General features: G+C 51.6%; 4 protein-coding genes across 4 annotated transcripts; 3 read left to right on the top strand and 1 right to left on the bottom strand.

Moving 5' to 3' along the window:
- The first annotated feature begins 13126 nt into the window (after positions 1-13126).
- Positions 13127-26908, top strand: Evi5 (ecotropic viral integration site 5). Its single transcript, XM_029112572.1, has 11 exons — positions 13127-13179; positions 19167-19319; positions 20735-20957; positions 21405-21767; positions 21879-22175; positions 22335-22547; positions 23006-23173; positions 23295-23993; positions 24101-24199; positions 25917-26082; positions 26191-26908. Exons 1-11 carry the CDS (start codon positions 13127-13129, stop codon positions 26310-26312), a joined length of 2556 nt encoding a protein of 851 aa, XP_028968405.1. The 3' UTR covers positions 26313-26908.
- A 5857-nt stretch (positions 26909-32765) lies between these two features.
- LOC100904678 (prostatic acid phosphatase-like) lies at positions 32766-34272 on the top strand. The gene is made up of 4 exons (XM_003747278.1): positions 32766-33066; positions 33156-33379; positions 33523-33810; positions 33910-34272. The coding sequence occupies exons 1-4, from the start codon at positions 32766-32768 to the stop codon at positions 34270-34272; spliced, it is 1176 nt and encodes a 391-aa protein (XP_003747326.1).
- A 2184-nt stretch (positions 34273-36456) lies between these two features.
- LOC100904530 (coiled-coil domain-containing protein 102A) lies at positions 36457-43908 on the top strand. Its single transcript, XM_029112556.1, has 13 exons — positions 36457-36817; positions 37038-37184; positions 38128-38317; positions 38710-38830; positions 38941-39164; positions 39294-39389; positions 39499-39747; positions 39863-40025; positions 40121-40310; positions 40423-40682; positions 40779-40885; positions 41718-41827; positions 43709-43908. Exons 1-13 carry the CDS (start codon positions 36727-36729, stop codon positions 43906-43908), a joined length of 2148 nt encoding a protein of 715 aa, XP_028968389.1. The 5' UTR covers positions 36457-36726.
- Positions 43909-48190: 4282 nt separating this feature from the next.
- On the bottom strand, positions 48191-68168 carry LOC100904384 (carbonic anhydrase-related protein 10). Its single transcript, XM_029112553.1, is given in 9 exon segments — positions 48191-48345; positions 48678-48720; positions 48778-48991; positions 49827-49938; positions 50990-51158; positions 54545-54739; positions 55415-55551; positions 60960-61010; positions 67951-68168. Coding segments are annotated over 9 exon segments (1026 nt in total). The 5' UTR covers positions 67988-68168; the 3' UTR covers positions 48191-48277.
- Positions 68169-70310: the final 2142 nt, after the last annotated feature.

Here is a 70310-nt window from a genome sequence, read left to right as displayed (position 1 = left end):
GCCAGGACCTCCCTGTCAGAAGCGAAGCCGCTCATCCGGCGAAGAGAACTCTGAGCGGTGCCTGACCGAGCTTCCAGTCAATCAGAGAAGGTCATTTGTGGCGCATCAGGCGGCAGGAGGCACGTCAATATCCCCTGTCTTCCGAATTACGTGTGTTTTGCGTCTCCGCACTTCCCTCTGCCGGCTCCATACCGAGTATACGGAGGACAAAGGGTGTGCCCTCCGACAGAATCTGCTCTTATTTTTGGTCGAAGGCTTCAAGTCGCACCGACGAGCTCTCGTGCTCCTCCATTACAACATCGGTTCCATTCGTTAGAGTCCTTCCGTCATTTCACTCGGAGGGTTTTCCCATCGGTGTATGTTCTCGACTTAACTCAGTCCATGGGCGAGCCTTCCGTATTTTTCAGACCCTAAACAGCTCTGCGGTCCCGGATTTCGTTACCAATCGAAGCCTCGCATTACCGTACAGCGTCCGTGTCCGGGGAGGTCGGCCGGTCGAGACCAGCTTTGTGGTCAGCCGCTCGCTTGGCATAAGGATCCGCGTAAGTATTCACGTCGCTATCGTGTAATCCGGTCGATACCTCCGGGCTCAGCTGGTTTGTTCGCTCGTCTGTTCGCTCGAGCCATCGGTCGGAGAAACGGTGGGCCACGGGAAAAACTGGACGTCAGAAAGCCCCAAGTCCACGAGGAAGGAAACCTGCAGGATTCGGATGTCCATCTCAATTTGGCCCGCGCTCGTACCTGTCGCTCGCTCGCTCGGTCCATCATCTCATTTGTCGACTCGCGTACGCGTCGACAGACGGAGGCACTACACGAGGTACGGAATGCGGAACGACTGCGGGAGCGAGGAAGCAGATGAGACGCGCGCAAGCTGTGGAAAAAGAATGGTTTTCCGAGCTCGGCTCAGCACGCGAGTGTGTTCGGGCCATTCGCAGACGCTCGAATGGACACGCCAACGAAGTCGGCTGTTTGCCGACTAATACTGCTCACAGTACGGCATAAGTACGTAAACGTATCATCCTCAAGTCGGGACTGGCGTAGTTTACCGTACTCTGTCGGTCCCCTGTATTAGAGCACGCCATCATCCCACCGGCGCTGGGCACTACCTGATACATGGGAGTATCACAAAAGTTGTGTGGCATGTACTCACATGAGTGTGTTCTGACGTTCATAATGTCTGCCCGCTTCTCGGTACTATGTCAGTCGAGCCGTGCGGCTCATTAGAACAGGAACTTACGATGTACGTTGAACTCTTTCACAGAATCTATCTAGCGGAGTATGTCCGTCTGTAATACGATACGTGCCTAATCAGAGCTTCACTCAGCCGCTATGGGGAGGGTCGATATCGCCGGTCAGAATTCATGGGATTCGAGGCAGGACGTGTTATTCCTCGAATTCATGCAGAGCCCCCTCGGAGACCCCGAGTCTGTGGGCTCAGTGACGGTCCCTGGTCTGATTCAGGGTTATGAGCCAGGATGAGAGCCGATGGTTTTTCTTGATCGAGACCGGAGACTGGACTAAATCTCAGAAAACTCTGTGCACGGAAATCTGCGTCCCTACATCTCAATCAAGATCAGCTCATCCCGCGTCGAACAATCCGGAAGGCGTGACTTCGTTGGTGAGGTCCATTCGGAATATTCCATTCGAAGCTGGAAAGGTGGAGGACGAGAGAGCTGTCTGGAATGTCCGTGAGAAGTCTTCTGCGGAGCCCTCCCGATCCGCGGGGACTTCTCGAATGTCCATCCCCTCTTCAAGTCAGTTGGGATGAAAACTCGGGGAAACCTCCCCGGTTGGCCGTTTTTCTCTTCCCGCTCTTTGATCGAGCAAGACCGCCATCTGCTCGGACTCGAGCTCCGTTCTTTTATTCATATAGCTAATTCTATCTCGACTCCTGGAACATTCCTTACATTTACGGCCACGATCCCATTACCCTCACGACTCCCGAAGTTTCCACAGGGGTCACCCCAACGTCCAATACAAATATATTTTTTAAGATATCCTACATATAATTAACGTGCCCTGGAATGGTTCTGAGCGTACACCACCCCCGAGGCTCGAGTTGGCGCTTAAGAACATGTTGAATGTAATTCGTTTCAATTGTTCTCTTCGGCCCCAGAGACCGATTGCGATGAGGTAAGCTCCGGAGTGGACGCTGTCCCACCAAAATTCGAAAACATGGTTCGCCATTCCATTTGTTCAGGTCGAAGGTCTGACGTATTTTCCAATCGCAACCAGCCCAACGTGAACGAAATTTTCCAACCGCGCTGGCGCGGCTCAGAGCTCACCTCGGGGAAATTCCATTATCCGAGGGGAGGTTCGCACGAGTTCTTCAGGACATGATCCAGGAAATTCTCCGAGAAATTGCGAGACCTCCCGTCGCGGTCTTATTGCGCACTTGGATGCCGATTAATTTTTGACGATTACCCTCGGTCGCCTGAACGGGAGTGTTTTGAGAAACGTCTGAGCTGGGGTGAGTGCACTTTCGGAAGAATAGATCCGATTGGGCACATTCAGGTAGAAGGAACCCTTGTGGTGAGAGTACATTGGATGCATTGTGGTAGCTCACTTTGTGATCATGACACCGGATACCAAGCGACCTTCCCTTATCCGAGGACTTGATGAGATGCTTCGTTCCTGGAGCAGAAGCAGAGCTGATCCGAGTACTCGTAGAAGAGTCAAGGGCTCGGCAGTGCAAACATTGGGGAACAAGTAGAATGACGTATGGAGGTCACTTTCTGGTAGGAGCCGGGGAGGGCAGAAACGAGAAACACGCGCCGAAGAACAGCTCGAGCTCATCTACGTCCGCACCGACAACATAGCCGACTGCGAGCGCTCGATGGCTCTGAGGAAATTCGTCACCGACGAGCCGAAACAGTTGGTCGACGCTCTCGAACTAACTGATTCGAACTACAAAATCGCATTAACGACGTTGGAAGAAAATTATTCTCGAGTCGATGTGGACAGAGAGCGCTTGCTCTCCGAACTTCGGAACCTTCCGAAAGTGCCCAGCCTGAATGCCGTAGCTGAACTGAGGAAACTCGTTATTCAAGTTGTCAGAGACGATTTTGCGTGGAATCTATGACGGTGTTGGATCCGAGACCACCTCTCCTCTAGAAAGGCACGATTCGAAGAGTATCATCGATCATCAGGGGCGAGGATGCTCACTGTAAGCGATTGAGTCATCCGAACATTATGTTATGGATTATCCGATCATTCGTGTCGAAAGCCTTCCACTCACAGTGATAGTCGTCGGAATTGGGAAGCGGTCGCTCCCGTAAGATCCCTTTCCGATGCGCTACTTGTCCAGTCAAAATCCCGTTGGATCGCAGCAAAGTGAATTATTCCGACGTAGAAGGCCAGAAACTTCGTTGGATGAATGACATAGTACGATAATGACGTGACCATTTAGAGTGGAAAAGAGGACGTAGCCACATCAGAATTGCGAAGGGAACACATTCTAGTAATGATCGGCGTTCGGATTTGGGATCTGTGATCGTAACCGCGTGCCTATAATGCCGTCATGATCGACTGACCGCAAAGCTGACCATGGAGCCACCACGGATGTTCTCGAATTCTCGAGAAGAACCACGGAGCAACACCATCATTGGAATATGGTACCCGCCGTGAAACCACTCGTTCGTGATTTTTTTACGCTGGAAGTCTACCCTGGTTTGCTGGGATCTTCCTGGGAGAACAAACACGAGGGCGAATCCGCTAGGGAGGACTCTCTCATATCGGGAATGCTGGCTAGAGTACTGGGAACTCACCGGCCGTGAATCCCTGTAAGTAGCGTCCGTTCCGCCGAGAATTCGTTCCAAGAGAGAAGCTCAGGGCCGATTCGCCGGAAGTAACGACGTGTGCGTATCCAATGTGATTAGGCCTACCCTAGCCGACCTTTAATTTTGCGACTTCTGAGATTGGGCTTTTATATGGGGCTTCCCGATTCCGCTGGTTGAATACAGAGTGTCACAATCCTTGAAGGGCCACTATGTTTATCCCGAGCGTCTTTCAGTGCAACACTGGATCCGGGAAGATTCGAGAGCCTTCAAGCTAACCTTGTAAACAGGATTCCGGCCCTTCTCATCTGATAGACGGCATCCATACGACTCAAAGAATCCTACAATGGAAGGAATTCCCGCACTCCGCTGCTCTATGTATAGTGGAGCCACCGGACGGATACATCGGGATGGCCGGGAATTTCCCGCTGAGCCACCACATTACCCCGCTCGAAAAAAGCCATTGCTATTCGGTCGGAAAACCGTCGTGTTCTTCAATTCTGCGCCTTCAATACCTTCAGAAGCTTCCCGAGCTCCTGAACTTTCCACATCGCGATTCTCCCTTCTTCAAGCGCTCGAGGCACTGAAAACAACAAGACCTCTCTTCAAGAAAGAGCCCACGGGACGAGCCGTAAATTCAGCATATGGGCGCCAAGCGTCACCCGAGTCTTCTCGAAGCCGAGATTTAGTCTCGGAAAACCAGGATTCCGAATCGGGGCAGGGGCATGACCGGTCGAACGGTCTGTCCCATGACAAGCGCGTGCTCATTATCCTCTGAATTGAAAAGACCCTGGACCGAAGTCTTGCTTGGAATAAATAGCCAAGGATTCGCATATCGCGAAATCCATAAGCTCCGTTCGGCAGAAGTAACTTTACTGGGTCAGATTTATGATCCTGTCGGTCTCCCAGACTGGAATTCTAGCGCCCCCTTGGAGATTGGGCTTATGATCACACATCGCTCCGCTAATGGAAGCGCTGGCTCGGATTGGAGTGCAACTTCTGTGAGGAAGCCGGAATCGACCTGCTCTTTACTCGAGGGATATCTGGAACGAAGAACTCGAAGGCAGGGAGCGAATGAGCCGCATCGGCCTTCGCAGAGGGAGTATTTCGATTCTGCTTCAGTCAATTCGTCTATGGAAACAGAACTTGGTTGGCCTCGGCAGAAGAGCTCTGGCGCCGAGGTTTGAGCGCCGACAGAGAAACTTCTCCGTCGTTTCCGGATGGTGGGGACCCGATGTGACCTTCCATACCACTTGCATGTGTACCATGACTCATGACCGAGCTCTTGTTGTTTTTCCGCGAATGCTTCTGTTTGCACCTCGACCCTCTCAGCCCATCTGTCGCGCAAGGGTCCCTGAGAGCAGACCTGCTCGATGTACACATCAAGCCCAATTTCGACAAGCGGAAAATTGATTTCCGAATGGGAGAACCCCAACTCCTCCGAGCATCACAATATTCCGGCATCCAATTCGAAGGTGGATACCATAAACAATGTATTTCCCGTATTCATCGAGGTATTGGGAAATTCTTGAGTTGCGTTATCTTCGCCGTCCTTGTCGACCACGCAATTATTCGCGACGCCTGATAGCTCCTCTCGGCTCGTGTGGCTCGGAGTGAGATCCTTTGATCGAGTTTTCGCCGTCGACAGCATCGCCAAAATAACCTCCACGGTTGTGACGCGATGCACCGTCAACAGTACGGATCGGGAACAAAGACAGAACGAAGCTCCTTTCCCGCCGTTATTTGTGTCTGTCGGAGAAACATGATCTCAAAGCAATCGACGTCACAAGATGCCATGCTGAATCCCGGTTATCACTGGGTTCCTGTCGATGTCGTCCTGGCCCGGGGAATTGTGAGAGATATCCGTCTCATACATCCGAACACTCGCCGCCGCCCTCTGAATCAGCGATCCTTGATCTCCGGATCTGACCACTTCAAGCAGCTGGGAATGAATTTCCACAAAGTGGAAAAGTCACTGCTACCGTGTTGGGGCTCGGGCCTTGTTGTCGGGGACTCTGACGTCACTGTCGCTAAGAAGCTTTCTCGAGATCAATCCGATTGTTTCGCTCTTGTTGAGACTTTCTCATGCTCTGGACCTGCACGGCTACGGACAAGAGAAGTGCGCACCATCGGGAAAGTTCCTCCCTTATGTGTTCATTTATAAGCAAATCGCCCCCTTCGAGAGCAGGAGTTGTGGGGCTACAGAATTCTCAACGCGTCGGTAAGGCATACGGGCGGATTGCTGATGATACTCTACGAGGTCTCCTCTCTTTCAGAATATGCCTCGGATGTGCGCTATCGGCCAACTCACCCGGAGTCGCTGAGCTCCGCGTCGCGTCGTGAGCCCCGTGACGTCGCTACATCGACAGCCCATTGCTTCGCCCGTCACGGGGGCTCGAATCACCAACGATCCCATGGCGAGACGCCCAGCTATCGTGCTCGTCCACACGACCATCGGAAAACTATGCAGCAATCGAGTTTCAGAGAAAACCTCATGCTTGATTGAACAGTGTTCCTCTGGTGAGAGCCCTGGTCCACTCCTGATCACAAGGTGCTCCTAGCTCCTGAGAATCTCAGCTTCTCGTGGGGACATTAATTGTTGCGATGGTCTCCCGCGAGGCGGAGCTGAATCATATATTCTCTTCCAAGGCGATACACAATTCAATCCGCTTCATGTGAAGACATCAGCCGAGCTCTTTCGATCCGAATAAGCGGAGGATCCGGAGCCCAAGTGATCGGGACTGCTTGGAAGCGAACCGATCGAGCGGAGGATCCCGCCAGCCGGTGTTACCGTTTAGCGGAGCTCATTGTGTATGTCTGAGATTGAATCGATTTTCCCCATGGATGTTCCACACCTCCTGGACGTTCGAAAAAATTTCATTCACTCGCGGCGCATATTGATAACTCGCGCAACACCGCTACATGAATTCCTCGGTTTCTCCGCGACGGTCGGGCTCCTTTGCTCATGGACGGTCCTCGGGAGCCTGGGTTTCGTCTCGGCTTTTTCCTGCGATCCTGGAGAATACGGGTCCTCAGGCTGTTTGATCGATCATGTCTCCTCGCACGGAGAGGGATGCTCTGAATCAGAGCTTGGGGAAACAAGGCTCCCTCCCTCAGATTGTCTCTTTCAACGGTGGTTCGTTCAGACAGGTCCAATGAACATACTTCCTTCAATAGAGCTGGGGTGATTCGAGCGATATCCGGGGAATATTTCCTGTTCGATTCCGTTGTGCACCTCGGAGCCTAAGAAACGCACCCCTCTTGCATTCACCGAGCTTCAGCTGTGATCGGGTGCTCAGAGGGTTCGGACCGCGCAAAGGGAGATGGTAAGAAGGAAGACCCGCACAAGGTGGAGCAGGATCCATGGAATACGAGGGCGCAGCGGGCGACTTGCGGGAACGACATGAGGTTTAGGATAACCTACAGAGAGAGTCGGAAAGAAGTTCACTCGTTGATCTTTGCGCAGCGCCCCCTGCTGACCCGGCGAAGTTAAGCAGGCTCATCGCCCGTACCGACTCTCCGATATGACGGCTTCGTTGTACATATCTCTGTAGCGACTCGTCACGAATCTATCCGACAATGAATTCCACGGAGCGGCATTCGATCAAAATCCATGGCGAATGGCAACCGACCCGAGATCAATTGCTCAGGCTCGTACCGAGTGTCGTAGATCTCCGCACTGATTTAGCATCAGGATCGCTGTAGATGATCTTCCGGAGCAATTTCATATCCGTCTGCATGGAAATCTTCAGCTGATCGGTCGGACTCAGGGCTCGGGGTCGAGATGGATGATGTTGACCCTTCAGTCACCGCAGGTGCCGCGAGACGGGGAAACTCAATGATTACAGGCGATACTGAGACAGATGGCGGACAGCGCTGAGTCGACCGGGAGTGAGTTCTTGTCGTCGCCAGTGACAAGGCTTGCCGGCCGAGGATGAGGCGGTGTGCTGGTTACGAGTCTTGGCCAAAAAGATCGATCGTGGACGTGTTTGAGCGGCTCGCGTCTTCCGAATCCCGCGCGAAGACGAACGCCGCTTCAGCGAGCGCACTCCACCGATCGGTCGCATTCAATTGATTTCCATGAGGTCCGCGCGAGAAGTATTCTAGCACGACCCCTTCCGATGACCCAGTGCAGGGAGTAATTTGTCCATGGGGTGAAGTGAAACCTCGGCACGCTCTCCCATTATTCGGGCATTGCCTTCTTTGCGCGCGCTTCGGGATCCACGGAGTCTCGCGGAATGCTGTACCGGTTCCTCACAGGAAGTCCATGGGGTTAGAAAAATCCCAGGGCTCCCCTGATATCATCCCGCGATGCACAACCCGACCTCACTCGCATATTCGAAATTGCCGCCACGTCGTTTTGGATAAGGAAAGGGAGAGAGCGGGGCTGACAGAGAGGGTATCGCGCTATCGCTCCTAACTCTGCTAGATCTGCATTCTTTGACAATATGTATCTGGAGTCGAATGGTTCCAAGTCTCCAAGTCTGGCAGATGGGTACATGAATGCCGTTCCGTAAGATGATCGCGGTTGTCGATCGGTAGGCATGGAAACGTCTCACCAGTGACGACTCAAAGCTGAATTTGCCGATCGATGGGGGAGCGTCATGAGCGCTGTTCTCTATCTCTCGACCCGGAGCCCACGCTAATACTCCATTTGGACGCTTGAATTCGGAAGTTCACCAATCCGTTTCATCTATCGCGTCCTCCGCCGCTGTCTAACGGTGGTCGCTTCGGGAAACTACCGCGGGTTTTCGTCGTCTGCTCGACCACGGCTACGACGGTGGCCGACTCGCAGCTGCGCATGTGCGTCAAAATGAACGGCTAGTGGCAGCAGCACAGTTGGCCGACAGTGTGAGGAGTCCCTTGTTGTATTCGGAGCCGTGGTGGAGCTCCGAACCTCCGTCCATCGGGACCGTCTCACGTTTGAGTTCGTTCCTCCCAGAGTGGAGACGGTTGCCTTAGTGTTTAGTGTTTTAGTTCCGCGCGTTCGAGGATAGTACGTCGAACAAACGGTGAGTCGCTCTCCCTGAGCCGTTACCGTTCTGGGGCTTTGTGCTGAATGGGTGGGGAACTATCTGGGTCAGAGCTGCGGTTCGGAAGTCTCGGTTTCGATCACCGGCGGTCAGGCTCCCATCCGCGGGAATACAGAGCCATCGTTCTGGAGTTGTGGATAGCTCGGCGATCGTCCTGGAGGACGGCGCGCGACCCTCTCACTCTAGAGATTTGCCATTCGCTCTTGATCAGTCAAATGACGGTGAGTGGCTTAACGGAGCTTTGCCTATTGGGCGTCAAGATCGGTTGTGCTTTCAATCTCGAATCTCTCATTGTGGATATTGTGGTTGAGTCAAGGTGAGAAAGCCGGAAAGGTACATGACAGCGTTTCCGTTGGCCGAGAAAGGTCTTGATCAGCTGATTCGAAGCTTGCTACGAAGCGGCCCACCTTCCTGGCCATGCTCCGATTTGAGGGGAATTCGAATAATTTATTGCTGGCAACGCGGAAGCGTGCTCCCCTAGCTGACTCGCGGTCAATAGTTCGATAACGCCTTTGGCCTACGAGACTGTTGAAGATTAGCCCGTCTAGCAGATCTACAGCTGATGAAGCGTCTGGCTGTGTCCGCCGTTCGTGTCGTCGCTGTCTTTCGGTTCACTTGCTTCCTGACGCCTGACGCTTCCGTTATTCGTAAACGATCCGGGAATGCTTACATAATAGCGCCCCATCGTTGTCGCTTACGTATGCTCCGGTCGAAGCTAAAGAAGATTTACAATCGAATACTTTGTCAGTCAACTCATCGACTGGTTGAAACTTTGTAAACAGAGCTCAACTCGTTGGGTTAATCCCCCGCTCAGCACTAAAATATCTTGGAGCTGATGCTCGGTAAACTCTGAGGCGATACTCTGTGGTCATGAATGGCAAGGTCTCAATCTCTGATAGAGAAAATACTCGACGTCGATTCTGAATAAGTCGCTACCCCGTAGCCGTCGATCTTCTGCGCTGTTGAATGTAAGACATTGAACGGCTCCCGCCGAGCGACCTTCACTTCTAGTTTGTTTCACGGTGCGACAGTTTTCTGAACTTGAAAACACTTGTTTTTCTCGGCTTGTCCATAGCATCGCATCAGAGCGGCTATCGATCGGTAGGGCGCGGTGGAAAATTGTACAGCGGCTTCGGACGACAACGGTGGCTCACACGATGGTCCGACGGGAGCAGAGAATTTTTCGTCGAGGCTTCTTGGGGAAAGCGTCTACTGCATGGATTTGCAAGACATCGGAGGTGACGTTCGCTCGTTCTGACTCTCTACACAGATTTTCGGAAATCTGATTGCGTCTAGTCTGTGAGCTGAGCGTTTTGCGCGCGTCAGCGGGAAAAAAAAACTATAAACAGAGCAGGCGATCCAGCACGCCATATTTTCTGCCGATGACATCGACGACGGACACCGCTCATTTTGTGGAGCGAGTCTATCTCTGCGACCAATGTGCGATGGGATTCGGTAGCTACAATCTAGATGCTCTCTGTCTCGATATCTACTACCAACGAAAATGGATTTCGCGAGAGGAATCTTTTTTCGACCGCCTCGACGCACATAAATGTGGTGGAGGGGACGTTCACTGTCGTCGATTCCGGCTCATCAAAAAACCTTTTCGCGCGGTCCCGTTCAAGGCGGAGCGTTGAAGAATCCACAGCCAGGCTGGGTCGGAGGTGTATACTAACACGCCTTTGTCCCTTTTCTGCGCCGCAACAATTATTCGACGCGCCTGTGTCGGTTTTTGTCGGATCGCTATTACGTGTGCGCTCGCCGATGGTCGGACGAGCGATTTTTCCATTTTTCCAGGAGGAAAACAGTTTTGAGCCCCCTGAAGAACTCCAGCGAAATTCGGAGCTGGGGAATGACCCGATCGTCCGGATAATTCGAGAGGTAATTCTCGCCTCGGAGACCCATCGGGGCCATCATGAGGGCTGCAATCGATCGAGAAAAAATCTCCATGATGGTCTTATACTGTTCGAATGTTTTTCGATCTGGTCAGTCGACTCTATCACATTTGGTGGTGAATATCGTTCGGGACAAGTGGGAGTTTTAACCGTAGACGCCGGGACTTTGACAAGAGCTTTCGTGGGTCGATCGACTCGCTTCTATTACTGCGGGTCGAGTGACTGCCGGCGACCGATTGGCCGGTCGAAACACCCAACGGACGACGCGAGCGGTACGAATACGCGGATCGGCAAAGAGAACGTCTGCGTAGATTTTCCCAAAGCTACTCGTTCGATCCGTGAATGTATTGGTGCACATAGAAGTCACAATTCTCTTTCACTTCGAACGCGACACGAGCGCGATGTCGCGTCGTCTCGACGACTGTATGTGGTTGTGATGATGGGAGCCAGATGCTCCCCGAGATCTGTTCGAACACTGCTGGAGGAGCTTCTTCTCAACCAAACAAACTCGGAGCGAATTGATGGTTCCATCGACTCTCTGAATCCATAAACGTGCGAGCCCCCGAAAAAATCTGGGAGTCTGGGAGGAATCTCTACAGAGCTCCATTCTCGCCACTGACATGATTTCCCGGAGATCGCCCAGTTTTCTGGTTCCTTTTCGTCGCTTATAATCGGCTCCCATGTGAAGAACCGCTTCTTTCGACAGACGCATGCGATTCCTCTATCAAAAGAGCGAGGGTCGGTGGAGGAACTGAGGGCAAAACGCTTTGTAGCGGTGCCTGGCTTGCGTGTTCCGCAGCGTCTAACCGAAAAGGCGGAAAAGCGGCCGGCAGCGATTGGCACACGAGTGTTCCCCGGCTGATGACACTTCAGACGGGGGATTCTGACGAAACGCTCAGGGAACGGGCGAAAAATGTCTTCTTGCAAATCTGATTGTTCCGCTGCTCGTCTCCGGACACCATTTCCCTACACCCCTGACGAGGATGCTGCTAGAGTTGATCTTACGGAAACCCCCTTGGAAAGTTTTTTTCTTGATTTCTGGGCCCCGCACTCACAGGGACCCCCGAGAGTTTTGCTCCCTGAAACGAGGGAACGCAAGGCAGGGAGATCTCCGCAGGCGACGAGCGGGAGGTATTTATACCGACGACTGTCGTGTTCCTCCGTATCGATTGCCTCGAACGCTCCCTGAGACATTCGAGAAGGACACGGAATTCGCAAGGAAGGTGTCGCGGCTCCCTTGTGCTCGACCAGCCTGAAAATGATCACGCATGGTAGTTTTCTTTCGACCGAAAGAGGGACAGCTTGGCGTGGTGGCGCCTGGAACTGATCTGAACTCGGTTCTTTGTTTCCGATCGTCGCAAATAAAGTTAAGCGTTCTGCGGTGTGACCTGACGCATGATTCGCATGACATTCCGTTGCGGTACAATTGCTGAGAGGAGTTTCGAGTCACCCAGCAGTACGATCCATTTTGGGGCCAACTCCAAGATACGCCAAACTCTCGCTGCGTTTCATCGCCGCTCCTCCTCCAGGTTCGGGTCTCCGGCGGGACCACGCCTGAGACTTTTTAATCAGACCGGCTCGGCCCGGCCCGATCCGGGAAGCCGCCCTGTTCGTTCACGAGGAGAAGCCGTGGACGATATGGCCGGGTTCAAGCCGTGGGCGAATTCGGAGTGAGTCCACGGAGGGTGGGACAGCAGCGATTGTAGCTTTCGGGAGCCGCCAGAGAGCCTAAGTTACTCGAGTCTCGATGGATCATGGTCTATACCACACCGCGAGCTGTGCTATGTGACGCATCCATTGTATTGGGGCGAAGTATATACGACATCCATCTCTTCCGCTGACGGAGTAGTATCAGCATTCAGGCTTTCCGTTGACGATATTGAATTTTTCCGAGCGCAGTTTCGCGCGAGTTTGTCATGGGACCACAACCTCTCATGAAGCTTTGTCATTCTGACAGATCCGTTGAATCTCCCTCTGAAGAATCTGCCCCCTTGCAACCCGTCAAGTCGCCGCCTCTCCGTCTAAGAAGCGCTCAAAGTTTATCAGGCAATCTTCTCAAAGCCAAGCTGCGGAAGAATTATAAAATCAATGAGACTAACCAGGATCAAGTCGCAAGGAATGATTCGTTCGGCCAGAGCGGGAATTGAGCTCGGAGGCGGCTCGCTATGAATTCCAGAATTCAGCTTGACAATTGTCTTCGGTTGTCCCGTATTCCAGATGCGCTTATCGATTCCGTTCCCCCTTGTTTCGCTTCGCTCATCCATTAGGCGCTGGTTGGGCTCTAGATCCTTCTTGAGCCAGATTTTGATCTTTCCATTTCTGATTTCCATCACTAGCTTATCGTGAATTGAGTTTTCTATTTTTCTCTTCATGTTTCGTTTGCAGGCTATGTTGACGTGAGCGATTGAGTGAAGGATTCGCCATGCCAGTTCTACCTGCTTTTGTCCCGCAAATCCTTCGCAACCAATTCACTTGGTACGTAACTTGTGTGGAAGAGCGACTGCGGACTTCAACAAGCGCAACTAATTCATTCGCCGAACCTCGCATGGTAGTCGCGAATGTTCGGTCGCTCGCTTCTCACTCTCCCCGAGTCAAAACCCCGCGAGTTCCTAATGCCGTTTCGAACTATGTTGAGAAGTTCTGTCGCGACGCTTTCCGTCGGTTGGGAGCCATTCCGTCCGGAAGTTTCGAGCAGAAAAACGAGATTGCCTATAGCCAGCTGATCAGGGAGGGATGATTCCTCCCGCGAGAAAAATCTTCCTTGATCGTCACAGACACCCGGCTGAGCAACTCCTACCACGACTTCCACCCAGTGCGAAAAGTTGATCGTTGAGTCGTCAAGACAATCGTTCCGTTGATTCGAGGATCATGTCACCCTAAAAAGTCCCGGATTGTTGCTGCAAGGGTGTGGCCCCGTTTGAATTTCGAGTCTTAATCCCGGCCTGAGCCATCTCGATCCGGAAATCCCCCTGATTTCTCAAAAAAAACTCTAACAAAGCCTTTACGATCAATCTCTAACTGAGCAGTAAGAAGTGACACCGGAGGCTCGGCGGAACCTCCGATCTCCCGTTCGGGAAAACTTCACGGGGACGTTTCCGAATTTCGGACCCGTTCATGTATGACCAAGAATCAACGCGTGAATGAATTCTGTCGAGAGCAATTATTTTCCGCCTCCGGGGCTCCGTTGGATTCGGAGAAACTAGGTTCGCCGGTCGGATCTCTTCACTCTGATTCGGGAGCTTCTCCTGTCCACAAAGGACTTCCCGCACCGAGGTCCCAGTGGGGAAACCATCCGACGTTATCTCGCCAGACCAGCCACGCACGATGGCATTCGAGACCGCTGATTCGAGACTTTCTTGGCGCTCCGCGAAAAACAATCGCCCGCCAGAAACTTGAGGTATGGTATCGGCATCGTGGTACAAGTCGACCGATGGACGCACGCGTAGCTCCTAGACGAAACCGCTGGAACTTTGCGGAGGATCTTGCTGGCGACATGTACCAACTATTCTGTGAATCGATGAGATTTCAATGAGCGTGTTTTCTGATCACGCGCGTAGGGAACCTGATGCAATATAAAACGTTTGCATCGAATTAGTGAATGGCTGACAGCCGCTCTCATTAGAGCCAGCCTTGGCTGGTGCAACTCGCCGAGCTGCATCCAAAACCGCGTTCAAGGTTCCGTCGGACCCGGCAAGTTTCAGAATTGGAAACAAGTTTGGGAAGTTTCGCTTCGCATTTCTTCTGAAGTTATGGCTGCGTCGGCCACAAGTGTCTCAATGGAAGCTGTCCCTTCAGAGCTGAACTACTCCTAGCGAGCGATGCGGTTCGACGACGGGGAAATCCGACGTTGGAACCAAAGGGAGGATTGAAGATTTCGAGACGGATTTCGTATGGAACAGCATTCATCCGTTCGGAGGAAATTGCAATGAATTTCCAGAAGATTTCCCCATAGGATACCAGAGAGCGTAGAGGGAGATCACAAAATCATGGAATTGGCTTCGAGGATATTCTTGCAGAACACCGTCTGTGTCTGTGAGAGAAAGTCTCGTCTTCCCGCGCACGTAGATCTCGGAGTGAACTACCGATTACAAGCTTCCGAGATTCGACCTACAAGATGAATCGAGAACTTCACGCCGCAGCTGATGGATTGACTCGATTTCGTCCGAATCAGGGTGCCAGTCATTGAGATATTGGTTCCCTAGAAGCAGTTCCATATCATATCGCTATCGGGACCTCTCGTTCTGATTTCGAAGAGAGCACGATCTCCGCAGAATCGATGCAGATTCATTCTATGTATAATACATACTGTCTGGGTGGCAGCGAACAGACGCTTGAATATCGAAATACACTGAGAAATGCAGTTGATAAAGTTCTCTCGCTCAGGACTGTTGGGATTCTCGTGACGCTGTAGGGAACGACCTGCTTGATATGACTTCTGAGAAGCAGAGAATCTTATCTCCGTAGGATGCGAAGTTCGGGAATGATCAGTCTCTTCATTCCACGAGAAGGAGGTAGACTACTCCTTGTCGAGAGCGAGAATCCGGATTGTCTCTGCTTGACGTATCCCAGCGATGATCCAACCTCTTTGAAGAGGACATGGAAGAGGATGTGAATAGTCGATTCTCATCGGCTGCAAGAGCATACGAATCGCTTCCGGGTGGAAAACTGAAAGTCCATTTCATGCAGGGAGCAGCTGAGACGTGGGTTCCTGAGCATGGGGAAGAAAACGGCGGTCATCACCTCAGAGCAGACTGACCTCTGCCGAGCAATCTCGAGGAGCTTCTCTCTCTAATCTCTGATTCATATGACAGATCGGCGGAGATCACACGATTTGTAGAGCCCTTCAGGAAGGCCCGACCTTTGAATAGAATGTGATGGAAAATATCCGCTTCTCCTATTCAGACGGTTAGCTTGTATGGGCTCCGGTCAGGGACTCTCCACTAACAAGATCTTCCCTGGGAGTAATAGTTTGTTATTTTTTTGTCGAACGAATCGTCAAGACTTTGTTGAGTGGCTTGATTCAAAGCTATTGCCATTGATGGGCAGGCGGCGATTTCGGCTGGATTCTGAAGAACGAGCTGTGCTATTTGTATTGTGAGCGAAACTAGCCACCTAGATCCCCGCAGCAGCCTTGGGACACAACTCGTATCGGAAAGTACTGGAGTCGCCTTGCGAGTCGGAGATGAATTCTTTTGCTCGCTCCCATGGCAGCCGTATGCATTCCCGAAAGAATTTCAATCCCCCCCTTCTGATCATTTGAGGGAGTGATCACGTGCTCCCCCTCGTTCATCTTAAGATTATGAAGTAAGCAAGTCGTGATGCTCTGATCGGTCGAAAGATTCCAAGATTCTCTTACGGCTCCTCCCGAGACATCCCTTTCGGCTGATCATGGGAACAATGATTGAGCAACAGCTTATAAAAGAGCGTGCCCAGCTGCTGTCAGGACCAGCGACCCGCCTCATGAGTCGGCGTCAATTTGTGCTCATGGATCGCTCATTGCCCCCTTTGAGTCCGTATGGGACTGTTCCGAACCCGGAAGATCTCGGAGACCTGTCTGGCGGAGTTGAGAAACTGGAGGGAGGAGGGAATCGCGATGAGGAGTATCCCCGCAGCCACCTCTGCTCGCTCCATGTCACAAGTTTGTGCGCATGCGAAGTCGGACGATTCGTTTACGAGTCCTTCCACAACAATTTGCGCGTCCGAGCGTCTGACCGTTCGTCGGTCGGTCGCTCGCGGCTTTCGTTCGGTCCGTCTGGCTATTCTGCTGCCGTCGTCCTTCGTGACGTCGGAGCTGCGCGCGCCGCTCGAGCGGCTGTGTCGCTGAAGTCTGCGATTCCGCAGATCATTCCGAGTCAGACGCGGAGTCGGATCGGACTATGGAGCGGTGAGGTGCAGTGCTTGGTTTCGAACGACTGAAGTTCTACAGCTTTAACATTTTCCCCGGATAGTGGATCGAACTGAACGCATCGTTTGCGATTGGATATTTGTAGCTTCAAGCATAGTCTCTTCGTTCGTTGCTCGGAGTCGGTTCCAGCGCGCTCAAGGATGACGCTAGACCATATTGACGTTTCAATCAGGTACGATGATTTCAAAATGTGCGAATCCTACGGAAACCCGCGGTGGGGTTGAGATGCTGGACCTCGATAAGGGCATGCGACCCGTCTCGCCTCCTGTAGGCTCAGCTTGTGCTCAGACGGAATTTACCGTTACTCGCTCCGCACGAACGCGGCTATGCGCTCGCTGTGTATCTTCGCTGAGATCTAGGTACGGGTGGCTCGCCCGTGGATCGATGTCTCCATATATGGCTGTATTCCAGGCTCAGTTCTGCGAGCGAAAATGAACGAGAGCAAAACTGGATGTTGGAAAAAGCTTTGTTTTGGTGAAAAGACCCGCTTCCATTGGAACCTCGTTGAGTCATCGCTCAGGGTCCTTGGAACGCTCGCTACTTCGCTGGAAACCTAGCTGGCGGCAGCCGCTGATGCTCGCTCACCTGACTGACTGCCCGCTTGCTCGCTAGTTTTTCTCACCATTGCCAGCTTCCAAGGCTTCCCGAGCTCTGTCGTCGTCTCCGGGAGGCGGGAGCTCAAGAAGAATTCGGGGGACTTCCGAAAGAGAGTCTCGAATTCGTACAGCGATTTCGTTCGCGTATGAATCGACCCGACCGCGACATGCCTTCCGCTCCGAAGAGAACTTCCTCAAGGTGGCGCGGCTGTCTGCGGGAACTTCCTTCAAGCGACCGAGCTCATTTTCCACTCTGACCGATAGCGTATCCCTTTCGCAATGAGGTCGCTGGGACACGGAGATGCTCCGATCGTGAGAAGTCAGCTGTCATTCTACAGAACTCGAACTAGATTCGAACAGCTGAGCTCCTAGACGTGTTGCAACACGAGAAGTCGAATTATCGCCAAGCGATTCAGAGAGGACCTATTGCGGAAAACGCACGTCCCGAAATTTACACTTTGGAGTCGGAACGTATTGAGGCGTTCCAATAATGCCTCGATGCGAGAATCTGAGGGCAAATACAATAATATAAAACCGTGTAATGCTTCTTCCAACCATTTGTTCACTAAACGCTTCCGGTGTGTTTTTCCCCGTTGGCGTGGCCGACGTCTCGGCCGACCCGCTCGCCGAATTAACAAAAGGACGGACAGCGGACCCTTCTTCCGAAAAGTTCAAAGCTCGCTCGTTTAAGCGGTGCTTTAATGGATTCTCTGGCTGTCTGGAAGATGCTTACGACGGACGGATACGACCAGCTGCTCGGTGAAATTCTCTCTCTAGTAATATATTCGGTGCCCCTACCTTGTGATCAGCATTCTTGATCGAATGACGAGGAATCCGGGGTTCTGCTGTGACTACTGTGCATCCAGCGGTCTTGCACATGCCGTCTGACTATTCGAAGTTTTCCTCGAGGTCGTCACGGTTCACTGCGCTGACTGCACTCGATAATTATACCGTGTTTCATAGTTTATCGGCCATGCTCTGCCGAGGAGCTAAAGATGAAGATTTCCTTCTAAGATGGGGTTTCCCGAGAAATCTGCTGCTCAGGCCAAGAAAAACTTCTGCGAGGCATCATCGAGTAGGATAGCGTGAGCACTGCCGCACTGAGATATGCGCTCACATAGGTACAGGAAAACATATAGTGTTCGCTCTCAGTAGGCGAATATGAGCTTAGGGGTGTGGCAGTGTTTTCGAAGCGGCAACAAATGTTATCAAATGTTATGGCACTGGAAACGAGACAAATCGCTTCGTTGGTGTAGGGGAGGCGGACGTTTTCCGGCTCGAAACCCCTTGCCGGAAGAGTCCGTCGGAGCTGGTACAGAGCCATCGATTACTCATGGAGTCTCGACCGAGACTACGTCGCTCGATGTACCTTCGAGCAACGATATTGAACGCGCAGGGAGAGCCCTCGGCGGATCCATAATATCCAGAAGAGAAATGAATATGTTTTCGTTCAGTTGCCGGGCTTCGCCTACTTTGCGGATTGCGGTGCTTGGCCACGCGTAGCATGCCGTTCGGAACTTCAACTTCCTACGGAAGCGAAGTGGGCCAGACAACGGCATCGGGAGAAATCTGGGACGCGGCTCGGAGGGCCGGATGGAAGCTCGCTTGGGAGCCGGCGGTAGCGGCGAGATTATGGAGCTTTGAGGGAATTAGCTCCGGGATTACGATGCGGTTCCCCAACGGGCGCGGGGACTGGAACTTGATGTTCGGGCAGTGATAGGGAGATGTCGTAGCTAGTGGTAGCCGGTCTGTTCGGGGAGCCTCTATAATTACGGCGGAAAAACGCATCATGATTTATAATCAGATGCGGGCCCGAATTCGCGTGTCGTCATCGGTGCCCACCAGAAATCATGAAGTGCGCTCTTCAATCTAAGATACCACTGACCCCAATGAGGCTATGGTGGGGGGAGGGGGGAGGGGTCGGCTCAACGAGCGCTTTCCTAACTATCTTCTCGTTCCAGGTCAGAATCTGGATCTCCTGACGGGAGCATGAACAGCTCAGTGTCCGTCGAAAGCAGCCCCTGTCACAGGAAATTAAACGGGGACCTGAGCCGAACCAAGGATGTATCCAAAGACGAGATAGCACTCCTGCAAAAACTCGAAGAACAGAATCGGTAAATGGCCATTCTCGAGCTTCCGATTTTTAAAATTTTCGATTACTCAGACCGTCTTCTTGAGAATTCCGTCTCGCGTTTTTTTCCAACCGGAAGACGCTGCATGGATGAGGAGCTTGTAAACGAGCCTTGCGCTTAGGAGAGGTCACTCCTGTTTCCGAAGGCTTCGATTTTCTGTGTATCGACCTTGGCGACTGCTGTGCTTTTGTTCGACCGTCCCTGCAGCAATGTCGTCATAGTCGCGCGAGGGTAATTTCCTCGGACCATCGGAGAACTTCGCGCTAGGCAAAAACTTGCCGTCTGCACTGGCCTGCAGTCTGCTCTTTCGTCTTTCATGAGGAGTGGAAGATACTAACTTAGTTAGCCGAAAGTGCTGGGGTCCGGAGTTCCGTAAGCCGGGCACGAGCGAAGGGGGAGAGATCTTTCAACGAACCGATGGTCACGAGCATCCGGACTATGTCGCCGGCTCTAGCTTTGCGCAGAGGGCCTTGAAGACGAGCGTCTCCAACTAGGAATCGCGGCCATCTGCCTCGGTGACAGAGAAAACCGCTTGTTTTCGCCCAGCCGCTCTAGAGGAAACCTTCGTCGGCGGTTGCGTTGAATGCTCCTTTCGACGCTTCAATCCATTTCTTGCTGCGGAACCAGTTGGCAACGTCGTCTGGCTGCAGGCAACTTGAATGACTCACCGTCTGAGTCATGAAAGTTCTAGCTGTCGCAAGATAACTGCAGCTTCTGCGCCGCTCGTGTGCACAGGTTGCTTACGTAAATTTCAAGCAAGTCTGCGATATCATCCGAGTGGGGGAATTACAATGACGCCGACCAGATGGACGACCGGCTGCGGCCGGAACGAGCGCGGGATCTGTCGAGAAGCCCCGACGTCTGTCTTCCGAGTTCGCATTCCAGAATTAAATTCGACCCTGGCGAGATTTCGTCACGCTGCTTCGCCTGATAGAGCTCCGTTAGAGAGCAGCTGCCTCCAAATCAGCGCATTTCCGATATGGAAAAGATTCGTCAGGAGCGAAATATTCGGAAGCGGAATCTTTTCGTGTGCCCGTTGATATCATTATTATCACAGTCGATAGATAATCATAGCCGATTGTATTAAAGCGATCCCGATAAGTCCGCCCGCCCCACACCGGATACCCCCAACCGGTAGGCCTCCTGTCCCGAAACTCCTCCGTCTGCACCAACATCCATTCGCACCCCTTTCTCTCACTATACCGTCGCTGTTCGCTTCTACAACGTCAATAATCACGAAACAACACGTCAAATACATCGTAGACGGCTCATAGTCGATCATGCACCCTTCGGGATTCCCCTCATCACGATCGGAAACCTTGCGCGGATCCGAATCTAACCGAATCTCTAGGATAGATTTCCTGACGATCCACTGACTTTCGATGATTTCCCTCAAGGCTTCTGGAGAAGGACGCAAAATCCTTGTCATCGTTAACATCGACCGGACATTCGCGGCGATCCTCTGACACATCTCAAATCTCGGTTAACATGAACGGATCTTCGTGCAACGTATCGGGCGCGAATTCCATGGACGACACAGAAGACGATCTTCTCCAGCAATGGGGGAAACTGGTCCAGGACTACGAGAATCTCAGGAAGCGAAAACCCGACGTCCTCAAGGTAGGATAGTCGCGATCAGCGGAGCACGATGATTCCTCTGATGGGGAGCACCGTTGTCGAACTTTGGAATGTTGGGAATCAGTGTTCCACGCATGACTGGCGAGACTGAAGCGTCGTCATGCATGTTCCCAATGACGTAATTAACGCTTAGAGAGGTTGATAGCCTGACCACGACGGGTGATGGCTGCGGAGCTTCACGCATCTGTCTGATGCCGCTCGATTATTAGTCATTGATGAGACCGCAGTGAATACACTGGCGACAAGTAATCATCGCACGAAGCTGACCCGACAGTCGATGATGCGAGAAAAAGCGACCGGAACGTTCCACGTGGTCGGAAACGCTTCAGCGATATCCCACGCCCATCCGAATGTATTCTGGCATCGTATCGCAATTTCCTGTTTCCTAGTGGAAAAGTTCGCCTGTGAACTCCGGAAACTTATTTTCAGGATGCGGTTCGCAAAGGGATTCCGCCGGACTTCCGAGCCGTGGCGTGGCAACTGTTCACAAACGCGACGACATGCAACGCTCGAGATCAGTATCACGATTATCTCAAGGGCACTTCTCCGTGCGAGAAGGTGATACGACGAGACATCGCACGCACCTATCCCGACCAGGAGTTTTTCCGCGAGAAGAATGGGCCTGGCCAGGAAGCCCTGTTCAATGTTATGAAGGCGTACTCTCTGCACGACCGCGAAGTCGGCTACTGTCAGGGCAGCGCTTTTATCGTGGGTTTGTTGCTGCTGTACATGCCTGAACTCGAAACTTTCACAGTGCTTGTCCGAATGATGAGCGACTACAGGCTCCGAGATGTGAGTCGTTTATTTCCCTCTTCGATTTGCGATGCTGACATGAAAATTCCTGAGTCGACCCCGACTGCCTCACTTTCGAGCAGCTTCCGATGACTGTCGCTTTCGCTGCAGGTCTACAAACCTTCGATGGCGGAGTTGGGATTGTATATGTTCCAATTGGAATGCCTCGTGCAGGAACTGCTCCCGGAGCTCAACACGCACTTCCAGTCACAGTCGTTCCACACGTCGATGTACGCGTCCTCCTGGTTCCTGACATTGTTTACGTCCGTTTTACCCATGCCGGTGGCAACTCGCTGCATGGATCTATTCCTCAGCGAAGGCATCGAAATGGTATTCCGTCTAGGGATTGCGATCTTGCAAATCTGCAAGGAAGACATCCTGCTCCTCGACATGGAAGAAATGATCAAGGTTCGCAGCCAGAAATTATTCGAAGCTGATTATGGCGAGCAAATTAGCTCGCCATGATCAGACTCGCCACAATTGATCCATGAAATGAGATTATATTCTGCCCTTCAGAAATCTCCCGTTACGTACGATTCGAGTCTAACATCGAGTCGTCGTCTGTAGTACTTCCAGAAGGAAATGCCGTCCAAAGTTTCCACCGACGTTGACTACCTCGTCAGCCTCGCCGTCCAAGTTAAATACAACGCAAAGAGAATGAAGAAACTCGAGAAAGAGTATCAAGCGATCAAAGCTCGCGAGACCGAGGAACAAATAGAGTTACGCCGATTGAGAACTGAGAATCGAATTCTGCGACAGCGCGTCGAAAACCTCGAACAGGTAGGTCTCGACTCGACGAAGATAACATGTTAACTCGGGGATGACACGAAGCATAGTCGAGGGATGTGGCGTGTTCATTATTACGTTTAAATAATTCACCTTTGACCACGCCACCCTCTCCATTGAGTCACGCAGTCGTAGGCACAGCCACAGGGCGTTGCCATGCGAACCGCCGGGCTGCGTGTCTGTTTTTCGTAGCGTACCGAAAGTATCATCTGATGACGTTTGCATGTGGCAAGAGCATTCCGAGTAGCGTCGGAAGTGTCTCGTGGTGAACCGACATTCTCGAGGCAGAAATTTATACTCTGTTGTGTTGTTGTCGTTGTTGTCGAGATGGATTACGACCAGATGGGAGCCGTCCATAAATGGATGCTGGTATTTGTCCCTCGTGAGCTTTCTTCTCTATCTGACGAAGCATCCACCGTCGACTCGTTGTAACATTGATCCTCGTTCCGCAGGAGAGTTCGTCTCTCGCCGATCGGCTCATCCAAGGCCAGGTGGATCACGCTCAAGCTACAGAAGAGAATTATTTCATCAAGAGGCAGCTAGCCGCCGTCAAAGAACAAGGACTGCATCTTTCGATGGAGCTCGAGAATCAGAAAGAAAAGGTTCAGGAACTCATCCAGGTCAGTTGCTCCTCTTTGGGCGTCAATTTGTGATCTTCCTCGAAATCCCTCTGTCGGATGACCCGAACCCCGATCCTGAAGCTTCGTGTGTATTGAGAATAATGTCGAGCTTCCTCCCCAGTCCCAGTCGAACCCGAGCTCGTTGACCAACGGTTCAACCTCAGACGACCTCTCGCGCGCCCTCCAAGACGAATTGGTGGCCGTGAAATTGCGCGAAGCCGAAAATTTGGAGACGATGAAGCAGTTACAGAACCAGATCGAAGAACTGGAGACAGAGAACAAGCGACTCCACGAGCAGCCGACACCCGAGAACTCGGTGGCTGCTCTCCAAGAAGAACTCATCGCGGTGAAACTCCGTGAGGCAGAGGCGCACTTAGGACTCAAGGAACTCAAACAAAATATCGCGGATCTCCAGTTGGTCTGGCAGAAGCACATCGAGCAGACTGGGGCCCAGATCACCGATCTGCCCGAAGCCACAAAACTAGAGCAACAAATTCTTTCATTGCGACTACGCGAAGCCGAGGTCCAGGCCGAGGTTCAAGAACTCCGCGCGAAGGTCATGGAACTCGAAGCTCAAAACCAAGTTAGCGTCAATCAGGTCCGGCGACAGGCAGAGGAACTGAAGACTCTGCAGCAAGAGAAGGACAAGAGTTTGACGAGAGAGCGCGAATTGGAGTCTCAGCTCCGCGAGGCGACGAGAAAGTACACCGACCTTGAAGGAACTCTCAAAGAAGAGCGAATGAACTCAAAAATCAAAGAGTGTGAACAGGACCAGCTGATCGCCGAGCTCAAGCAACGAATTTCTAGTCTTGAAATCAAGGTATAACTTCAAAATTATGAGGCTTTCCGCTCCTCACGTTCGTCGGGGATTTACCCCTCCCACTCCTTGAGCTCATCTTATAGTGAGGTTTTCCGATCTGTTCCCAGAACCAAGAGTTGGTCACCGTTGGAGAACTGAGTAAAGGCAGTTCAGATTCGGACGAAGTCAAAGACCTTCAAGACAAGTTGTCGGACACCAAAGCAGAGGTATGCGGAACGTGAGCACGCGAACTCACTCACCCGGGGCGGGAGAAGTCTTTAACTGCGGGGATCAGACCGAGGCTCGTGTTTGGAGTTTGCGGCTCTCTCTCGAGCGGCGAAGCGACAGATCGACGCCTCGGTTCGAATTCGCAGTCTGGTCTCATCGGTATTTAACCCCTGGTTGAATGTGGTTGTCTCGATGGGACGCAGGGTTGGAACGCTGGTTGGTTGATTGGTAGATGGGTGGGTAGGCTGGTGTATGTATGGGTGGGAAAATGGATGGATGGATGTGTTCCAGAATGACCAGTTTACTTTGGGTGGGCGGCATCCTGCTAACCGAAGCACCAGAGCACAAGCGCTCAATACACAAATCCACCGCGCGCAGATGCAGCAGCAGCAGCGATATGCGCACATGGCCGCCGAAGTCGAACAGCTCACTCTTCCCGCTCTCCTATTTATTCATCTGTGTTCTATCTCTGCCCCCCGTCTTTCTCAGTCAGTCACTGCTTCCATGCATTGTGAGCGAGCCGGGATTCCCTCTTCAATCGCGAGGAGGAATCGATCTGATGTCACGCGAGGTCACATGCGAGAAGCAACGCGTCGTGACAGCATCTTAGGGCCGGAGAGCCGCTTTTATTCCCGTTCTTGTTTTCTTTTGACCGGAACGACGTCTTCCGTCAACTACAGCCCTCGAAGCATGATGATGCTTGCCAATCAATGGTGCGCATCGGAGGAGGGTGATGCCAGATCTCGGAGAAAGATACTATGAGTATCTGAGTGTAAAGCGGAAGTCTACGGTGGTCGGACGAGCGCTCAGCGCAGATTGCGAAAGTTCTTAGCGAGCCGTGGGTTCTGGGAATTCGTGGAAGTCATAGCTCGACTGGTAAGCTAATCAAAGCGATGGTTGGCTTCGCAGCGGTCAGGATTCCAGCTGGACTTGAATAACAAGCAGGTCGCTTCCAACCTCCTTGTGTTCTCGCCACTCACCCCCGCAGGATGGGAACCTGGAACGTTCTGAGGGAAGCGCTCTGATCGTCTCAGGGAGCTGCCTCAAATACTCCGATCAGTCATGTTATAAAAGCCTACTGTAGCAACTCGACATGTGAAACCCATCATGTAAGATTTAGGCTTCCTCGCTAGTGTTGTTGATGTTGATGTGGCCAGCGCAATTAATCTGTCAGACATGATGTCGATGATGTTGTTGCCATTGATCCTGTCGTGCTTGCCTCCTCAAAACTTCTCCTTCTCCTCCAACGTCAAAGGCCGCAAGCTAAACGAGATGCTCGTGATATCCTAGACTCGAGCGTGAGGATCTAAACACTCCGGTGTCCCTACCTGATTGTACCAAGAGCCCTTAGGCGCGACTCTACTGCATGGTCCGCTTGATCGTCTGCGGAATTGCCGACGCGATCCGCCGATACTGACGGTCTCTCTACAATCGAGCGGTCTTCCTCGTTCCGGGGCACGGAACGCGGACGATCCGACGACACGGCTGACTCGGATTCTGAAAGCTGTCTGAAGCACAAACATTCGCACCTGCCTGCAGCTTGCTGACTCAAAAACCAAAGCTTGGAATGAACTGGCTTCGAAAGAGCTGTTTGCATGCGCATGATTGGTTTCTGCCACTGAAAGTTAGAGGGTCATTATCGTAGAGGAACGATTGCTACGGAACGACTCGTACTCGAGCGGAGCTTTGAGCTTTTCCTGACGAATTCATTTATAGGTGCTTCGACTCAAGGTTATCAACAAACAGCTTAATTCCGCTCTGAGTATGCCCAAGAGCACGCAACAGAAACCTTCGCAGTCGGGCTGCTCAACTCCTTGCGACTTCAACCTCGGATCGAACACCGTCTCAGAGGAGAGCATCACGGAACAGCTACTTCAATTGGGTACGTCAGACGGACGTTAGGTCGACTCTCAAAACTCTAATCGATTGACTTTCCTGCCAAGGTCGTTTTCCCGCGGCGGGTCGGCTTGACGTATTCCCTTCTCGCCAGGTGTGGATCTTTCCCCCAACGTGGAACCTCTGACTCTCACCCCATCCAATCCTCCGACGCCTACCAGCGGACAGGCTCCACCTTTCCCGGGTCTGACGGCGTCTCCCGCCACGGCTTCGTAGAACGCGACGGACTGGGCGGCGATGCCAGTTCTGTGATAATTGTACATAGATAAGAAGAAGCATGGAGAGAAGATAGCGATCGCTGATAGGCAGGATTTGGCGGGAGAAGGATTAGCATGGAAGCCCTTGAGGGGAGTTCGTCAGAGGAGACTGTGATTTGTGAATGAACTCGTGCTCGACGAATTGAAGGAAGCGTCGCCAACGTGAGAACTCTCGTCGGACGACGGGTCGAGGATGTTGTTCCCGAGGTCTGAGCGATATTGAGATAACGGAACGGAACTCCATTACAAGTGCAATATTTTACCAAACGGGCGGCTTCTCGCGACGCTCGACAAACGACGACGAAAAGACTTTCCTTGTTCATCATACTCCGATCCACATGAGTCACGGTGCTTCGCGCAGCATGGGGAGAATCGGAACACTGCGAATGCAGATGGACCCACAGTTACGTCCGATCTTCGTCCAGAGATGAAGTATACACAATTAACCCTAGTTGATTATAGCACCGGAGCGAATTGGGGGAACCCTCCCGACCGACAGTTGTTTGAAAATTCCGAAATTTCAAGGAGCGCTAAAACAAGAGACACACCGATTCCTGACATTCAGGGAATCAATACCAGCTTTCATCAATCACACACTTGACAAAGAATCTATGAATACCCGCAAGGGTGGATGAATGGCACACTCAATCAATCTACCAATCAATCAATGGTGTCTTTTATCTCGGTACGACGAGGTTCGTATCGCTCTACTCACACACAAAGACTTAATGGCGAGCAGAATCTATCATTGTGGCGGATTTTTGCGGACACGAGAGGAGGCGAATTATTCCATAGTCAAACGATGAAAGATGAAACTCCCCGATTCGTCATCATTCTCACAGTCTATGGTGGTTCTTTCGGCAAGACCCGATCACCCCGATTCTCACAGGGAACGTACTTTCTGCAATGTCGAGAACGACGATTCTCGGTTCATAATTTGTCAAATATAGAATCCGGAACAGCCTGCGGAATCATTCAGGGACTCGAGGAGTTCATCATTCTACCGGATGGGGTTACCAATGTATGTGCGAGGCGATTGTTCAGGCGCCCTCTTCATCAGCTCAGACATGTGTGATTGACTTGCATTTCGATCTTGGCAGACTTACTTAATGGGTCTCTTATATTGTATGTTCATCAGACGAGCCCGGCTGCCGCTGTGGTGATTCGACTTTCTTTGAAGAGGGATTCCCTTCGATCACGGCGGGGAGAAAATTCCGCAGAGACAGACACAAGTACTCGAAGAACTGAACACGATGAAATTCTCAACTTGCTATCCCCGAAGTGGTGGTGTATATGGTCGACTTCGGTTTCTCGACATACGAATTTAGCGAAACATATCTTCCAAATGTTTAGAGAACCCGGGAAACTCGCATCATGTCTGTTTAGATTCATGTTAGCCAGAGTGAACCAATTAATGAACGAATGGAAGAAATACAATCGATGAAATCAATCTCTCGAAGCTCCACAAATCTAATTAGGAACACGAACAGTACAAGGTCCACAATTGACTGTAACGTGTGTTGCTCCCAAGGTCCCAACAGGTCAAAGATCTGAAAGAGACCAGACTCCTGTGGAACGTCCGTGTTGTGAAAAGCTGAACAAGTGGACGGCGAATAATATTATACTCCTACGATAGGAGTTGTCATTGTATTTTACAGCTCATAGTACGGTTGAGTGAGTCGGAGAAAAAAAGAGGGAAAAACTTGGAGAATAAAAGTGTTCCATTTGTTACACCGAGGCTCCCACCTCTTGATTTTCAGAGTCTTGTACACTGAGAGATTCCAATCGATGCTTCGCAAATGATCGCCCCGAGGGGAAATATCGACAGATATATGCATCGTCGGCTTAGTTTCTTGCTCAGTTGATGTTCTCAGTGGGGTAGGATAGCTAGGAGAGGTCTCGATGTATCACGGAAGCTCTGAGATTCCGACCCTCACGGGATCCTGAAAGTGAGAGCCGCCGCCTTTCCACTAATCGGACTGCAACATTGTGACAGCTTCCTGCTCAGAGATAATCGATGTAGATGATGACGTAGAGCTGTCTCGCCGAAAACGAGTCGTTTCATGAGCAGTAATGCATCAATGATTCGGTCATGAGCGGATTGATTGGTTTCCCAGTCGCTGTGGACACGCTCTTCGGGACCTTTTACATTAAGGCGAAAATCATTCGATGGCTCATTAGAGCAACATCAGAGGGACACGTGATGGGACAATCACGTTCGGGAGACTTCGGGAGCCGAAGAGAATTTTTCCGCATCCATGCTCGACGCTGAACGCATCACATCGTGAGCAAGGATGCTTGTCTGCCCCTCGAATAGGATCGCGACCCACAGATAGGAGGCGATTGTCTGCAGTCTTCGAATATTACCGAAAAACCGAGGAGTCCTCCCTCAAGAAATCAGTCGGATTTCAGATCGAGCCGTACGGAAATAGCGAAATTTGAGTCGAAATCAGCTTCCGACGAAGGAATGAATAGAGTTTCGCCTTGAAACGACGTTTTCTTCGATATCACAACGTCTCTCCGCTGCCTCGTGGAGTTCGATCAGAGGGAGCTCCCCCGGAGTCGACCCTGATGACTCACGGATCTTCTCCCAACTCTTCCTGGAACAAACTATACCCTACGGAGCTTGCTTGCCGAATGAGAATATCGCATTCAGAATCGATTAAGGGAACTGAATCCAGTGCGTCAATGAGTCAGCCGTCGAGAAACTCAGGCTCACATCAGAGTTCTGGGCCCTGCGTTGCTAATATTCTGGTCCGTCGACAGATCATTTCCTTCGCTATCACGAGACCTCCTATAAGCCATAGGGTGAGGGGAGAATAAATTCGGTGATTCGGAGCTTCGCGGTGAGCTGACATCGCAGTAGTCGATCATGATGTTCTCGGTACTCTGGTATTCAATTGGAGCTCTAGCCTCTCTCCACGCTGCTGATGGTCAAGTGCCACGGAAGGTTCAGGTTGGACCTACCTCACCCACATCCGCTTTCATGAAATGGGAAGCTGTCAGTAAGTTCCATCCTGAACCTCATTTTCGTGGCCTCCGAGGATTTTCTGAGCGCTCAGGAGGATACTCGACTGACAGATAAGCCTAGGTGATAATCTCGGGTACGAATCCCACAGTGAATGCACCCGCCTCCGCAAGGTACTGGCACCGTCAGCTGAACCCCTCCATGAAGGAGTGGATCAGTCAAACGGATACGTCCCTCAAGATGGACGGACTGACATCCGCAACGAGATATCGATATCAGTTGCAGTACTGTCGTTCGCCGAGCGTGTGCATGGCAACGCAAGACGTTTTCTTCCGCACCCCTCCGCTACCTTCGGAGTTGGCGAATCTGGACAAATCCTTGCCCATGGTCTCGAACTTGATCGTCACACCCCGAACGAACTCTATCATGGTGTCATGGAAGAGCCCTGAGAATCGAACCGACTTCGGCACCTACGACGGTTACATAACCAGCTGGTGTCTCGGCTCCGATTGTCGCGATGGAATGTCCTTCCAGACGTCCCCATCTAACCACACGATGATCGAGGGCCTACTCGAGGGAACTACTTACACGATCGGTGTCAGCACCGCCCTTCACACGTTCATGAGCCCACCGCAGAAAACCAGAGTCAAAACGAAGATCGGAGCTCTGGAACCGAATGGGTACCCCATTTCCGCCACATCGGTCCTCGTGTTCTGGAATTCCATGCACTCGTTCGGGAATGACTCGCGCTACTGGCTGAGAGCGAAGAAAGGGAAATGGGTTTCAACGGTTTCGACGAGCCACTTATTCGAGAACTTGACGCCGAACACCACCTACGAGATTCGGCTGCAATACTGCAGGGCTAAAGTTTTCTTCTGCGGTGACATCTCGACTTTGCATATCACCACCAAGGGGTCAGAGACCCATCACCAGCCCAATATTACGGTTCCGACTATCAGTGATCTCAACGTCACAAGCGTGGGGACCGATCACATTAATGTGACGTGGATGGGCGATCCGATGTGCCAATCTTACTCGGGCTCGGCATGCTGCGAAAATGGACATTGTTCCAGCTTCAGAGCGAATCAAGAATGCGCGACGATAAGCAACCTCATGGACTTGACGGAATACAACGTGTCGGTGTGGTGCGTCCATGGAGACCATCCCGGTGATGAGATGACGGTGACAGCCACCACGGCAGTTTCCTCGGAACTCGAAAGTCTCGAATGCTCCAGCGATACGAATAGCATCCTGGTGCAGTGGAAGCCGAAAGAGCGGATGCTCGCGAGTCAACCCAAGGTCTGGATCATGCATCCGGTACAGAAAAAATGGCTGAGCACGATGGAATCCTGTTTGGAGATCGACAATCTGACTTCGGCAACTTTCTACGAGCTCGAGATCCAATACTGTGCTGTCGGTTGGAAGGACTGCGGGGCCTCGATTTTCCACCGTGCGAGAACCCTGCCGGGAATGGACGAGAGATACGATCTCGACCGATCGATAGCGAGTCCCGACTGTGTTAATGTGACCGCTGTCACCGTAAATAACGTCGACTTGGTCTGGTCCCCCGTGAAGAAAGCGATGTTCTACGTGGTGGAAGCTCGACGCTGCAGCCCGAGAGGCTGCCCCCTGGACCTCAGCATCACATCGAGGCAGACCGCCGCTCAGTTATTCGGTCTGGAAGATTTGACCAAGTACACGATCACGGTGAGAACGGTGAAAATGGAGGACGGTATCTATTTCAGCAGCTCCGGGAGCGAGGTCGAAGTGACGACGGCTCCCGGTCCTTTAACCGGACTCCAAGCGTTCTCGCTGTTCAGGTGCATCGAGCTCCGATGGGATCCGAAAATGGTGAGTCCGCTGGATCGAGGGGAACGGATTGAAGTGATCTGGTTGTTGAGAGCTCGAAGGGAACACGACAACGGGGCTCTGACAATCCATTCCTTTCCAGACAAACACAGACTACGAGTATCAATATCGTCGAGCCAACACGACATTGTGGAGTAGCACCCAATCGAACGATGTGCTCGTCTTCAGCGATCTGAAACGGGGAGCTACGTACGCTTTCGAAGCGAGATACTGCGGAGGATCGCCCTCCCTCTGCTCTGAAGTTTCGTGTGTCGAAATAACTTTCTGAGTGTTCCGCGGAAGACCGCTGCGTGTTGTAGGAGCCTGATATGCGAAGCGCCAGACCTGGCGAGATAGAGGAATAAACAATACGATTTTGCATCATTTTTCGTCGTTTTTCCGCAGTCATTCCCGGTCGGAGTCTATCGACTGTGTGAAATTCACCTTGAGAAGCCAAGAAGACAGGTCATCCCTAATTCCGAGCAGGTCCTTTCCCCTGGCTTCTCGATCGGTTCATTTTTCTCGTATGACCGATCGGCTGTCTCGTGTCGAACACTGTGAAATCTGTTTGCTCTGAGAAACCTTGAACGAGTCTCCACCGTAAGATTGAAACACGTCGTTGAACTTGTATAGACGCAGCGAGTAGGAGGATCGTCTTCTCAGCTAGCTTTCAATGAAAATCTTTTCAGCGGACGGCGAGCAATTCGGATATTGTTCGGAGGCCCCGGTCACGCGATGCAAGGATAGAGATGCTAAATATGGCGTTATGCAACCACGGAACTGGTTTAAAGGAAGAAACGCTACGGAGTGGCTTGACGTATCTTTCAAGCCATTTCGAAGAATTCAGGATTCGGGTCAGCCTCCGAGAATCGTCCGTTGTCCCCAAGGGGGCTCATTCGGTCTAGAATCTGATGGTCGACATCCTGAGCTTCCGGGTTGCCGAAACAAATCTTTGCTCGACTTTTCCCTCGCTTCGAGTCGGTATCATCGAGCCGGATCCCGAAAAACGAGACTCATTAGCTATCGCCAAGGAGTCAGACGAGGCCAGATCGGCGCCCAGATCATGCCGGCTGAACGGATGTCGGAGTCAGGCAGCGGATCGATACACGCGGCGCCCGGTAGAAACCTTCATCGATTCAGTAAGATTCCCCTGACATGACCAGTAATCATGGATAATAGAAAATGAAGAGCTTCAGGATTTGGGGAGCGTTACGAGGAGCTTTTCACTGGCGGGCACACACGGTGGACGGCGGACGTTGAGCGTGAAGGCGTTGACCGTCGACGATCGTGGCGGAACTCTGCTCATCGGCGCGGCATCAGTCGCTGTTGTTGACCAAGAGACGGTCTCGAGCGACCGATCTGACCGTCATGGACACAATGAAGTTTGCCATGTGCTTCATCTCTCCACTTACGCTTTCCTCTACGGAATTCCTTTGCTATAAAGTTGTGGAGACATCCCGGCTCTTCAGTGAACAGTTTCATGTACGCGGTGAGTATCCCCCTCAGCTCCGAAGCTTCTCGGATAGCATTCTCTTTCCGACTCGTTTACATGTTCGACTCCGTTCCCGCGTGTGCAGACAAGTGCCTGTGAGGCAGATGATGAAAGTGTCCGGGTTGTTGGTGCTCTTCTGCGGAGTCGTGGTGCATGCGCAGGAGGAATTTCCGTTGCGGATCTGCGAAGAAAATCTGACACGGAATCCGTGTTGGAACCTCCGTCATATCGCCGTCGTTCATCGACACACAGCCAGGGCGCCTCAGAAGTTCCCGGAGAACGATCCCTATCTACGACCGGCGCTCTACCCGAGGGGCGCGGGCAAGTCGACTCTGTTGGGCCTGCAACAGGCACATGTGGTTGGCAGGATGTGGAAGTCGTGGTGGAGACCGCGATTCCTCTCAGGTACGCCCCATTCCTCCTACGCGTCCAGCTGGGGTGAGCATCCCGCTTCGCGTCGACCGGGCTCGTCTCATTTCCTTTCAATATCGCAGGCAATCCGAACGAAGTTTACGCGAGAACTTCAGCTCTCGATCGATGCTTCGAAACCACCCAAGCTCTCCTGTTCGAAATTTTCTCCCCGGGACCATGCCATGAAAACCACCAGTTCTGCTTACCCTTCGACCCGGTGCCCATAGTGAAGCCACCGATGGGCTTCGACAAGAACATTAATTTCTGCCACAGCAATACATCGTCCCAACTTGCGAATATGACCCAGGTACGTGCATTGTGGAGGAGTCTCCGGCAATGAAGCCCACGGTGTGGCAGATCTCGCAGCCGATGGCTGTTGCTCTACATTTCCTTATTCGCTCATGGGATCGAAGGACTCGGTGATGGTCAATGAGTGATTTTTTCCCCAAGATAATGACGACGCCGATCCCGATGAACTTGGGGAATCAATTCAGAACCCTCGAGGATTTCATTGCTTACGCCAAGAAGCAGAGTGGTCTCCATCACATGAACAATGTCGACTTCTTTTCCGCTGTCATCGATGCTTACATCTCGAACCATTGGGAAGGTTACCCACTGCCTCCATGGGTTCGCGAGGTGTGGCCCATCTGGCATTGGGCGGCCGACAAGCTCTATAATACCCTCCATCAATCTACGAAAATGTCGGCTGGCCACGGCGTTGTCCAAGACGTCGCGAAGGTAGCTCTCGCTCTTGTCAATTCGCTTGATCGTCGAGGAATTTGACAGAAAGTCCCTAGTAACCTAGTCCCTTCTAATTTGGAATGTCCTCACCGACAGAGTCTAAGAAGCGCGACGGCAGCACCCGCCGACGGAGTGATGAAGAAACTATCCCTCTTCGGTTACCATGATGTCACCGTGAGCTCCATATGGACCGCGATGGCGCCAGAACTCGAGGAATTGGTGCCCAGACCAGATTTCCTAGCCGCGATTTTCTTCGAGTTGTATGAGGATGGTCAGCGTGGCGAGTACGTCCTGAGGATTCGGATCTCACAAGGTCTGACCCCGGACGGCCGTTATTCTCCGCTGAAAGTTATCCGAGCGATGAATTGTAAGAGTGACTTCTGTCCAATGGAAGAAGTGCTCGAACCCTTGGAGCGATATTTCGCCGTCGACGATTGCCCGAAGCGAAGTCTCGTCTGATGAGAGCTTTTCTCAAGAGATACCATGTCTTTTGCCTCCGCAGGCGGTGCAAAGTATTTAATTCGCTCTATGTATTTAATCGTTTTGTGCTGGATCACAAGTCGGAACGTCTTCATTTTCCTTTCACTTTGTTTTGTGATAATTCGCATCATTTCGGGTGAGAAGCACCACGAAACTTCCAGAATCTTGTAGTGGCGGGACTCACCCTCATAAACCCACCCCCATTTGTGAATCTTCCTTTATCCGACTTGCATGATGCATGATGAGCATGCATGTTCCGGCAATGATCTTTTGCCTGATAGTCGATGTCCAAGAGAGAGCTATTTGTTTGTAAGATGACTTTCTCACCGATTTCCTGTCAGAAGAGCTCACACAGACTTGAGGGAAATCGAATAGAGCTCAACCCCAACGAGAGATAGAAACAAGCATATGTGGATAGTCGGAGCGGGATACACAGAAAATTTTGAGATCCGAACGGAATCACACCACGTCCTCGGGAATCTCTGAAGGGGGCACTCCTCGGGAGTGACGTCCAAGGATCCGCGCCAAATGTTCTTGCAGGGATGGGAACTTGAGATAACTCTACGGCAGATGGGAATTCCCAGCCCATTCATCGTGAGGTGGAGCGTCTAACATTGATCGAGAGCATGAGAGAGGAGCAATCAGGTCGTGTACAATACAACGTCAATAAAGAGCGAGTTGTAGGAAGCTCGCGCAAGCTTGCCTAAACGCTAATTCTCGAGCTTACTGACCGAATCCCGGAGATGATGATGGATCCTGCACGGATCGATCAAAAACACGGCACGGAATCTTATTATCTGGTGGTTTGCTCCTGACCCCGAAAATCCTCATGACAAACTTTTGGGACCATTTTTTCATATATGAAGAAAGGTCGAAGGCATCGACCTATCTTCATACGGTTATAAGGTGAAATAATTGTGAATGATTTCGCCTTAAGCGACCCTGATTCGGTAGAATCACGATGTCCTTCGGATCTTGGTGGAAATATCCCTCCCAGCTTAGATGATCTCCCCGAAGCGGCTCTTCCTCTCCGAAAACCCTTGGAGCTCGCGGGTCTGACATGCTAGGCCAGCCGATAGATCCTGAGGGCGCACACCGTCATCGTTCAATCGCCTCCGTTATTCGCCCGACCCCCTCCCACCTCGGCAGCGGATGCCATCCTCCACTTTTCTCGAGCTTGAAGGAAACGAATGCTCAATGCTCGAACGTTCGTGTTCGTGGATAGATCAGCGATGATACCACTGCTGCTGGATATGAGCTTCGCGCGGCGTAGCCCGGTATGAGATGCTCGACATGCATACTGCGTATATCCGAACGACCAGGCCTGCCCGTTCATTCCCCGGTTTCCCGAAACGCTCTACGACATGATAACTGGAGGTGCGGGCGCGTGCGATGATGACGACTACAACAGCATCCAGTGGATTCTCATGATCTCGAAGGAATTATGATTCGCTTGCAGTCGGTCAATCGGCCTGGGAGTTTTCGGACAACAGCGATGATGGGTTTGGAAAGCCGCGAGAGCGCTAGACAGATTTCCGTTAGAGATCCGTAATTCATCCCATGCAGGTAGCCAACGAAAACCCCAATCTTTAGAGATTGATGAATGATATTGGTTGCAGATTCGAAGGAAAAATGTCGATTTCCTACTATTTTAAGGAGCCGAAGACGAACATGACACAATGATACAGAAGTCTACGCGTATTCACCGATTCACAGTCGGAAGGAGACCCGTTCGGAATCTCGAGGAGCTTGAATGCAGTCAGAGCGCAGTGCGGGGAGTGGTCAGCTCATCGAACAGGATGGCGGCAGCGGAGAAGTTGTTCCAACTTGTCTCCGATGACTCATTGTATGAGGAAAACGAGAAGGCTCGGAGCGGTCTTCGTTCAGCCGAAGGAAAGGATCATCCGACCGGCAGGATCGACGGGAGCGCGACAAAGCCTCTCGAACCAACTCACCGATGAGCCGAAAGGCCACGATTTACCCTATCTCTCCTCCCTCGTTCGCAGCGTATGATGATGGTCTGTCTATGCCATTCGTAGGCAGACAGTGTCCTATCCGCCGGCCGCTCCCGCCCCTTCTAGTGTGTCGTAATTGTTCTGTTGACCTGGTAGCAGACGACAGAGGTGTCTGATTCGTCCGCTGCTGCATCTGTCGTTCAGTGTGTTGTTGCTGGTGCTCGTAGTGGTGGTGGTGTGTTCGGTGTTCCGACGGACGGAGTTTTGTGCCAGGCGGGCAAGGAGACAGACGAACGGACCGACCGACGAACAGGCAACAGAAGGCACTAGCAGCCAGACCATCAGCCAGCCAGCCAGTCTGTCAGTTAGTCGGTCAGTGAGTGGGGCGAACAGTGGCAACCGATTACGCACGTAGCATCTCCACAGTGCATATGCTGTCCGGGTGGTCAGTTCTGTCGCAGAGTGCCATGGCCTCGCAATGAGCCATCGAAGCCCTGCCCGCCTCCGAGAGGAACTTTACCAGCGGATAGATGAGGACCCACCCGTACAACACCATGGTACGTCGTATTGTTCATTCTGCCCCGCCAGGGGAGCTCAGACAGCATGGGGACCCCAGCGCTAGTAGTGGGGATTCCCGACCGAACCGACTTAGAGTGCAAAATGTTCAAGGAGCGCCTCGAGTGCTTATCGGGCGTAGGGCGTCGAGACCGGACCGACTATATCCACGATTGGCCCTCTCACTTGCCAATGGTGCCGGATGAACAGATCAACAGTATCGTTCACTTTTAGGGACACCGTTACGAAGTCCTCTGTACTCTCACCGACATTCCAACTCGGCTGGGAGCTCTGACGGCAGTGGGCCCAGACACCATAGACGACACCATCACCATTCGTCCGGCTCGAGTCTAGAAATGGAGCGCCAGGACAATTTGTACGGTGAGTTTCCATCGAGAGCGGCAGTTCCCATCGAAAAGAAAACAATACTCTCCCGGAGTGAGTCAAAGCTCGAGTGTGGTGCTCGAGCTGCACTCAAATGTCAACCGTGGAAGGCGGAGTGACACTCACCATCGGACACTCTCAGACTTGTTCGAAGATCGGTTCGTCGTTTCGATATTCAACGCGGCCGGTGTCTCATGACGCGATGGTCGCCGTTGATTTTTTTTCTCTACATCGGCCAGTCAGCTCAATTGACAAGGATGGCGCCGGAGGATAGACTCGAGTAATGAGACTGTGTCATTGTTGTGCAGCCACGATGCGGTGACGAGTTTCGCCAAATACGAGCACGTACAGCTATAGACTGCAACGTTCCTCAGAAGTTCGTGGTTGCTGGTTGCGGTCGTGAAGGAGGCTTCTTCTTCAGTGAGACGGCACGATTTACAGAATTACGGCCTGTCCACCTTGGTGCAGAATGCTTTCTCAGATAGGAGTCAGTGACTTCCCGTCTCTCTGAAGAGTGGCGTGCTTCCAAAGGCTCGAAGACAGGATGCTGATATCATCCTAGTTTCTTGTCTTGTCGAAAGTAGAGAGGAATATCTGATCGTTTTTCAGGTGGTCGCTTTTGAAACGCTTGAAAGCTGCCGAAGTTTTTCTCAATGCTCATCCATTGTGTCCCGGGAGTTAGCAACGTCTGTCGGTCACGGCCGCTGTATGCTTCCCCGGCTTTCTTCTTGAATGTAGAAGTTCGGAAGCTTTAGCGATGCTTCCGAACGTGATTGGGCACTTACAAATTGACAAGATAGTCCCGGTTTTTCGAGCGTAGTCCCCGAATCCATTCTGAGGATGAAAGAGCGACTGATTTGATTTTTTTCCTTCACGGCTCCTTCCGAAGCTTTGCGCGAACGACTACCAAGAGCTGAGCTGTTCTGTGGTCTGGTTCCAGGTATGTCTCAATACGAGCAGATAAGCGTAGACAGGACCGCCGGCGGAGTTCTGTACGAGGGTGCTCGACAATCACCGGGCGGAGGACATTCTCCGATGCACGGTCATCATCTCCCTCAACAATCACCCCACAAAGTCAAGGAACTGGAAGAGGCTCGCCAGCGAATAGCGCAGATGGAGAAGACCATGAGGTCAGTGTACGAGGGGTGGCATGGCGGAGCAAACAAAACATTTCGTCATGGCGCGTCGGCTCTGGGCAGATTGGATGTTCATTACAGAAAATTATTTTATGTCGAAAGGAAGTCAGATATCGGTATCGACGGCGCCGCCCGCGTGGGAAATTCCGCCGAGTCTCGGAAAACACGGTTTTCGGTGGAAGAAGTTTCCCACGGCAGATTTCGGGTGATCTTCTTATAATTTTCGTTAGCCCGGAGGGACGGTGGAAGCCCAGGGACTTTAGTTCGAAGAAACTCAGAATGATCCGATGGGAAGATCACGCCGATTGCATCGCGGCACCGAACTATCGAGCGTTGCGGCTTCGGACAACACCGTCAAGATCTAATCTCGATTCTCCCTCCCGAAGGTGGTGGTCCGACTGTACCAACAATTGGCGAGACAAGTGGAGTAAGGCCCGAGCCGAGAGGAACGAAGCAAAAGAAGAACTCCGCAAGCTTAAATCGAATTGCGAGCAACACGTCAAAGAGGTGGGTAGCGAACGAGGCCGGGGGAGGCTTACATTTTCACCCCAGAAGGGTTCTGAGCGTCAGAGGAACTTCGAGATGGATTCAAGAGTAATCATAATCCGCTCCCGCAGATGGAAGCTTTGGTGTCCGAAAGGTCGACCTTGGAGCAGGAGATCATCAATTTGCGAGCGGAATTGATGCGTCTGAAAGAGTCGTATCGGGGATCTTCGAGGCAGTCACCGTCTCAAACCGAAGCTACCGAAGAAATACTCGACACGACTCGGAGCTCAAACAACAACAACACCAATGCCTTGGTCGAATCCCTCCAGCCTGACGACCAACAGGAGAAACTAAGGTTAGATCGATTTGAAACTTCTCAAGACAGTAAATTCTCTCTGGCGTAAATTCTCATCGGCGAGCGCTCCAAGTTCATCCATCGGGTCTTACCATGAAAGTCCAATGACACCCAGAATTGGTTTTTCAGGTTGGACGAAAGCGGAAGCGCCCTGGCGGACCTCAGCCTCACCGACAACCAAATGCTCCAGAATGAACCTGAACCCGATGGATTGCTTGACAAACCGTAAGCGTAGAGCATGCAACCGAAAAACCAGAGCATCTTGAATAGGTTTCCTCGCCATTGTGACCGCTGCCTGGCTCGTCTTCTATCTAAAACACCTTAACGCTCTCAGAGATTCAGATGCGTCGTTCGATCTGGGACATGGTGCTCTGAGTCACATGAGGGAGAAAGACGTGCACAGTAGTCCTCAAGGGACAGGTAACGGTAGAGGATCGCTATCGTCGAACGAGAAAAGCTTTGCCGAAGAATTGTTAGCGCTCAATTCAAATCCCGCAAACTCCGGTTGTGATCAAGACGCGAAGATTGCGTACCTGCAACTCCGATTGCTAGACGCCTTGCGACAATTGGGCAGCGAGAAGCAGTGAGTTCTAGATTCCTGCAATACTAACACTTTCAAGAATATCGATTCATCCTCTCTCCTGATGCTCTCGTCCCGATGAAGTTTGAGCTCAACATTTTCCGGCGACCGTTTTCAGGGAGAATGAACGCCTCAATACGGAGCTCGCTGCGTTAGCAGCGGCTTCGCACGAGCCAGATCTTAGCGTTTCCCATCTTAGCTGTACGACTCAAGGAGATCCTCTGACTGTAGGGATCGAGGAGTTTGAAGCAGAAGAGAAGATTCAAATGTTGCAAGTCAAGGTTAGTTTTCCCCCGGTGTCGATTTCCGCGATGATCCCTAACAGGAGCACTGAACGGATTTTGGCCACGCTCCTGAGTTTGTCGAATTTCTGCAGCTTGAGAAACTTCAAGAGGAAAATGCAGCAGAATGGCATAAATGCGAACGTCTTGAGTCTGAAAAAAGTGCTCTCGATCGGGAAAATAAGCGGCTCAAGATCCGTATTCTGGAATTGGAGGAGGTGGCCGCCAATAACCACAATCAAGCCCATCCCAACTGCAATACAGGTTCTTCAAGCTCGAGTGAAGGTTTGTTGATTGGATAGCTGAGGAAGGAATCCGGATCGGGTGAACGAAGTATCGTGCTCATCTACAAGCTTTTCTTGAAGTCTCGATTGTGATATTCTCTTCAATGGTGCAGGTATCGGATCCACTGGAACTTGTGGAACCGGGGATCTTCCGGGTACAGCAAGCGGAGGCGCTGCGAGTTCGCACAGCGTCAACACGAAAGCCTACCACGAGCTTAAACAAGCACATTCGAAACTCAAGAGAGTACTGCAGGAGAAAACAGTGGAACTCAGCCATGCCTTGCGTCGTGCGGAGTCTTTTGAACAAGAAGTAAAGAAACTCCGATCACGAATCGAGGAACTCAAAACTCAGCTCGATGCCGCTCAAGACGAGGTAAAAACCGCGCCGCGGTGCTCCATTCGGCCGCGAGTCGAACACAGTCAGTGATCATCATTGTTGAGAAACGCTCATATATGAGAATCATTGCAGCTGGATTTGACACATGCGAATGTCCGCAAAGTCTCGAATCGTAACAAGGAACTGGAAGCAGTTGTCAGGGATCTCCGCCAAGAAAACTCACAGTTAGAATCCCAAAAGTGAGTATTAGCTTCCCGACCGATTCGATGACATCCGATGCGCCGAGTTCGAGCTGTCGATTTCCGGAACTTCGTATGGATTCCCCTTTCAACCGAGACTTTGATCCTTCCTGAAGTTGGAGGCATGCCGATGTATCGGGGGATACTCTGTGCTGATTCGAGAAAGATGATTTCCGGCGCATTCGAACACCTCGACTCATTGAATCAGTGATCGAGATCTTTCTCCTGGATTTTCTCATTTCAATTTCTCCGCATACATCGCCATGGTCTCAGGAAGTTGCCAAAAAATCGTCCCTCTGCGGGATGCCGAATATTTCCATGAATGAGACCGGTTTGTCTTCTAGCGGTCGGGTAGAGTGCGCTCTGGGCAACGTGATTCTTTCTGCCAACCTGAGTCCGTGTCTCGACGACGAGGTAACACGCCAGAGCATCGATTGTCGTTCTCCATAGTAACGACCGACACGCGCTTCGTCTCTTTCCCTGCTTCTGTCTTTCCCGTTAAGAACTGTCCCGCTGCGCTCGAGACTTGTGTTCTTAAGCGCCCCAAAAGAAGTAGAAGAGGAATCTCTCCATCAATGTCCTTGTAGACAATCCGCCCCTGATCCCTGCAGCCGTGGAATTCGAGTCGAGTAGAGATCCTTAATTCCCGGCCCGATTGTCAATCATTGTCAGTTGGCGATGCCCTTCTTGTGACGTTACCCTGGGAGTGAAACAAGTCGCGCACCTGATCTGCTCGAGGCACTATTCCCTGTAGCTTGCTGTTCTCGCTCCAGGGACGATCGTCTGTTTCGACTGCTGAGGTCAGTATCTAATTCGTTTCGATTCCTCGCAGTCGGCTGAGCCTCCAGAACCATCACCAGAGATCCAACTCGTTGCGAATACCGAAAAGTCCAAAAAGCAAGCTCCCGATTCCGCAACCCAAGGTATGTGAGGCTCCTCCGAGTACGTTATCTGATTTGGGCTCCTCCATCCATATCTGGCTCCGGAATGCCTCCCAGACACCTGATTGACATATTCCAATGCCACCCTAATCTAAGCTATGATGAATGATGAGCTTGCTCCACGATTTTGGCTCGCGCAGAGTTTTCGTTTTTTTCTTGGAATGTGTTTGTTCATTTTGTTGTGTTCCAGCGCTTGCTGTTTCTTGGACGTCAGTCTTCAAATCTCTCGTCTTCAAACGTACCGTCGTCCCCGACAGGAGGTCCAGGAAACACGTCCTCAAATCAAACTGCCGCCTCACCAAAACCTAATAAGAACGTGATTTGCTTTCTGTGAGATCGAATGTGGTAGATTCTCGATCTATACGCAAGGAAGTTTGAGATCTGCATGAGCTCAGTGCAGTATTCCCGACTGCACTCGTCAGGGCACGAGATGCCGAGCGGAAAAACGATCGCAAGTATCTCTCGTGTTGATCGCAGTATTCGATCGGATCCGGTCATCACTGTCCTGATCACATTCGAGAGTCTTTGTACAAATCCTCATATCTTTGATTCTCCGCGAGCTAGATGCGAAAGCGCTTCCTCGTGGAATAGTGAGAAAAAAAACATTGAAAAAAGTATTCCTCTCCGCGGGAAGTCAGTCTTATCGTAAGCAAGCGACGGCGGCCTTCAAATGCAATTCTAGCGCCGTGAACCTGTCCCGGACAGATTTTGTGTGATTCGACTCGCTTAATGCGCGGAGGTCAACCACGTCGGGGAGGGGACGCCCAATTTCTTGGGCTTATTTATGATTTCATTTATGGAGCGGCATGGCATACCGGTTTGCGAGTACGGTAGTAATTCGCTGCATACATCTCTATGAGACGATCTTTTTCCGAGTCCCACGGCGAAGCACGACGGCAAAATGGTCCGTGAAGCTCCCCTGTATCGACTGAAGGGAATTAGAACACTCAAAGAGGAAAAAAAAGTCAATACTCAGTCAATGTGTTCAGTATCTAAATATTTTGTGATCTGGACAAGTCGACTTCAAAGCAAATAGTCAAAAAAAGCCGGACAAAAATGTAGAAGAGACAAAAAAAATCATCTCATATTGCCTCGATCTTCCATAGTGGGAGGCATCGAGTATTTATTCACAGCATACAGTATTATTTCGGAAGGAGCGGAACATATTTTTGGGTTCCGTAGCGGGAGGTGATTCAATGCTTCGTCTTTTATTTGCGTTCGATTTTGTGAGGCGCACGGCCGATTCAAGCGATTATGTTGAGGGGAGAGTCTTGAAATGCTCTGGATGGAATAAATCGAGTGAATTAAGGTTTTTGCTTCCTATTGAGTTTTGTTGGTTTTGCTGGATCATACTTTGGTTCTGCTTGCTGCTCACCCAAACATGATATTTATCACAAAATATTAATGGCCTGCATAAGAACGCCGCACCCCTTGTGACCAACTTGCTCATTAGGTTTTGCGATTTATCAGGAGCATTCAGGTTATAGCCTCAGATGCCTGACTCCGAGAGGGCTGACCCGTCGAACATTGGACTGAGCGAAGCATAGTTCGATGTGATCAGTGAACCACGAGCTATCTATGAAGAAACTATGCCATGTGCACTCGCGTAAGGGGCAGCTCTACCGATGTCAATGAAGATATTTATATATTTCACCGGCGGCTTCAGAGCTGGGGCCGGGGGCATCTCGGATTCGGGCATCTGATTCCCCAAACTTATCAAATTCCCATCGCAAATGTAGTGACAAGAAGGAACGGAAATTCTCGTTGGTAATTCATGCGTTCGCCTCACGCTCATGACAGAATCATCCCGCGCAGATTTCCCAGACTCCGCCTTCGACCCGGCGGACTTCTTCGACGGAGCTAAACTCGACGTCGCATGTAGGCCTGAACTCGAGACCCAGGAGCCTGCCAAGACTGAACCAAACTTCGCAGCTCCTGAAACCAACCCCTTTGCCTCGGAAGGACCTCAAGAAGGATAGTCCAATGGCGTCTCGACGGATACCGCTACGACGCAATCGGACGGCGCCCGAAGATCGGAACCCCGCGATTTACCTCAGTGATTCTGATGCCGACTTCTTTTGAGCGAGCTCTATTGCAAAGTCTATACTGAAATCCGGTGCTCTCCCGACGTTAGACGACTCGTTTAGTGTACACTCGACCATCTCAGGTCGCTCATTCTGGCGCTGAAATGGGCTTCTCGGGTGCGTGAAGTCTCCTCTAGGTTCTCGTATACCATATCCACCGATTGTGCAAGCTGCCGAAGAGATCAGCGGAAGATAATTCTACAATCAATCGGAATCACCGCTAGCTTCTACTAGACTCTGCATTTCTGGGATTTCCGTTGATATCCGAAAAAAACCCTCTCGGAGAAGCTCCAATCAGCATTCTTGCAACTTCTCCTGACAATCCCTCTCGATTATGAGAATTCCGCTGATATGCTTGAGTTTTCACCGTCCGAGCAATCGAGCCCTCGCTTCCGAATCAAACAAATCTATACTGGAGTAAAATTCATATGTATCCCCTGTTCCCGCTATGGACACATCTCGACGGGCGTCATGTAGATGATTCCCCCAAAAGCATTCTTGTTCCCCTCACAATTCCTATTCGAGTCCATCTGATCGATGAGGGGACTCACGAAAGACGCATAGCCTTATCTATCGAGACCTCTGAATGTATACCCGAAAACCGTCGGCGTCGCTGGGTCGGATCTCGCTGGCCGGATGAGTTTTCTAACGCGACCGACATCAACACGTTGACTATCGAAGCGATTCCGAGACGATATCCAATCGATGAAGCGTCAAGAAACGCTTCCTCCACGTACAAGGCAGCAGCTGTCGCTCGAATTCGGCAGCGTCGTAGATTAGGCTTTACCCAGAGTGTCTCTCTCCCGGCGTAGTCTCACCTAGCTCATCGATTCAGCCCTTATCGGAGCTGGACAGTGGAATGATCGGTCACCTTTTTGTATAGCATACCAGGGAGGAATTGAAATGGGAGATTCTCACTCAGTCACAGGCTTCGCTTGATTGACTTGATCGAATCGTCATCGCTTGTACAAGACAAGATTCAAAGACGCGGAATCATGGAGGAAATCGATGATATAAGATAATAAACTTATACATACACATTTATCTTCCATAGAAAAAAAATTGCGTGCCACTTCTTCCTTGTTCATGCATTTTGGCTTTCTAATGCCAGAGGGTCTAGAGCAGCGGTTCCCAACCTGGGAGCCGCGGCTCCTAGGGGAGCCGCGGGACTTTTCTGGGGGAGCCGCCGAACCTGGTAGCCGCGGCTCCCCTAGGAGCCGCGAGGCTTTTCTGGGGGAGCCGCGGACGAATTTCTGGTGTAGGTCCGGGCCGTCAGGGTTTGTCAATTCCAAGGGAAGGTTCCGAAACGGATCGACTTCATCTGCCACGGTTGTGTTCCCGCCATTCCGTTCAACTCCATCGAGGAGTGAACGAAGCTAAAATAAAATCTCACTCGCTTTCACACCACCGCACGGAGCACCTTTTGTTTCCTTGTGTCTTCCCCGCAGAGAACACTTCATCCACCACTAAGCTTTTTCCCGTGAGCTTCGAGAAGCTCAACTCTTCTCTTCCGTCGAGAGAGATTGGACTCATTTGTTAGAGAGCTCTGGTATGCCCGCGAGGCTACCTTTTCCAGCCAGGAGCTGCTTGTCTCCGGAGATTCCCATTCAGTCTTTTAAACGGGGAATTGACGAGAGGGAGGCGGAATATTTGTGAACAATATATGTACATGCAAGTTATGAGTGCCGGAATGTAGCTGCGAATGGTCCTTTTAGGGGAAAAAGAAGGGAGAGTAGGTAGGAGCCGCGGGAGCCGCGTGGGCACTGGGATCCTGGGAGCCGCGGGGGAATTCTGGGTTCGCTAGGGAGCCGCGGAGCCAAAAAGGTTGGGAACCGCTGGTCTAGAGTCAAGACTTCTGCTCCGGGTTCGAGAATGGCTCCCAGAGCCTGTTGGAGGGCCGATCGAGCATCTGCACATTTCCTCGATTTCTGCCGGATGCTAACTTTTTAGACATATGGAGTATCAGTATGTGGATTCAGTCGGACGTCGGACCATCCGGACAAGCCTTCGAGCGATATAATTCGGCGATTACGGCCGTGTTCCCAACGATGTCCGCACGAGTGTGAAATCCTCTCGGTTCAATATCGACGACGAATTATGTCGCCTTTCGCAGTAACCCCGGACATGTCCAGGCTTTTCGTGATTTTGTTCCGCGGTTTGCTCGGTCCTTTGGTGACTTTTTTCTTTGCCTGGTGTCGTTCCTGATCGGATTCTCTATGGCTACCTATCAATGTCAGCCCACATTTCGATTCAAGACGCTCTCTCGTAAGCTCTCACAATGTGCTCAACAAAGCAGAACTGTGAGTTGGAGTGTATACCCGAACGATCCTGGGGAGATGAGTCGTATGTCAATTGTGCCTAGGAGCTACAAAGTTCTAGTTTTCCGATCTGTCATTGGGTCATAATTCCTGAGCATCTCCTTTCTGAGTCCATGGTTCGCAGTTATCAACGGGCAGTGATTCGATGGAGAGCTTGGTACAGCAGCTCCAAGACGATCCACACGAATTCGAGGGGTAACGAGCATGGAAAGAGACTCTTCATAAAGCAGGAGGAAACCCCGAGTCTTAATCCGGCGACTAAGTTGGATGGACATCTGAATGCGGAGCTCATATATTTGCATTTTCGATCAAATGACTTTTCTCTTGTCCGATCAGGGGGCTTTCTCCGAGCGAGAAGAGCCTGTCGACAGTCAATTGAGAATCTCTCGCCCATGCAAGTGTCATTGCGGGCAGCAATGAAATGCCGCGCTCGTTAAAACTTTTCATCTTTACTGTTCTCGAACAATCAAGTGATTCTGATGCATCCCGAGAGAGCTAGGTTTTTGAGCCGAATGCGGCTTCCGGAGTCGCTTTTCCTCTGTCCGGCGGCCATTTGCACTGCTTGAGCGCTCTTCGATAGTATCAAGAGTCGGTCCATTAGCATACGGAACGATTTTTCTTGAAATCCCCGATCAGACAGATTTTTCACGCTGTTCGAAGATTCAAGAGATTCCGATCGATCCCTGCTCGGGACAAAGTATCGTACATCCCGAGCGACATGCAGGAATCGCTGGTCAACCAACGCTGGCGCTGTCGGGGGGACCCTGCAAGTGAAGGTGAAGCAGGTACCAGCTCCCGACGATCCCACGAGAACTTCTCCGGCCTGCGCTCCAATTCTGTAGTGGCACGAGCTCAATCAGAATAATCAAGGTACAATCATTCAATCAGTAGCAGGTATCCGGAAGCAAGGAAAGATCGGTCATCTGCTGAGTCAATATTCGACATGAGGATCCCTTCGGGAGCCTCATCGATCTTGTTTCAGACCTCCGGCGCGTCTATCTGGAGCCTGAGTCGTCGCCGACGTCATTTTTCTTGTTGCTATCGTCGTCGTCATTGTTATTGTTAATAATATCGTTCCTCAGCTGTAGGAAGACGAAGGAAGCCGCCACCGAGGTATGAACAGAGGTGCCGCCGACTTGCGGGAGCCACCTTGATGCTGCGCGCCCGGATCGATGAACGTCGTCGCGACCGCTCGGGAAGGACTTCCTCTCGCTGCGTATCCGGATGACATATCAATTCTCTGAGTCCTTGTCTCGGATGTGCGCTCGCTGGTTCACTTCGGAATGGGGGAATTCGGAGCACGGTGATCTCGATCGAGCCAGATTGGGAAGTGGCTCGATGGTGGATGTCGCACGTGGCTCACAGCGCACATGAAACCCTTGTCCATATATGCATGAATGCATATTCGGCCCGTACTGGGCGGCGGCAGCGAGCGCTCTATCAGCCGCTACATGCGAACGCGGTTTTGTTGATGAATCCAAAGAAGCCAATTCGGAACAGCCTTCGCAGACTCGCCAAGAACGCAGCTCACGTGCGGCTCAATCTTATCGAGGAGACGAAGTTTCTTTCGCAACAAGCGCGACGGAGTTCCACCGACAAAGATTCATGGAGACAGAACAAGTTGCACCAGCTGCTTTTGAACTTTGCATCCTTGCTCAGAGAGAGGGAGAGAAGGATATTCGTCTCCTTAATCCTCTCCGAATGACACTCATCGAATGTTGCTTGAACTTTTTTTCAAAATCATCTCTTCTCCACATTCGTCTTTCGGCTCAAGTTCGGTTGCCTCCGGCCCCGATACCCCTGAGTATCGTCGACGCCTCTGTTGATTCCATGCGCCCAAGGCCTGGACCGTTTATCCGGGGACGTGACCCACTAGATAGTTGTGAGTGTGGTTTCAGGGATGGGTTCCGAATCTTCCCACACGAATCTTTCCCCAGCGTTGCGAAATTGAAAAGCTGTGAATATGACAATGTGTTTACTTGAACAGGTGAATATTTACATCGAATTACTCCACCGTATGTACAAACTAAACTACGCGAGTCGGATTCCTCAAAGAATGTCCTTGTCCAGGTCCTCGGTATCGTCAAGCGCTACCGGCCGCGTGTATTTCGCGTTCACTGTAATAGGAAACCACGAACGGTCAGCGAAACTCGGACTTGGGATCGGGTGTATCTGGAATTCTATGAGCTCTAGAATTACATGAGTTCTAAAATTCTATGAGATCTCTATTCTATGAATTCTAGGATTCTATGAAATCAGAAATTCTTCGAGTTCTAAAATTCTATGGAATCTGAAATTCCATGAGTTCTGAAATTCTTTGACTTTACAAATTCTATTGAATCTGAGATTCTTTGACTTTACAAATTCTATTGAATCTGAAATTCCATGAGTTCTGAACCTCTATGAAATCGAGAATTTTATGATTTATGGAACTATATGAGTTACTCGCCTCGGTAGCCGGTCTCTCTCCGCATGCGCGGACAGTTATTGCCCTGGAATACGCAACGCCCCCGGGATAAATCCCTCATTTTCTTCCGGCGACATTTGACGTATAAGCATAATTATTCATCGATTATACGAACCTTTTTACTGCTGTGAGCGAAGTCGATATTCGTCCACGTGACCCTCTGATTCAGGGGCAGAGTTGGTCTGAAATTGTCCCACATGGGAGCTTTGGGATTGGCATCGTCTCCTTGCATCAACTTCCGAAGGAGATACAACTGTTGTTTCGTGATGTATATAGGCTTGTTCATCACAATCCATCTGAAAGTGTCATGAACGTGTCCGATGAGACCGTCGTCGAGCCGAATTCAACCGATCCAAATCGTGAACAGGATTTCACTTCCGGGAAGGACTTGATCCAAGAGAGGCCGTGAATCATGAGCGCGTCGAAATTGAATCTGGAAACTGTGTGTTGTGAACAGCTCCCGAAAGCCAGGACGATTTCGGGGTCCTCGTTGTCTGAATTGATCCCAAATTATCAGGAATATCTTCCCGAGAGTATATCGGAATCAAGTCTCCGTATATCCACTCCATTGATCCCAATAACGGGTGTCCGAAAATTCCCTGATTTCATTCCGAGCATGCCTGACAAAGCTGTCACTTGGGGAAGAAGTTATGGATACTCCCCGCTCCCCGGCCCGATAGAATTATGCACCCTGACTCCGCGACGAAGCGTGTCTAATCGGGAGCTTACGACGACGAATCAGAAAAACAAGCCCCTGAGTCACGACCCAAAAACACTTCGTCGGAGCTCGGCTGGGCTCGAGTGAGAGTAGAAGTTTTCTCGCGGAAATCGAGATTTTCCGCCCTTACCGCTGAGATAGCCCGCATTCAAGCTATTCCGAGGAGAGAATTTCGAGAGGAGAACGAGTCTCTCACACAGCGCGATTCTCTTACGAGCACGAGCCGTAACGATCTTCGTGACTTCGTATACAAAGCAATCCATGGTCGAAATTCCGCGATGAAATTCCGTACCAATCGCCAATTACATCGGTTGTCCCCATTAAAACTAAGTCGGCGAGACCAACCGCAAACATAAAAAACTAATTGGTCTTATGGACTTTGGTAACCCGCAACAACGTCTGGTGGAACGTACCGCACTGTTTCGTAACAGCCGGGCATCGTGAGGCTGCCATCGTACGTCATATACTCCGTTGTGTCTGGCAGGAGTTCCTTCAGCGAAATGTGCTGGATCGAGGCTTCCTGACCTGGAATCACAAGTCGAGCGAAACTTGAGTGAGCCGCCCGCGATAGAGAGAAACCGAAGGCTCTCTATCCGGAGAAAATTTTTGCATTCCGTAAACAAGTTTTCCTCCTGATCACAGTTACGTATGATAGTTTGTGTCCGCCTCGATTGCGCCCCCGCATCCAATGGAGGTTTGTTGGTCGGTCGGGGGCAGGGTTCCGAAATAGTGTAGAAATTGAGCGTCGCGACTTGAGGGAGCAAGACTTTTACGGGTTTCTGATGCGCCAGAGCGCGCGGGGATCTCCGACAGCGTCTGTCGTGACAGAGATCTTACCTCGAGGCATGCCGATCACGTCAAAATAGCTCCCATTGCTCGTACAGATATAATTGTTATGACACTTTTCACGTGGGAGGCTCACCGCCCCATGGATGAGAGGGAGGCTTCAATTCTGTCTACGACTCGCGACAAAGTGACGTCTCCTCTCTCTCGTGTGAGCTCCGCAGACCTGTACCGTCGCGAGTCACTCGGATATTTCTCCCCACATAGAGTTGTCCCGGAAATATTCGGCGGGGTGAGGGGGAATGGGGGTTTCCGTCGTGTTCCTCCCGGGGACGGCGTTCTTCTTTTTTTCCGGTGAATTCGCTTGTCCGAGGGTCGAAACTCAGATCATCTGCGTTTTTCCGGGGAGGGGGTCGATGCGGGAACGAGTACCGACATACTACGTATTCCGAGCTCGGAATATCTGAAGACATGATGAAAACGAAGGGCACGCGCCGTAATCTCGACGTGTTCGCCGCGGAATGGTGGTTGCCTCGCGGCACAGCTTCTCATGCTCCACGCTATCGATGTTTTCTCGTGGTCTAGGGTCTAGGTATCATCCGTACCATCAGGGACCTACTTTCGAGCGTCGAGAGTTCTCGAGCACTTTTCCGTGGGAAACAATCGCGTCCTCGATGAGCTCGGGACCGATCGATTCAGAATATTGGGAACGATTCCGAGACTGAAGAACATGCTCCGAATGAGAATATTCGAATGATGAGCAGGAGCCGAGGATTCTCGGGAAAGTACGTACCACGGTAGACGATTTTTCGGAGAGGTGACGTGATGACTCGTAGTTCCGGCGATGACGTCTCTCCGAGCTGCATCAGGACCGATAATCCGACCAAGGCGCTGCTTTCGCGCAACTCCAGCGCCTCGGAAATGTTCGCGTAAAGATCGCTATTGTATCCGAATATCTGCAACTGCAAGCCGAATTCCGCGCTTAGTCGACCGTATCCGGGAGCTCGAGTCGGCGGACTCTTAGCTAAAATTCGGTCGATTCTTTCTCGCTGTTGAAAACGCATTACGATAAGCGGGAGATATGCTACTCCCGCGTCAGGGGAGCCGTTAGACGTGGAGGAAGAAATCTCCTATGATCGAGTTTTATACAAGTGTTGAACGTCTCGCGGCGAAGAACCCATCCGAAACAATATCTTCGCAGATTCCCTAGTACATCATACGCATTTATTTATCCGTTCATATCGCAATATGCTCCGCGTCCGCATCCCTATTCCCCTCATATTCAATATCTCCGTAACGCCTGAAAGGTTTTAGAACGTCGGCCGACGCCGCGGCAGCAACCGCCGCTGCGATGGAAGAGATGAACGGAGAAGAAGGCACTCACTAGAGTGACGCTATCTAAAGAGTCGGAGGAACGTACGATAGTAGAAGAGCTCCGGCAAAATTCAGCGGCACTCACTGCCAGTAGTTTGACAACGAGGATCTGAAGGAAAAAAAGGGGTTCGTTCGTAGGCTAGCTGCTCGCTTGGCAGTAAGGCGCTGGATGCGGCGGCGGCAACCGACTGTAGAACCGAACAGGCGGGAAAGCAAGCGGCTTCCCGCGCGAGTTTGGATCCTCGAGACGCGCGAGCCAGGAGACGAAATTGAGTTTTAATCCCCATTTTGAGGAGAGGCGCGCTCGCTGTCTTCTTTCTTCGTTCCGATAAGCGTGTTTACATATGTCGTGTCGTGTTCATCACTAGGCGAGCCTTCAGGGATTACTGCCAGTCCGCCAGTCGACAGCAAGTCGCGATTATTTCAAGGGTTTTCCATTACAGAGAAAACACGTATTCCCACGGTAGGGGCCGCTTTTTGTCGGATCGTCAATAGTAGCGGACTCCGAGCCTCGGCTTCGAGGGACACTTGTTATGCAGAGTAGACATTGAGGTGGATTGGAAGAGGCCGGGAATGTCTACACTGGGACTACGCACTCCTCTTTTAGAGCATTTTTCGTTGAGCTCTCGTTGGCCATGCTCGAGGTATGGACTGCGGATTTCATCGAGCAACCTACATACTCAGTCCTCGTGTCTGTGAATAACGCGTGGGGGTATCCCACGCTGCATGTCCGGTCGACGATGGAAAAATCTGCGGCACAATGTCTCGCAAAAAGTTGTCGGACCTCTTCAGGGCGATGGCCGTCAGATCGAATCGGAAGGTACCAGCACACTTTATCGAGGCTAGCTTGACGGATATTTGCATGAGAGCGTCATTTGTATAATGAAACTTAACTACGAGGGAGCCGACACATGTTCCAGGCTCGCTGAGCTCTGACTTGGTGATCTGGCCATGCAGTCGCATTCGAGAAAGCTTCTGAATGGACCGTACTTGTAGCAATAAGGTTCGGATCCCGGAGAAACCCCGCAGACACTCCGGTCTTCAGAGGGTCTTTCCTCTCCCCAGGTCGCGGAAACGTTCGCTTCTCACCGCCGAGAGCCAGACATCGCGGCTCCGTCGGTGGAGCTCATCACAGATGAAGGGCTGGAAGATGACGTCGATGTTTTGCGACGAGAATCACTTTCTCGATAAGGGAATCGAAAAACTCTAACGGGGAGCTTTATGGCGAGCGCCGTTTTGCGATTGAATGAAAAGGCGGTACGACCTCAAAAACGAAAAGAAACGAGCTCAACAATGACTCTTTACCGAATGGTGACTCATCCTGGGAATATTGATCGGAAATCGCGAATATTCCAGTCGATCTCCGTCGACTGCGACAGGATTCAGGATAGTATACTCCCTTCCTCCGAGCGGGGATCTCAGCTGTTCTCTCTCTGAAGCCACTTGTGCTACATGGTCAGGACCGAAAGAGCCCAAATGGTATCGGGAGTCATGAGAATAAAGGGAGGCCAACGTAGGAAGACTAACGACGCTTTCATCGGTCTTCTCCTCTTCTTCGAAGCGTAATTAAACTTATTATCGCTTGAAGTCCAATCTTGGGTGCTTAAAGAATCATTTGGAACAGAAAGATCGACAATGAGGGTTAGAAGAAGAGTCATAACCAACCCGCGTTTGGAGCGAGGAGCATAGGAAACAGTGAAAAGCATTGTGAGGAATAAGGGACTTCAGCGACGCAAGAGATAAAACTGAAGCGTGAGATGGAGCGAGCTTGCTCGAGCGATAGTGCGAGGGATCTTCAGAGGGAGACTTCTGTTAGATTTTTGCGGAGATGTTCTCCTCCATCCGATTTTTTTTCGCCACCTCTGCTCTATCACCACAGCTGAGTGAACATGCGTCAATCGGCTGAGATGCCCTAGCGAACTCTCGTCCCCATTCGGTCGTCCATCCATCTGTTCCTGGTTCGTTGGCTCTCCTTCGGCTCGACCGCCCCACGCTCACCGTTGAAGTTTTCGACGTTGTCTAGCGCCCGCATCGCTAGACGTACTACAATTGTTCTCATATTATCCGTCTGACGCTGCTGTTTCGCCGACGTCTCCATCGCGGTGCTCAAAACGAAACTCCCGTACGAAATCGATTGGATTTCTTCGACTGGCTGATCTGTTAAGGCTCGATTGTTTGCTTTGTTGTAGAACGAGCGAAGACTGGATCTTGCTCATTTCGCTTTGGAGTATCATTTTCTGTTCCTGTCTGTGGCTAGCATCTGTTTTGAGTTTGCAAAGCTGCTGCGCAGATCGGCTCATGAGATGTTCCGAATCAGCTTCTGTGTGGTCTGGATTCAAGGAACTTCAGTCCGAATCTCTCGTGGGCCTTTCGGATTAAATTGGGTATGCCTGAGTGGTCAGCCTATTGTTTCCGATAAGGATTGCTCCCCTCATAGTCTCCTCCCCCCTCCTCAAATGCTGCGGCCGCCTTCGATACCACCGCTTCAAGCATCCGCCCAGCAGCTACCAGCAAGAAGCAGGAGCTCAATATCTCTTTTCAGAATACGACGTACGTGCTGCATGCGAGCGAACGAATGCGGGAAGCCCACTCAGTTTTTCCGTCCGTCCGTCCACCTTAGCAGCCGGTCGACCGACCGACCGACCGGCAAAGGACTCGGACCGCCTACGCGGGGATCCTGTTTCGGTTCCCTATTCCAGGCCCGGTGTTTTTCTTTCCAAATCCTTATCGAGAATTCACCGTCTGCAACGGTCCTTCCCGCTCGGAAGCTCAAGCTCATGTAGCCCATCCACACCACGAACCGAATAAATTCATTGTTTGTCAAAACTCGGTCGCTTGCTTTTCCCGGGAGAGCTAAAAATCATTCTTCGGGATGTCGTCATCATGACTCGCTCATTCGAGGAACAGGTCGTACAAGTGTCGAGTTTCGCGTCGATAAGTGCCGATCTTGAACCTTTCCGGAGCTAGAAATTACCTCGGCCGGAAACTGTTTGCTGGCGATGGTGTGCTCGCTTCCCTGATCATCGGATTTCCCGTAGTGGAGATGGAGCTCGTAAAAGTGGTACGTGTATGACAAAGGACCGCCTTGGATGGTCACAAAAGGCTCGGACGCTGACTCCGACACCTTGAACACGATGCCATGGCCGGTGTTGGTCAGCGACCCGCTCACCTGGAAAATGCATGAAGGAGAATCACTGATTGTGTGTGTGATAGAAAAATACATGTGTCGATCCTCGGAGGATTCGGTGGCCACATTGGGAGGGCCGAGGATCATAGGGAGAAGAACAGTACTCATCGAGTGCACGGCCTGGCAATGACAAGAGCGTACGGACACATCGAGGCTCCGGAATGCTTTTGACGATTCGTTCGCAATTAAACTCGAGTTGGCCTTCGCCTTCGCTTCAGGGACGCCCGCAAAGACGACTTGAAAGGGGAGCTCTGAAGTTGATTTATCAAGACCGGTCCCAAACTCCCAATAAAGTGAGCTTAGACGGACAACCGCAGGGGTCTTAATGGTCGGATTCCCCCTCCGCAGATTCCTCTCGAGCTAGCTCGACACTGCTGTGACTGGGCGGAAACTTCTCAGCTTTCTCGCCCAAATGTCGACTTGACGGTGTTTTGTCCTAACTCTCTCTGAGTAACGAATCATTTGAGCTGGGCTCGCTTTTCAATTTTTCACAAACCACCATAAAACATCTGCGTTTGACATTCGGTACAAGCCGCGCAGCTGCGACTTGCACACACATTCTATTAATGCGCGTGTTAATCAGAGTGTTCCTAACAGTTCGGATCACCTTTTTTGAAGAGCGTAGTGTTCTCTCAACCAATCATCTTGCGTACTCACCCGACTCTTATCGACCTGCAGAGATTTCAGGTGTGGATCGAAGAGTAGATGTTGAGGATCAATATTAATTGGCGACTGTCGACGTCCCTTGGTGCACAAATGCCAATCGGGATTCAACAATCCCCAGAAATCTGGTCCTGCAATTAGGAAATCAGCGAGGTCAACCGATGCTGTAACTCGTTCGATCTCGGCGAAAACTGTCAGAGTGCTACCGTAGTACTCCCTGTCGTGTGAGAGAGCGCCTCTGCCCGCGTTCCCCCTTTCTTCCCGCGGCGCTTTGCTAGTACTAATTGTGCTCCGCTAGGGAATAGTCAGAATATCGTCAACATTGAGAGGGAGGGAGAGGAACGGACCTTGAAAATTGGTCATCTCTCAACACTCCTGATGGAGAGCATCAAATCTTGCGGAGGACGATTAGCCTCACACTCCCGAACAGTTGAGGCGTTTTGCATAGAATCCCATGGTTGTTACCCCGACTCGTTCTTCTGGGAGAAATTTTGTCCACTTCGTTCCCAATTCAATGCATAGTGAATCAAAGGCTCCGGCACTTCTCGGACAAGTCCGCCTCCGAATCTTGCTACGATTTCTCTCGGCGGTCGTAGTGTCTTTCCTCAGTGCTCCACGCGATTTCTCTGACCGCAGGGAAATATTCCACACGGATCTGCTCATGTCGTGTCTTCAGAGAATACTCTCTTATTCTCCGCGAACGCTCCGGAAACAAGGCGGGAGCGAATTTCATTTGTCGTCGCTTTCTCCTCCATGACTGAGTGAGATAAAACGGCGATTGAATTATTAGCCGTCAACCCAAACATAGCCTGCTGGAGCGAGCGGCTCGTCCCCTAAGCGATCCATGTTGTATGTGAGGCACCAAAGTTCTGGGACGGTTTTTTGAACGAGGGGCTGGGGGCGAGAGAGTGCTTCCCTCGCCGACGAGCTTCATCAGACACATCATTAGAATGTATAGTGAAAAAGCCGACGTCCACAGCGACGAACGGACGAGAGGCTCGCTGGCCTTACGGATTGAGACATCTCATCAAACGCTCTCGTTCTTCACACATTGTCAATGATGCGCTGTTCTCGGACTTTTACTGCGATGCTTGCTGCATGCCTCGTTGTATCTTTTGGATTGAAGGCGCGTGAAGCCGTTTCCGGTTCCGTCGAGATATGCCGTCCACAACTGTCAGCCGGCTGGACGCTGGGGCAGCTGGGTCGCTCGCCTCGGTCCCTTCGCGGATCTACGCAAATCGCAATTTAAGTGCTTTAACTATTCGTATGTGTCATCAGGCGTGCTTCTGAGCCTCTGCGATCGCATTTGGTGCGGAAGCATCGTATGAAGTCTCGGAATAGATCTGCGATCTGGGGAACGCTTGTGGGATTTGACCTCGGATCTGAGAACTTCCAAGTGATGCAAAGAGTCCCCTTCCAGTGCACATCCGGGATTCCGAATTCCGAGCAATTCATTGTCCATCCCGCAGCGGGAGTTCTTCTTTTTCGATGACAAGACCCGATCTTAATGAAAGACGTGTCATAACTCATAACCCGGCATATGCATCTGTGACTCTCGACTTCAGAATATACTGCCTCGGAGTAGGACGGCGAAGCCCACTCCTCCGGACCGGACTTCCCCGTAGGCACACCTCATTAGGGCGGAAATTCACCGAGGTCTCGTCCGCAAAACCGCGACAACCCCCGAAGAACGAGATTTGCAAACCCTTCTGACACTCCGAATCAGAGCGTCGCTGCTTAGCAACGCTCATTGTCATGTAGATCAGCCCCGATCGTACTCTGCTGCGCACCAAAGACAAGCACTGCCTCTGAGGCACTGAAAATTCTCAAGTCTCCGGCGAACTCCCAGCTCCCAGTCCCAGGCACCGCTTAACGATCCACCGAAAACGGAACTCCCGACCGATAGGTCAGCTCAATACGGGGCGCGTGCTCACAGAAGTTCTGTGTCGAGACGAGGGAATTCGGCGACCAATGATCCAGAGAGCGAGACCACGTACGGACCGCTCCCTCCACCCATTTTTCCAAGTCGATGTTCTTTTGAAAAATAGCGACTTGCATGGCGAGAACAGAGGTGACCAGGAGCTACTCAGGAGCACGAATAAGGAAGAATATCAATGACACAGCAAATCGTCATGATACATAGCGGGCATGCTGGTTTAGTTGAGTGAGTCCCGGTAGAAGGGAGACTCGGGTAAGTTTTCGAATCGTATCGCTAATCGAGTGAAAAGCACATTGATCCATGAACTCCTTCTGCTGAATACTATTCGATCCGACGAGCGATCCTCCCCCACAGCCCCTCATTCCCTCTGACGGATATGCAAACCACCCAAAACACACACTGTCCCTCACGTCATTGTCTCGCGGCCGTCTTCGAGTCTAGCGACAGTTCTCGAAGCGCGAAACCAAGGAGCATTGCAATCTGCAGAACCGGCTCCGTTTCTTCCATAGCCTCAGAATGAGTCCGAGAACATGCACCGAGGCCGGAGCAATACTCTGACGATATCCGGGGTGGGATCTATGCGCCGGCAACCGGGACTGCTGGACAGGAGTAGAGAGCAAAGACCCAGCCGCGTAGGGCAGGCACTGCACGGACAGAGCGTAGAGCATAATGCAGAGGCCATCGGCGATGTCTCAAGTTGCCAAGAACATGAAAAAGAAGACGGGGAGCTGGGTCAGGCCCGGGCGAGCACCGACGCCGACGATGATTGTTGGTTCATGTTTGCCATTACTGCGCTAAGAACGCTTTGTCGTCAAGCTCGGATTACTAAAACGTCGTACGAAGCGAGTTGGCCCGCCAAACAGTCAGTGGGGGAAGGGTTTCCTGACCCTGCGATCGGGTATCTGGGCAACAAGTCGCCGCCACACTGGCGCGCCGTTCTGCCCTCGGGATCCCACCGTCGGTCTCATTCTGCTTGTTGCTGACCGATATACCTTTTGCCTACAAAGCGCCTCGGTCGTCCGCCGCGGCGGCGGAAGAGCACACCGGACGACATGATAGGACCTACATCCCTCTCCCTCACGGAGAAAGAGGAGACTCGAACGTTCGATTAGTAGCCGCCAGGTACATCGTCGACGAGGAGACGGCGACATTGAGCCAGGAAATTTATTGCTACGCACATCCGTATCAATCGACAGACATCTTCGCCTCCTTCGGGATGACTCAGCGGAAACTCCGCTTCAGAGTTGACGCTACATTGAAAGCAAGTAGCATCGGGGGGCGATGGGAAGTGCGTTTCACTAACCGTCCCGCTCCCTTCAATGTGGACCGGATCCCCCCAGAGACCTAGCGGGAAGGGAGGGGAGACCGTCAGGAGAACGGTAGGGAGCAGCAGAGCATCAGGAGTCGCTCCCCCTTCTCTTTCGGAAAAGGACAACAGGCCTTCCTAAGGAGTGCCATTTCCGCGATTGAGCCAAATAGGATTGACGCAGCGACTCCTACCACGGACGCATCGGAAGGAGGCATTCGAGAGGAGCGACGACACCCACGACGAATGGGGACTGCTCTGGAGTCCCGCCTCAGCGGCATCAGTATCAGCAACGAAATAATTAAGAGTTGCGACCCGTGGCCGTTCTTCACTCCTGTTTAGAGACGTGCCCACTTCCCATTCTCAAATTCGGAGGGTATCAAGTGAAATAGAAGAGATGGAGATGGGGAAGCGTTGCGACACCGTTTTCACAATCAGTCCGTTCGTCAAATGATCGGCAGAGATTTTTTTCCACGGCCAATCGTCGTTTAGCTACTTCGCTAAAGTGACACTGAAGGTCGTAGCAGCGGGGAGGCAAATATTCCCAGGCACCCGATAAGGATGTCTTAGCTTCTGCTTCACGGAGAGATAGTGGACGAGTCAGATACGGGACCGCTGCCGCTGTTGCCGCTGGTGCAGAGGCGGTGTAAGCAGTAGCAGCAGCGAGAAGGAAACACTGGAACGCACAGAGAGACATCGAGATCATCTTCCAGTTCCCCTCAGTCGCCAGCGAGTGAGCAGCGGACAATTCGCCAATCGCTAACTCGATTAGCCAGAGTGCTCGCTGTTCATGGCCGACAGAGACGAGCAAGGAACGGAGGTACCAGAGGACGAGCAGGGCTCGCAGTGGGGCGAGCGTTGAGGGACGAAGAAGATTGCGGAATGAACAGAGCTTGTCGATGCCCTTCATCACCCCACCTCAGCCCGCCCTTGTCCGTCCAAGTCACCCACCCATCCACCCCACCGGGAGACCAACCATTCAGCCTCCGAGCGGACGAACAGACATGCAGAAGAAAAGGGAGGGGGCCGAGTCGCGACATTGAGGCGCCAAGGAAAGCTAAACTCGACTCGGGAGTTGGTGCGGCGAGAAAACTCCTGAATTCTGATCGTGGTGGGGTGGTGGTCTATGCCTGCTCTGCTGATGGCGCTCCGAGTCGTTGCTGCTCTCACCAGAGGATCGGCATAAGGCTTCGAGTTAATGCGTGGAAAAGAACTCCGAACGGCCGCAAGGAGCAGTAGAGCGAGCGAATGTCCGAGCCCCGGCCAGCCCTTTGGTCAACCATCAACGCAATACCACTTTCTTGCTCGTTGAACGACGGCGGCAAGGAGAAGGTACCGCCTTCGCTAGAAACCGTTCGCCGCACCATCGCTGCATTTATTGGTACCCTCTTGGCGCGCTATGCAATTTCGCGAAGTCGCTCAATTCTGTGCTGACAGCCGTACTTGCGCTTGTTTCGCAAGAATACGAGCGGAATGGCAGATGCATGCAAAGTGAACTCGCACCCTACGAATCCGCCGCAGATTCGCAATCTGGTCAGATTCGCGGATTCGGAAATTCCGCTCATCGTTGACCTCATTGGCTTAAAGCAGGACTTGCGCGAATGGGTATAAAACCCGTTCCTCGGAGGAAGAGATTAAAATGCTCCCTGAGAGATGCAGAAAACTCGGGAAGTCCCCGAGCTTATTGACCGGAGCGCGGCCGGCGAGGACCACGCACTCCGGGAACAATCATTGCCTGACCTCGAGCGTTCTCCGCGTCACCCGCTCTCGACCCTGCATCCCCGACGTGGAGGCTTCCAGCCATAAAAGCGCTCATCGCTCGATGGTAAGAGAGTCTCGCTCGGTCGGTTGGACGGTCGGCTTCTTGCTTGCTCGCTCGCCTGCTCGTCTCAGTTCTTGCTCGGCAAAGTCAAGACGAGTGGAGCATCCATCTCGTCCCCCCGAACGGAAGAAGTCAAAGGAGCTGGCTTGTCGGGTGGCGGCCCGGCCGGCCGGCCTCCCTGCCACGCTCTAAAATTCGGCGACAAATAACTGGGATACGCGACTCGGAGGAATAGACGCTAAGAGGCAATGAATGAGCGAAGTTCCCAAAGCTTCCAAATTTCAAGGTGGAAAATCAGAAAAAAATGCTCTACTTCTCATCGAGGCTCGAGGAGAAATCATAGGGCAGAGGAAAATAATTGGATTTGCAGCGTTTGTTCGTATATGAACTGATCCGCTTGAAAGTCTTGAGACTGAGAACAGTCGAGTCGTCAAAATCAGGCTGACAAAGCTACATTCATTACATTGACTACCTGAAATCCCGTCGTAGGTCCACCATTGCTCCCAGTTGGCTGAAGTAACGCCTGAAAGAAACACATTCGTTATCAGCACGGAGGTGACAGGACACTAAGGGACGATTTTTAACTGACTGCGTCGAGCTATCTTAATGTCCGGCTCGATGAGTGGAAGCACATTGGGTTTTCATAGCCACGTAGTTTCCATTTTCCGCTTCCAAACCCTGTCGAGACCCACTCGAGGTCCCTTCTGCCTCAGGTGTACGGCTTCTCGATCCAGCCTTCGCTCTCGCGCGAACTCGGATTTGTAGACAACCGGAGCGGTCTCTTGATGGCGTCGGTCACCCGTTGGGTCTGTCGCGATTGCTGCGTTGGTTTCGCTCGAACAGTCCGCGGGCATTGCAGAATCATGTATGTATGAGTGTCAGCATGAACGGCCCCAGCTCTCTGGCCAAACTATGACATTGACGTGGGATGCCTCGAGACAAACGTTCCTTTACGGCCGCCACCATCCGAATCGGTGCGAATATCAGCCAAGATCCCCATTGGGATTGACCGCGGCGGGGCTTCACTGGTCTATAACTTGGTCACAATCGTTGAAGGACATTTGTTCCCAGAGGACCGTGTTCATTAAAGGAGTGTGGACAGCGGCGGTCTGTTCCACCTGCTTGGGTGATAATCAGTGTCAGGTCATCATTGACCTTGTCGTGGTGTACCCACGATGTTCATGCCCAGGAGACAGACCGAGGACCAGATGAGGAGGAAGACAAAGAACGAGAGTGAGAAGATGTCGAGTCTGACCAGGTGTAGGTTGACAGGTGCCTACCTGACCGCCGGTCGTAGCTTCGGTCGGGTCGCTCGTTCTACCACACCCAGACGACGACGGGGACGACGATCTCGAAGACAAATCCGTTTTTCCTAATTATTATCTCCTGTGCGCTCGAAGCCGCCGGCAAGCCGCCTCGGAGTAATGAATGGAAGCCAAGAAATATGGACTCAAGGGACTTTCAACCTGTCTAGAACCGAGAAACCTTCGTACCGATGTTTTCGTAACAAGCAATTGATGAAAATCGTGCGGGCTTTCATCATACACCTCGCTAGACCAGAACTCGAATTTAATTAGAGTATTGATTAAAGCACCAACATTCATTGCGCTCAAACCGCAGCTGATATGGCTTCTTATTCAAGTCTGATTCGGGAATTTCGGAACCGCTTTCAAGATTTGGGATCGTGAGATATGCAGCGGGTGTCGCGGGATGCAGACTCTGTTAGCAGTGTAGTTGGTGGAATGCTCTGACAGTGGAGGGAGGACGACTCTTCGAATAAGGGCCGTCTTCGAACTCCTCGATCCCGATGATCTCATACCGCTCAGCGATGCTCAATTACGTCATGAGAAGCTGTTGGAACGTTTCACCTGCGACCCGCCGACTGCGCAGCTCTGGCCTGCGCCGAAATCTGTATTCCGGGAGATTTCGTTTTCCTATCTTCATAGCGCGAGATCGGGATTAGGAGTACGAATCCGTTTGTCTGGGAGGAGGAGCATTGGTCCATCGGCGTGATGAATAGATAAAATTTATCTTGAGCCTTACTCGGTTCGTTGGTCGGTCGGTCGGTCATCCTTACGCTAGGGCTGACAGTGAGCTGGAAGCTGAGCCGCTCTTGGTGAAATGGCCACGGTGAGCAGCTCCTCCGTGTACAGTGTTTTCTTTAGTCGTGTTCATATCTTAGGCTTAGCAAAGCGCTCACTGGCTCGGCTTGTAATTGAAACGACTAACACGGCTTACAAAAGTCTTCCGACAGAGGGACACTCTTCGTCACCCGCTATCTCTCGATCTCCCGCGCGGTTCTCGACTCTAAGCCACTGGGAGCGCTAGGACAAGCGGGGCAACCTCACTTCCTAGAACGTTTTTTACGGCGGTCACGCACGTCCAAGCTGAGTGCCGGTGGAAGTTTTATTAGGAATACGATTTCAAAGCGATCGATATTCGATCAAGTATGTCCTACGCACCTCTCCCTGCACACAGCCCACGCGAGACGCGGATTCTTCCCCGCTGAAGATTCGGGGTACTCGAACAGATGAGAATCGATTTCGAAATTGAATGAATGAAATCAGGAGGTATTTTCCCAACATACTACCAGTTGCGGATGGCGAGGGATAATTCCGACTGCTATTCCATTTGCGAGATTCGTTCGATGGGAAGGAATTCCCTCGTTTGCGACGATTCTCCGCCAATGCATCGGTGAGTAGGAAATGACATCATTCGTGTGCTCGGATTGACGTGAAAAGCTTCCTCTTATAAAAAGGAGGAACCGAGGCCCGACGTAATCAATTGTTTCTGAGAGTTGTTCTGTATAATTGCTCGTGGAGAGACCCGAATACCTCTTCGGCAAATCTCAATAAGCCTTAATCACTGGGAAGCCCATGAGAGCGAGAACCGTGCGACACAGTGCCGGCTCCATATTGTAACTAAGTGTATCCGCAATCGGAATCGAGTTCGCGACTTCCTGGGCTTTTCATCGAGTCGGACTCGACGAGGCCCAGTCTGTGAAACGACGAAGATTTGTGCTCCTCGTTACGAATAGAGTTCAAGCTGCAACGAGGACTGGTCCCGCTTTCGTGTGATAGGTTGATCTCGTCTTGAAAAGTTTGACACGATCAATGAGCTCCTCAGACGGAGAAGCAGGTAGACTGACGATAGCGGGGAAAGCGATGGGGATGATCTTTTTCCGCGGGCAGCATTAATTCTTTGTCACGACCCCATCGTTCTTCGTCATCGCCGGCCTTAATGTCAATTCCTGACGTCGCAGCGATTCACGTTCCGTGTCCATGCATGTGGCGGAAGCGTTCTACGAATAAATATGCGGTATACCTCGTCGGTTTCTCCGCTTTTCCCTCGCTCTCCCTCTCTCTAATTATTGTGGGAGGTACGAGCGCGAATAATTGCTTCGACCGCATGCACCCAGATCGGAACTTTCATTTTCCGTCATATTATTCCTCTATACCCGAAGTCAGTGAGTGGAAGGACCCGCGACCGGACAGAGCCGGAAATTTTGACCTCATGAGGTTTTTTTCCCTTCGCGAGGATCGAATAAGCGCACGATGATGACTCTCTCGATTGCCTTCACGATTCTCACGTGAACTCCATTGTTCTTAGTTCTCACGATACACACCGGTCGAACCTGAGAATAGTCTCCCATGAACGAGCAGACGATTCATACATATACAAGCTCATATGTGCATATTGCTTAACCCGTCCCGTCGTTGCCCTGCAGTTGGCTATCGCTGCCGTGCAATTGCCGCCATAGCCGCGAATATTTGGTGTGCGAGTACACCTCTATGTATTCGATACGGTTGAAGGAGAAGAGCGCGGAGCTTGATTAGCTCTTCAGCGCAGAAGCTCCATCGGGTATGCATATCCACCGCCCACCATCCATGCTCTTGTAGATGCGCGCCGACGTTCTTGTATATCCACGCGAGTAACGGCCCAACAGCAGCAGCAGCTGCGGGTTTGTCGGAGGGGAACGCCGGCCGGTAGAAAGACGGCCGAGGGGCCGCATATAATTCGGGCCGAAGATGGACCAGCGTATCCATTGGTCTTAATGGCGTCTATTAATAGGGAAACTGAAGCCATCTTCTGCAGAAGTTGACGAAGCAAAAACGCCGCGCCAGTCGACCTGCTCCGCTCCAGGGACCGGATCCGCTATCGCTCCTCACAACAAGACGAATCTGATTATGCGGGACTTCCTTAGATTCCCGAGACTTCGTTCGATTTCCGGGTGTCTGCCGGAGGATCCTCCGAGAGTTATTTTCGTGATCAAAGCCACGGGGGGTCGGACGAATCATTGTTTTCGTGTTCGATCCTGATCCATTCTGGAGTTGAGCCTGTCTTCAGCCAAACGAACCGGGCCGATATTTGAGCTCATATGAGGGAGACCTCCTGAGTCCCTTCCTCGGTCGAGGCTCGTCTACTTCAGCGTTTATTATTGTTTTCCCACAAACATTGTCTCATTCGAGATGTGATTGCTCCCCACGTTATCAGTCAGGATGGGAACAAGGCCGGGTAGAGTGGGAAACGAGACGATGACAACCAGTTATCAGTAAGCGACGAGTATAGTAGTCTATAACTCGATCGCTGGAAGCACAAAGCATTTTACAAGCGAGGCAGGAAATCGCTGTTTGGGCGAGAGGAATCGAGTGATGTTCGATCAGTGGGTAGGTGCAACTTGCTAAAAAAGGGAGGTGGAGGAGAAAAAAGTTTTGTCGTCGTTAAGCAGACGCCCCTTCGGGCATTTCCTGTGTGAGCATAAAGGTGCGGTGGCTTCCTTGTTCGGCTGATATTTGTTTTTGTTCATATGATAAACTTATCAACTGCTTGCTTAGCCGGCGAATCTTGTCGTCAACGCAGCATCCCTCGCCATTCTTGCCGCCGCACCGTCGGAACTATTGTCTACGACAATAAAAATGAGTCCCGTACGATCGGGACCCTCTTGCAGGGAGCCAGTCGCCGTTCCTTCTCCATGTCTTGCTGGACAAACCCTTCAGCTCTGAGCCACAATCATCAAGTCACGCCGGTTTTCGAGCCTCGGAACTCATCCGACTCATTGTCCTGCTAGCATTGCGGGATCGACTCGGGATGACGCCGAGAGATTTGGAACTACAGAGAAGGTTTCTCCCGGAGCCTCCAGCGAGCCAACACGCACCAAATCCCGATTTCGCTTCAGAGTGCCACCGGCATTCGTTCGGAAGCGCGCTCCCAGCTCACCGTGTGAGGCCTGAATGGACTTTCTCCCCGCTAAGGTCAGACGATCAGATCAGTGCTACGGCAAGGAGATTAGGTAGCGAGGTCAGTTCCGGTGGCTGAAAACAATGATACAGCCACGAACTCCGGAGCTGACTGGAAATCTCGGTCTGATCCCCCAAGGGACTCGGGCGGGGAGCGAGACGAGGTCTGGCGAACCTGGACACCTCGTCCAAGTCGAAAGCCCCGTGGCTTTCCAACGATCTGCCGTGTCCCTAGTTGATCATCGCGGGGGGATCCCGCCTTCACGCTGGACTTCGAAACGTCCCCGATAGCAAGCGGTTCCGTGCTTCTATCCTCAACTCATCAAATAGAGCCTGTGGATTTCGATCATTCATTTTTCTCGGGGGCGGCCAGGGTGAATCTCTCTCACGCGATACTCCGAAAGAATTGCACGCTTTTAGATGCAGACAAATGTCACAGGTTGCGTCTCCGACCTCCGGAACTCTATCACCCCTTTTTGCGACGGGAATCGTTTCATACGAATTGCGAGAAGGTTAATCCTCGAAATTGAATTCAGCCGGGAGCGGGATCCTCAGTTTTTGAGCATCCCTCCGGGAAAGGGTATCCGCGTGCTCCTGTGGGGAGTGATGACGCAACCAGACGGATGGGGCCTCTTCAGCCGATGTTTGTTCCATTGTCGATTGTACAAGGGAAGACACAGGAACACCTTACTTGGACGAGTGGTCCCGCCCTGAATATCCGTCAGGACATCCTCTCTAAGAATTCTTCAGGCGTTCAATTTCTTTCCGCCTTCACCTTCTGACTCCTGCTTCCTGATCTCCCGCGGTTCAGAGAAGAGGAATAGGTTCCCGGAGGCTCAAGTCAATTAGCTTGAAATGAGCCTATCTGTCACAAGAGCTGCGCCTCTGCCTTTGAGTATTGCAGTCAAATTCCACGGCTCCATTGAGACCGCTAAGAGATCGATCACATGCAACATTCTGTGCAAGTCGATTGTACACATTCGGGCCGATTCCTTTCCGGATCGCACCCATGTCGATGCAGGCGCGGAGATATAGATATCGCGTCTCTGTGATCTTTCATAATGGATTCGTTTGCCATCGGTGCGGTATAGCGTGAATCACGAAGATTTGATCGATACGAGAGTTTTGTTGACTTCATACGGTCGGACTCAGTTGTCATCTACGTACTGTATACGGTCGCGATCCACATTCATCGGAGTGAGCGGCTCGTCATCCCTTTCAACTCTCGTCGTGCGATCGTCGGAGCTTCGCGGCGGGAAGTTGTTGTACACTCGAGAGTATCGAAGCGCCAGGGGAGCCGATTCATGGTTATTCTAGTACCAAAAAACTGACTCTCGCTCATACCGACATGACACTTGATCGGGTTTGATAATGTTCTTCGCTCAAAAGTTATACAGTGAAATATCGTTACAACGGACCACGCGGGAGCGAAGGGGAAATATGTTCGTTGTCGTGAATCGCTCCAACAAAGGTTTTCCATCATTATCTCTATGGAGAGCTTCCCGAGTAGAGGGAAGAAGTGTTCGTTCCACCAAAAATTCGTTGTAGCGTTGTTCGTTGTGAGGAGATTCCTCTGTAGCAGGAATCGAAGTCGACCCCACCCGAGCATCGTTTTGTAAAATCTAATACAAATTTGGGTGCGTCTGCGTGAATCGTTTCCGTGAGCCTCCGCGAGGCGGAAATCGACCGAAAACCTAAAAAAGTTCGCCTGACGTCATGACGTTTCGTAACAAAGTAGGTAAACAAAATCGATTCCGGCGTTGCTCGTCGAATCCGCGGCCTATCGGCGCGAGGGCGTTAATAGATTCCATCCACTGCAAGTTCCCCGAGGAGCACTCCGAATCCGTAGACAAAAATTTTGTGGCTCCGGTGAGTCAGTTCTGATAGTTCTCCATTGAAGTCCAGGTGGCAGATCATGGAATCGAACTTGCGTATGATGGTCAAGAAAAGAATTCTTGCTCCTCCCTGCTAGAAATTCGCCTCATCAGCCGAGGAAATCGGATGCTGAGACCATTCGCATGCTTTTGCTCCGACCTGACTTTCTCGCCTCGACCTGAATTAGAAATCGCAAAAAGTCTCGGGAGCCGGAGTATTTCGAGCATTGTCTAGTATCGAATTAGCAGCGAGCTTTCCCCCGTTACATCCGCCCCCACGGGTCAGCACGGACTGCTCTTATCTATGGGGGATTCCATCGAGGCAACGATCCTGCCGACGGCTTGAACTTACTTAGTACGGTGACGAGGATGTAAAACTTCAACAACATCACGTTTCTTTGAATGTTCTCCGCAAGATTTGAGCTACGTCTTACGAGTTCACCCAGTTTCAGTCCTCCACCAGCAATCACTGTTCGCCAGACCGAATTTTCATCAGAGCGCCCAAGCACCGGCAGAGCACGAGAGAAATCGCTCGCGTGAACGGCCAACGCGACCTTCGGTGTCTGCAGCTGTTCTGAGTGGGTCTTGGCAAATGTTCCAAGTACATACAGCACGCCGTCCTGCCCTTCCTCCAAAGAGAGAGGGTCCCTCGAAGTCGCGTGCGGTTTCGCTTGGTCAGGGCACCTCCACCTAACTAATTATCGTCTTGAATCGAACGAATAAACATCAATCGAGAGAGAAGTTTATGATACCTGCATTCGAGAATCTATCGAGTGCGGCTTCATCGAGAGAACATCCCGCGGAATCGGCAGATTGAGGTTCAGATGTTGATGTCATCTTCTATCCCGCTCGGAGGAATCGTGGAAATCGTAGATATCGGCTCCGACCTTTCTCCTTCGGGGACAGCTACGAAGCCGCTGATCGAGCAGTGAAATCGGACTAGCGACCTCACTCTTTGGGTGAGATGACGTTATCAAGGAAAATTGAGCCGATCATTATGGGTGACGTCTCAACTGGAGGATTTGCGCCGGTTTTATCATCGCAGTGTGCGTGATACTCCGGACGTGCTTTAATCTGCTCTTTTAAACAAGCAGAGATAATTCTGATAATAGTGTAGCCATTAAGAGAACCTTCTCCGGCTCCACCCTCGTTCTCCACCGCTCACCGCAGATCGGAGTTTACCTGCTCGATAGCCGCGTTGATCTCTTTCGCTGCGGATGGAGCCCCTCGATGAGACCGACGTCAGGGCTTTCCACCGAGTTTTTTTTATCGGAACGTTGTTGCCGGACACCTCGCCATCAGATCGTGTTTTCCGTGTCACGAATGCGCGGCACACGATGCACCTACTCATATGAGGATCTCACCTCCTGAGCCCGATTGGTGCGCTCTTCATTTTTTCCTCGTGTTTCCTTATTTAGTTGAATTCCGCCGAGCGCGACAACGCCCAACAGAATTAAGTCGGTATCCGCGTTCCAACGCGGCGGGAGCTAATTTGGCGTCGACGCAAAGTCAGATTACGGCGGGATGCTCCGACTAACAAGATCCGTTTGTGGTGGGATGCTGGGCAACCTCTCCATAGAAAAGTTACTCGCAAACCCCGTCTCAAATCTGTTGAAGCAAGAATTCCGTCAACTGCCGGGAATCCAGAGCTTGTAATTGCGAGTTCGCGTGATTCTAATTATCTCGAGGAGGTTGAAACGGAGGAGCAGCGGTGGCGGCGGCGACGACGATGGCGACAGCATGAGGAGAAAAGGACCAAGAGAAGACTGGTGGGGATCTGATACTTTCCGTCAGAGACACCGTTGGCCGTGATGGTGTCAGGTCACAAGTTGAAATTACGTCGAGAGGAGAACGCCCTCGCTCAAAGAGAGAACTGGATTAAGGAGTAACTCAAGGATCGCTGGCTGGCGTGCAGGTGAAGCGCCGCCGCCGCCACCGCAGCAGTAGTAGTCGTAGTAGCGTCGTCAGTGGCATCAGCTGAAGTCGAGTCGGGAAACGAAACCGATGCTGCCGACAGCGTCCTATTTCGCGTGGAGAAAGTTGCCCAGGGTGTATTCCCCTCACTCGACGGACTATAGCAGGTGACCCATGTCCCCAATGGACAGCCGCACTCTCCTGAATCGTCCGCTGATCCAACTATCTTCAGCGTTCTTTTCCCGCCCGACAGCGAGTGACCGGAAGGCCGAACGACCAAGGTCTGCTGTGTGTCAAACTAGGCCGAATAAACAATCAGCACAATTCTCAGATCGGTGACACGCTTGGGGAAGATAAAATCTGTTGACCCCTGATTTGATTCGATAACACGCTGATGATATGTGCAGCGTGATAATTGGATCGCTCGTCATGAATGAAAAGCACGGCAGCGGAGGATGCCGCCGGCGTTTCCGGCATGCCGTCCCAGCGAGCCGATTGGGTAAGTTCGTATGCTTTCTGATGAGCCCCAAATATTGCGGAGTGAGGATCTCCCATCGGGATTCTATAGGCGAGCATTTTTCTGATAAGGAAGGTATAGGGAAATGGCATCTCCGAAGCAAGCGGGAGGGGAACACCCGCTACGCCTACACACGTCTATCATAGTCCGCCGCCCGAGCCTGATTCGGTCGCCCAGGCTTCTCGTTGCGCTGAAGAGCCCAAGCAAAAGGCGTACGGGGGGCTCTGCGTCTGCTCCAGATTTCTATTACCTAGTACTCATGAACACTCTCTGAGGATTTC

This window comes from Galendromus occidentalis, unplaced genomic scaffold, assembly GCF_000255335.2.
Source record: "Galendromus occidentalis unplaced genomic scaffold, Mocc_1.1 scf7180000077515, whole genome shotgun sequence".
NCBI classification, from domain to species: Eukaryota; Metazoa; Arthropoda; class Arachnida; order Mesostigmata; family Phytoseiidae; genus Galendromus; species Galendromus occidentalis.
The sequence above is the reverse complement of the archived record's forward strand: the minus strand, read 5'-3'. Positions and strand labels throughout refer to the sequence as shown.

Coding starts and splice junctions, on each gene's coding strand:
- LOC100904530 (XM_029112556.1), top strand. CDS start 36,727: ATGAGCCATCGAAGCCCTGCCCGCCTCCGAGAGGAACTTTACCAGCGG. Junction 40,683..40,778: donor TCGATGCCGCTCAAGACGAG/GTAAAAACCGCG, acceptor GAATCATTGCAG/CTGGATTTGACACATGCGAA. Junction 40,886..41,717: donor TCACAGTTAGAATCCCAAAA/GTGAGTATTAGC, acceptor GATTCCTCGCAG/TCGGCTGAGCCTCCAGAACC.
- Evi5 (XM_029112572.1), top strand. CDS start 13,127: ATGCCAGTTCTACCTGCTTTTGTCCCGCAAATCCTTCGCAACCAATTC. Junction 13,180..19,166: donor CTTCGCAACCAATTCACTTG/GTACGTAACTTG, acceptor TTCTCGTTCCAG/GTCAGAATCTGGATCTCCTG. Junction 20,958..21,404: donor GAAAACCCGACGTCCTCAAG/GTAGGATAGTCG, acceptor ACTTATTTTCAG/GATGCGGTTCGCAAAGGGAT.
- LOC100904678 (XM_003747278.1), top strand. CDS start 32,766: ATGATGAAAGTGTCCGGGTTGTTGGTGCTCTTCTGCGGAGTCGTGGTG. Junction 33,067..33,155: donor GAGACCGCGATTCCTCTCAG/GTACGCCCCATT, acceptor TCAATATCGCAG/GCAATCCGAACGAAGTTTAC. Junction 33,811..33,909: donor TTGTCCAAGACGTCGCGAAG/GTAGCTCTCGCT, acceptor CCTCACCGACAG/AGTCTAAGAAGCGCGACGGC.